Source organism: Odontesthes bonariensis, chromosome 23 (genome assembly GCF_027942865.1).
Source record: "Odontesthes bonariensis isolate fOdoBon6 chromosome 23, fOdoBon6.hap1, whole genome shotgun sequence".
Taxonomy (NCBI): Eukaryota; Metazoa; Chordata; class Actinopteri; order Atheriniformes; family Atherinopsidae; genus Odontesthes; species Odontesthes bonariensis.
The window spans coordinates 14,631,120-14,700,877 of record NC_134528.1 but is presented as its reverse complement, the minus strand read 5'-3'; the positions used below and the strand labels follow the sequence as shown (position 1 = coordinate 14,700,877).

The following is a 69,758-nucleotide window of genomic DNA, read 5'->3' as shown; positions in this document are numbered from 1 at the left end:
CTATGCATGCACAGACGGCACACATGCTCACACACATGCACATTTAATGCACACACCAACCCCCGGTTATGATGGCTGCCTGAAAACACACCAGCTTTAGCGGTATATATGGTGCTGCCTATTGAACAGATGTTGTGGAATTTAAGATGCAGAACCACCCCTATGCTGCCCCCCTATCTGACACACACATACATGTATACACACACTCAGACAACCCTCATGTCTCCCTCCCCCCCAGCTGGCCCTGCCATGAACATGCCATGTGGCGCACCATTCCCCCTGGCACTCTGACTCTGGCTGTGCCAGCTCTTCCGCGTCTGGCCGCCGCCAACTGGAAAGACCAAGAAAACAGCAGACTCAAAGTGCACTGCTTCTTTTTGTGTCTGGACGTGTGTGTGCATGTGTGTGTGTGTACCTGCAGATGGACATTAATGTTCAAACTTGAGCTGTCAGTTATTGGAACACTATTAAACTGAAGAATCTGACATTTTATTTTCCAAATGACTCAAATGTCCTGTACAGTTTAGTGCAAGATGGCAAGGAGTGCATTTCCATCTGTCTGTAAGTGTGTGTTTGAATTTAGCCTTTCTCTGTGCCCAGGTGTACAGTGAAAGCAATGTGCACAGCATGTCATGCTGTCAGTCCCTACATGCTGCTTTTGAATCCACTTGGGAACGGTAGTGGAATTCCTGTTACCATGGAGATGTCCAAGCTCGTCAGTGATAAAATTTCAACTTGAGAGAGATTAATTTAGGGGAAAGTGTTGATTTATTCATCCTGGTGAATACTGATGCACTTGCTCATTCGCTCTGAAGTTTAACTGTGATGGCTCCCTATTTTTTGGACTGGTTTGGATTTTTCAATCAAATGTAGCCGCTGACATGCTTTTCAGTCAAAGATAAAGGTTTGATCTAATTATGTATGTATCCAATGCTTGACTATAATAAATACAAAACTTCAGTCATGAACGAAAAAGAAAAACCCACTTCTAAATCTCCTCTTACTATTACATTCACTGGTGCGCTGCAAGTCAAATTTAATTTTCCTAAGGAGACAGAAACATGACCCGCCTTTTTCTGCCTCTCACTCAGTATGTTTACATGACACTGAAAAAATATATATTATTGAATCAGTCTGACCAAAACAGGAATTTTGACATGCATTTAAACATGTTAACCCAAGCAAAATCACAAAATTAAACTTCTGTTCCAACCAACACATCCAAATTCTGTGATTGGAAGTCAAATTACTCCGGATGTGTACATTCAACTAGACTCATGCAAATCTAAGTGCTCTTCGCATACTTCACAGTTTTCCATCCAGTACACAGAAGAAGAAGCCAGACACAACAAAGAATAGCTACTATGGATAGTGTGTATTTTTTTGTAAAAGCAGTAAAAGCTAAGCATATATCAAAGCTCTGTGTTTGGGTCAGTTGATTTTAGCAAAGCTCTCACTGCATGTCACTGTTCATAGCAAAGGACATTTGTACTTTGCTAGATGGGCTACTAATAAAAGAATGTCCAGAAATTAAGAGTATACCCACCTCTTATGGCACAAGAACACCACAGTGTGCCGAGTATTTGTTGGAAATTCCAAAGTCAAAATGGGATATACCTTCATTGGCGGTGGAGAAAGGCAGAGCTAAGATCCCGTTGGGCTTCTAGATCAGACTAATAAACTTATGATGGCTAATCAACTGAACTCTGTGGTGGTCGAAAAACTGCTGAAGAAGACAGTGATGATAAATGGAGCAATCTCAGGAAAGAAGGACGTATGCAAAAAATACCGGCTGAAAGATTTAGCTGAGAAGATTTGTAGATTATTAGATAGATAGATAGATAGATAGATAGATAGATAGATAGATAGATAGATAGATAGATAGATAGATAGATAGATAGATAGATAGATAGATAGATAGATAGATAGCTGAGTTTGTTGAACTATATTCAGTGGCTCCTTATACATATCTTGAGGGCTTTTATCTGTTTGCATTCACACTACTGTCAGAAAAGCTAAGGTTAGGTAATAGCTGGCATGTAGTTGGTAGATGAGTCAAAATGTGTTTGTATTTTCTCTGTTGCTTACAGGCTCAAAAAAGAAGTTGTTTACATAGCTGACATTTTACCAATTTTAGTCTGTACTTTCTCGTAATGTCAGTTGTGTTTGTGAAATCCAAGTACTGCAAAACTACATCAAGGATGCTGCAGGAGAATGTGCTTACTTTTCTGTAATAACAAAAGCGAGGGAGTACTTCCCCCAGCATTTATAGGATCAATGAAAACATAAACCTAAAATACCCATGGTCATAAACACCTGGCTGATATTCAAGAAAGATCAATGCAGCTATGCATTGTTTGGCAAATACTCAAGTATAATATAGCTAAATATACAAGTACAGTGAAGTTATGTTCTCCAAGAACACAGTTCCTGTCATTTGTGAGTTAAGTGTGTTATGTTAAGTGTTGGATCAATGTTTTTATTCTCATTTGTTATGACATGCTGTGTGGTTAGGTTTGGGACAAAAACAACTTGGTCAGGTTTAGGCAACAAAACTACTCTATATAGGGATTTTTATATAAAATATTGACAAAATCCTGCACATTCCTCTCAAAGAATTGGGTCATGATAAAATGGCTAAGAAACTATGAGAACATTTGTATATTTGGCTTAGAAACATCAGAACTATATGCGCCTATATGTGATATTGTGGTCAGCAGGACACAAGAAGATGTCCAGATATCTTGATGACCCATTACTCGTCCCTAACCTCCTCCTAAGCGTGTTGCACTTTAACAATGTTACATGGTTTAATTTATTTGAGAGCAAAAGTTAATTCACTATACTTTAAAAACAGAAATATTCATAATTTCCCAAAACACTGCAGCTCAATTAAGTTAATTAATTTCCAAAAACAGGCTATTAGATTTATTGCCTTCCTGGGATTCAAGGCTTCTCCCAGAAGTTAAAAATGCCAAACCCTGAGTTAATTTGATGCTCATTCATGATCTCTACACAACATAAATATTTAGCACATGTGTATTTTCATAGGATCAAGAGTAGATTCATCACCCTCAACTGAAGTGTGCTAGTCCTGTACTAGTGTTCATGTTTGTAAACACATCAATGCATCCGTGCGTGCATATGCATGAACATGTGTTTAACACTAACACGTCTCTGTGCGGCCTTCAAGTCTTCATTTAATTCCACGATCAATACCCCCTCTTCCCCCTCCCACATACTGTGATGTGAAGAGAGAGCTCCTCCTCGTCCCTCCTATGATAATCTCTTTTAATCTGAGAAAGCAAGAGTGGATGGCTATGTCAATAACTCGTGCCACTGGGATACACACTCCACTTTGTTTACTTCCTCTCAGCATCTAAGAAGAGGCTGGGTGAAATGGATTGGTGAAAAAGAAGATGGAGAGGGAGAGAAAGTGGGCACTGAGAGAGGCAGTGATGTTAATATCACACTTTGAAAGACTGAAGCCTAGAGTTTATTGTTGGTTTATTGTTTTCGGTTGGATCTTTTCTTTTCAGGGCAATAAATTTAAACAGGAAAAGGTTTTTTAAAAACTGCTTGACTGTCATGACTCATTGGTCTATGGACCACTGTCTGGTGGCACTGAGTTTGATTTTTAGACAACTTAAAGGAGAAGCAAATTAGACAAATGTTAGGTATTGCCACTTGTTTTTCAGAGTACAATTACCTGTAGACACAAATCTATCAAGTGAGCTTACAAACCTTTCAATTACTGGTGCATTGGTCTGACTTCCTCAGCAACAACTGAAGTTATTTGTTTTATAATAGAACCGAGCAATACAAAGACTGGTGTTAGTGGCAAAAAACCTTCTAGCCAATGAATTTGCAGGAGCACATTTCTACTGTACAAGCATTGCAGTAATATGTGAAAAGACAGTTACATACCTTTACATCAAATTAAGGCCCATATTCACATTAAATGAAAAACAGGAATATGTCCAAAATGTCCTAAAAGAATATGTAAACATTGTCAAATGAACATCGTTCATTTCCATCCTGTTTAGATCAAAGACCATCTGAACTGGACAGCGATTTTATATCAACATAAAACACAGCATACATGGACAGATGCACATTTAGAGGTCAGACCCACACAAAGTCGAAACCTGTGGGAGGCTCCTGAGTCAAGGCCAGCGACTAAAGACATTGAGAGTGTGTGTGTGTTTGAGTTTATGTGTGTCTTAAGCATCTGCATGTGTTGGGGACACTGTGGCAGTCTCTGTATGTGTGAAAGAGTGTTTTAATTCAGTGACAGCTGTTCATTAGTCCATTACAACCCCACACTGCTGATTCCTCAAAGCAGCACACAGCAGCAAAAATACACTCCACAGGAAGGACGTGTGTGTCAGTTAATTTTGTGTTTTGCCTTTGGATTCAGGATTTCAACTTTGCATAGGTTTATTTATTAAATCACCCAAAAGTCATATTATTCATTCATTAATTCATTCATTTTTGTATGCTTTTGTTACAAAGAGTGTTGTCTAGGATCTAATGGCTGGATAGTAACGTTACAGCCATTGTTTTTTTCAGTATTGCTTCATAGTTTGGATTTTATCATCTGAGGGCTCTGCAGCAGTCAACATTATCTTTCCGTGAGAGCTTTGTATCTTTCCCTAGTGGAATATAACTGAAAACATTCATTATAGTGCTATGCTTAAGTGCAAATGTGTTGTCTTTCCACCTGAGTCTGTGCTTTTAATGCCACTTTTTACATTTTTACACGCAAAATGTACCATGAACTTAAGAAATATAGTGTCAAGTGATAAGCCTCTAGTTTGTGTTAAAGAAAAATACAGCTTAAAAACAGATTAGCAATCTAATCAGTCAAATGACAGAAACTTGGCAACTCTCTGGGAAAACTGGCACAAGTCAGGGAAATTTTTATAAACAAAAAAAAGGAAAAAGATTAATGAAAAAAATTATCCGCAGAATAATTCATAATGAAAACGATCATTAGTGGAGTGAGCTTAGCCTCAACAGACTAAAAGTGTTAAATAGTGCCTTTGCAGAAGTGCAGAAGTGCAGAAGTAACGGTGATCTTATGAAGCAGTATACATTTATATGCACAAGCATAATCCATTTACTCTTAATACTTTAAATGTATTTTCAGAGACATACTTACTACTAATTTTACTAGAGTAACATTTTTCAGAGCAGTAATTTTAACTGTAAAGTACGTTTAATGCAGCAGAAGTACTTTTACTCAAGTAAAGGATGAGAATTTGTCCTCCACTACTTCCTCCCTGAATACATTTGATCTGTGTCATTAGAGGATACCCTTTGCTTTTTTGTCCACCTTAAACTGGGAAATGTAACCGACCCACTTTTACTCTTTTACTATAATAACTTGCATTTGCTGTTTCCTCTTAAATACGGCACACCATCTGTGGTCATCGACATTTCAGAGCAATGTGAACAGTTGTAAACTAATGTTTTAAACTGTCTGAAGGTGTGACTTTATTTACCTTCATGCTGGTTATTGAAACCTTACCTTATGAAAAAGCTTGTGACTTGTGGTGTATTTGCTGTTTGGTGCGTACACCTGGCTGCTGTCTAATGGGTATGAGTGGGACAAAGTGGAACCATATGGACAGTGACCAGCACGGGTCCGTTTCACTGAACTTTAAATGAGATCTGCACACCTGGAAAATACTGTACGTGTCCCACTGTATAAGACCTTGGTTGCACTTACTCTACAGGTTTGTTGAAATACCCCACAATGACAACAAATTAGATTCAATTTTGTAACTTCCTAAATCCTAAATTGTAACTTCCTTTATCTGAACCGATTGCACACAAACGCTGTTACAAGGCAATGATGTCCACTTAAGCAAACAATGAAGATATTATTGGGATTTGATGTGATATAGAAATTAACGAAAGGAAACACTCCTCCAAGATTAAAACACTCGTGTTTCCTGTCCTCATTCTTTGCACTTTACCCTTAAGTTTCATGTATCCGTGTAAGACAGAGGCATCATAATTTTATGTTTGGTTTTCTTTAAACTAAACACATTTAGCCTTTTTGGTTTTGAATATTTCTGCAGAGAAATGATTATGTCTTCAGGGTAATGAATTGCTGTAAATCTGTTGGGAATATATAACAGCATTACTGTCTCACAGGAATTATTAGTAACTGTAAATTAGACAAATATTCATTCCCTCCATGTAAATGAACAGTTAATGTGGTCAGTTAACAAATACCAACTGATAAATGTAATTTATGAGCATAAATGGTACTTTTGTCAAGCAGCCCCCAATGTTCCCACTCGTCTTACTGAGCAAACCAAAGTCAGGGGAGACTTACCATCTGCCACGTCGGCTTGGCACAAAGTTTGCACGAAAATTTCAGTAATTTAATGATGTTCCTGAGTTTGAAAATGCAATTGATTAGAATCCCTGTTTTTACACAATGTAAAGGTATCACAGAAACACATTACTGCCAAATGTTGTCTTGGGTTTCTGTTTTTTTCTTTTGAGATTTATGATTATCAAATGCAAAAGTAGAGCAGTTTTTATTACCCTTTGTAAATAAACGTTATAGCATGCTGTTATTTACACTAAAAAATTGCATAAACCTACAATTACCCCCAGTGTCATCTACTTTAATTCAATAAACGGTAATAAATTGTTGAAATAAATTTCAATCGTTTCACTATGATAAAAAGATTAAAAAAAAGCAGGAAACTGCTGGTGACATTGCTGCATGTGTTCTTTAAAGTTTACCCCTAAAGCATCTTTTGATTATTTTGGTTTTGCATTCATCTAAAGTCTTTTTAACATAGATCCAGATTAGTTTAGAAAAGATACACCTGTGTCCTTAATCGTACAGTTTTGCCTCTTGAACATTAGTTTTATTTATGAGGGAGAGGCAGAAGCAAAGACTTAATGTAAAAGTTAGGATAGGGCAGTTTGCATTTGATGGATTCCGAAAAAAATTCCTAAACTTGGAGGTATTTTCACCGCATAGTCTGTATTAGGCTTTAATCTTAAAGCTGTTGAACAGAGTCTGTCAATCATGCATGTGTTTGAGTCTGGAAATCACCCTGGACATATTAAACCTAACAAATACATACCATGGCACCTATGGTATTTCATAAAGTCTTCAGACTTCAGTGCTCCCTCTCAGTTTTTTTTTTATTTTTTATGCAACTCCACTTTTCCGTGATCTTGATCATTTAGGCCAATCATTTATCTACCCACTTACGGGCTGTGAATTTATTTCCACGGTCTAACTGAACTGGTATCACCATCTAAACGGATTTCCTACACCATGAGTTAGTGCAAATTTGTTCTCATCTCCCAGTTCTCCCATTGTTAGAAAAGTATGGTCAGGGCTGGTGTAAGTCTTGTGGGAAAAAAAAAACTTTGTATATGTGTGAGAATGTGTGTGTGTGTGTATGTTTGCATGTGTGTGACCAGTGACGAAGGAGCTCTGCGAGGGTGCGATGTACTTTAAGATACTGAATGTGTTAGACAGAAGTGACCATGTGCCATTAGTGAGAAAACTGAAGAGAAGAATATAAAGAGGAGAGACAAGTGAGGGGAAAAAAAGTGATATGCTGGGAGGGGAAAGTGCTATGTGGAGAAAGAAATAAGTGATGAGTGTGTGATTTAAGAAAAAAGAGACACTGTGTAAATGTGTGTGTGGGATGAAGCAGAGACAGTAAAGATGGGTAAAAAGGCCAAGAAAGGGGAGGGGGGGCAAAAAGAAGGGAACATGCCAGAGAAGGAGAGGAGACGGAGGGAAAGAGAGGAGAAAGGAGCAGAGGAGCGAGGGCAATGAGCTGGATTGAATACCATCTGACAGGTCCAGCTGGGAGTTTGCCCACCCTGCAGCACCGCAAAACCCCTCAATATGGAGGCCAATTACTGCTGCCCGTGTGACCGTGGCATGGCAGCTTCAGAGATGCAACCCTCCTCCTCGCTGTTCCTCTCCCCTTTCCTCTGCCCCCCCTCCTCATTTCCTCCCCCCGCAAATAAATAAATAAATAAATAACACTCCCACCATCTGTGCAGAGTGACAACAACCTCTATACCCTACCATGCACAACACAGACTGTACACTGCACACACACATTTGGGGCAAACACATCAAAACATGACAAATCCTCACTTTTGGGTTGTGTGGGCTTTTATACACGACTCAAGTTTGTAAATGGTTTCATTATTTTTAAACCACAAAATCTGACATTTTCACACTAGCTTCTTTTTTGTTGTTGTTGTTGTTGTGGTTGTTGTTGTTGTGTGTTTTTTCATCCCTGTAACACTCAAAGACAGTTTGCACAGTCACACTTGCCTTCGTGCACTGCACGCACCACTGTTGTTCCAGGGATGCAGTGGAATTTCACCCAACGCCAGCCTCGTCTCTTGTCACAGAGCTGGGCGTGGCGCTCAGGCTGGCAGGGTGGTAATGGTGGGAGGGTGTGGGGTGGCTGAGCATGATGTAGTGGCACCCGCTGCCCACTGCAGTGGAGGTGACTCCCAGATTTAGCTCCGCATGCAGCCAGACAAAATCGTCTATCCGATCTCTTCAACTGGTGGGGAGCAAGTGACAAATAAAACATGTTGCATATATATCAGAGCTCTCATGCGGACACGCACACACGTTTCACCACAGGAGATCTCAAATGAGTGATCTTGACCTGACAGGACTTTTTTGTCTCTCATCTTTTAATTTTGGACATAAAATGTTATTGTGAGCTTGGTTTTATTTCTGCTTTTCCATCCACGTCTCTTTCCTCTCATATGGGGAATTCATAACACCGATTAGTGCCGTGAAATACTTAACGTGAAATTAATCCCCAAATAAATAATCCGATAAATGTTTACCTAATCTAATAAATGGGAGTAAAACTGTCCAGATGGAGATTTAGACACGGCAGGCCTGGGCCAGTGGTGTTGGGTTTGCAGTCTTATGTCGCGATTTTGGCGAATCTGTTGATCGCTTTTAAAGCAGTTAAACTGAACTCTGCGCCGGATTATTTAATTACAGTAATTGTGTAGCATTATTATAGATATTAATTTAAACAATTACCCCTAAATGGGATCCCAGCTAATTGGTTGAATGCTCCTCAGTCGTGCCACTTAAACTCGATTCGTTACAGATACCGAGAAAAACCACGTTATCAGACCACTTTTATAGTCACAAATCTGTTATGAAGTTCAAGGAAATCTGACTTCAGATATATCACATTAAGGAATAAGTTAGGTAAATAATTAACCCAAGTTTCAGTGCCAACGGTAGTATAGTTTAATAATATTCAATCATAATACTGATGATTCTTTGACATGTATTCATCTTACGTAAATAAATGTTTTCGACTATAAATGCCGCTGTCTCACAGGTGAGGTGAAGGAGGTTAAGTCACACACACTTAAAAAGAGAAACCCTCGTTAACTTGGTCCGATATTCCTGCGTCGGTTTTCCTGCTCTGCTGCAAAGGCGCATGACCGAGGACCAGGAAAAAGGTCGCCTCTTGAGCGGGTGGACACAACCTCCTTTAACGGCGGAGAATAATGAACAGATGCTGAGTGAATTAGGAAAGAAATACTGGGACCCTCCCACAAGGGCCACTTTGGCAGGGGCCGCCTGGCTGCCACGTGGCGCAGCTGGCACCGCGTCGGTGATGGTGGGTTTCTGCTAGTCTCTGGCTTTACTGGTGCTCAGACATTTAGCGACTTGGCACTGCGCTTTTTCATCAAATCTTCTGCCAACCGCCACCCCTCTTCACTCACAAATCCACGAGATAAGTGAGAGGTTAAAGCAGAAAATAAAATCAGGAAGGTGGCTCTTGACGTCAGGCCTGCCTTTCACCTGTATGGGGAAGCTGAAGAGGAAAAATAACAGGAAAGACACAAACATCTGATGGATTTCTTGAAGACTTAATTCAATCTTCAACAAAATATTAAAAGACAGTTTAAATGGATACATTTGCGTAAAGATTTTCGTGGCTTCCTGCAAGTGTCCCGTCAAAAAAAAAAAAAACCTACTCGTCAAATGTCAAACTTATAAAAAGTAAATAAGTTAATAGCCTACTATATATTTTTTCAAAGTGTCTAAACATACACTGCAATATATTTGGCATTAGACTGACTTTAGTTTTCACAACCAATTGCTGTTTGCATGAGAAATCACGTCAGTTTCAAATGCAAAAAGAGTTTGAAATTTAAGACCTTCCCCCACCTAATTTTAGAACATTATTGCCATAATATTTCAGTCCAGTTGGATAAATATTAACACTTTTGCAGCCTGATTTAGGGCCATTGACCGTTTCAGTTTGAGGACTTGTTGAAAGTTTACCAAAGCCGCAGCGTTGCCAACTGCTTTCAAAATTGCTCATTTACTCCTCCGCACATCTATTATTGGTTGTGATTTGTTAAAAATTTAGACTGCGAGCTTGATCTGCGTCAAGCAGTGTGTGTATTTGTGCGTGCTTGCATGTGCACGCGTGTGTCCCCTCAGCCACCACCGGGTTTCTTTATTTTAAAAACCAACGGGCCATTGATTCACCGGATTTTGCACCTGCTCAACTCTTTCATCCATTTAACCAGTCAGGTGGACGTTTTACGCGAAAGTGGAATCAAGGAGAAATATCAGTAAAATTCTCTAAATATAAATAATTTTTCGCATTGTAAGATCCCTCTCAAGTAGAATTCACTGAGCTTCTGTATTCATTTGCTTGGGTTTGATGGGACGCTTTTCACCCTCCGGTGCCCGGTACTGATTTCCCCTGGATGCCCACAACAACATATGGGACCCAGGGCATCGGTCCAAAAGATGGTCCCTGCTCCCACAATTGAAATCACCAGTGACGTGATCTACCACACACAAGATCTAATTTTCAAATGTTCTGTTTAGTTATGAGAATGGTCAAATATTAGAAATTAATTAGTCTAGCGTTTACTTTATTTTGCCAAAATGTAGCGTCTTGTCTTGGTTAATCGGACTTTGAAATATGATTTTTAGTGGGACAGACATCAAGTTATTAAAGCATTCATTGAACTAATTTGTGCTCAGTGTTGATCATCTGTATTTTTTTTAAAAAACGCAACCGTAATGATTATTCCGATGAATGCATTATTAATGCAGCTGGACATTCAGAATACCGGGGAACCAACCCGTGCTGGTAAGGCCTAAATGCACCTGCACGTGCTTGAAAAGAAACTGAGCACATTCATGTTTATGCGTCAATTGTGGTGCTTATTCCTCGTCCTTTTCCGGGGCCCGATCTAGGGTTAAATGGTCGATCTGAAGCCACAGAGTAAAAACATTTTGCACAAAACAGAAAGGTGGAAGCCAAGAATCGGTCCATCGGTCTATTGTCTATTTGTAAGTATTGATTAGACCTCTAGTGTGATTCTCTCACGGCATCCCGCACGAATTGCAGACCACTTCTGGCACATTTTGCGAGATGCTTTTTTGCTTCCAATTTCTCTTGGTAAAAATGATATGTAAAATGCTTGGGCTAAAAGCACAGGGCGCGTGTCCCTTGACAGCAGCTACACTGCAACAGATGCGTGAGAGCAGTCTCGACTCTAGTTTTGAAATGATTTTGGACGGCTCGTCTCTGACACATTTCATCAGTCCATCTGCTGGGTGTATCAGTGCACCTCAATCGAATGCTCAACCAAAACAATCATGAAGCATCTTCGTTATTTAAAAAATAATGTTTGAACATCAACAGATCGGAAATTTGGACTCATTTGCAGTTTGCGGACGGATTTATTATTAATCCCTCGAGACAAAACGCCTCAGTCTCAGTTCATGTGTCACATTGACTTAATATTTTCACATGCACAACGGAAACCTTTCTGAGCGGAGAGACTGTTAAATCACAGTTTATAGCTGCATCAGTCTCCAAGTAATTATTAAGTAATATTAAATAAAAAAAGAGTGCAATTAAACGCAACCGGTTAATACCATTTTACACCACTGTTATTTTAGCCTAGTTTCTTCAACACGAGGGTTGAAAAATGTTTTTTAGTTCATGAACTTGCCAGATTTGATTTAAAAGGGTGTGACTGTTCATCAAATAAGTCCACAGTTATAGCCATTCCAGATTGTTTGGCTGACAAGTTTGAAATCAGCTGTTCAGATATTTCAAATGCAACAGGTCAAGTTTGTGTACCAACTCTGACCTCAAATCGATTTAAATTCCGATGATTTTCTTGTTTGTAGCGAGAATAACTTGTTTCTGCATTCATAAATAAAAAAGAGAAATAAACAGAGAGAAATAAAACGCGCACAAGCCTGTAATAAATCTAAAAAATATATATCGCCGAAAGTAAACTAATTTGTTGTCAAGAAAGGGTGTAGTCTTCAGAAACAACATAGCATAAACATCTAAAAAGCTTTTTTTTAATGTGTAATATAAAAAGGAGAGGCAAAGTGCGTTTTTATCATGTTGAAACTAAAGGGCTCCCCCCCCCATTCGTTTTTGAAGAAAGTGCCAATTTTCAGCCAAATGTTCCTGATGATAATATTTATTTATTATTGTTGATTGATCTCACATGTTGTTCACATGTTGAAATTTTGCTAACTTTCATGAAAACGGTCATTTCACAGTAAATCATTTCCCCCTGGTATTCAAAGCATTTGTTCAGTCATTTCAGACAATTATAAAACACTTTTATTTCTTTTGTTTGTGTCATAACATGTTTCTTGTTGGCTTATACATTGTTTATGTCATTTGCACTCATTCTGCATACAGGATAACAGTTTAGACGCACTTTTGATAGGATGTACAACAGTATAAGGGATGACATCAGTAGAATACACAAGATAAGAAGGGTACTCTTTCTGTCACCTCCTACTTTCAGGAGCTCCAGTTGTTTTCCGAACAATTTATAGACGTTATGAGATTGTCATTGTAAAGTCAACAAGTCTGGTTGGATCATTGTACCATTAAACTCAATTGTGGAAAAAAGCATTGAGGTCCTCGTATGGGGGCGCCCTGTCATGATGCAAGTGCGCGTCATGGAAAGGTGGGATGTTTTCTGAGTGCGCACCACTGCTGCGCGCTCCCGAGGGCCCAAAAGGTAGGCTGTGGCTGGGCCGAGATGTGGTCAGTCCGGAGTAATGCATAGAATAATGATAATTCCTGTCTGCCTCAGTGGACTCCTGCTGCCTCCCAGAGAGCCCGCCGTTCAGGCATACGGGTGGGCTGTGCTGGCCTTCGTAGTCCGGACTGCTGTAGTCAGGAGACGTCCCGCCTGGTGGATACGCGCCCTCGTACCCAGAACCGTAAGAGTGGCCTCGCAGGTTGAGCGCACCGGTCCCGGGCTGGTAGTGAGGACTGGAGAGGCGGGAACACCGGTAGGGGTAGGGATGGACCGAGAAAGGAGAGCTGGGCATGTTGAAGCGGGCTCCATCTGTGCACGGCTCAGTCAAGAAGTTCCTGGTGTTGAGCTGCAGGCAGCCTGCCACCAGATTGGTGGTGGGCTGGGACAGGCCTTTACACAGCATCTGCACATAGGCCACCACATCTGGACGTTTTCCGTTGCGTAAAATCTCACCAAGGGCTAATATATAATTCTTGGCCAGCCTCAGTGTCTCTATCTTGGAGAGTTTCTGGGTTTTCGAATAGCATGGCACCACTTTGCGCAGGTTGTCCAGCGCAGAATTCAAGTCGTGCATGCGCGTGCGCTCCCGCGCGTTCGCCTTCATTCTTCGCACCTTGGAGCGCTCCACTCGGGCCGCAGTCATCTTCCGTTTCTTTGGGCCACGCTTTTTGGGTTTGTCACCATTGTTCTCATCCCCACACTCCTCTTCCTCGGCCTCATCATCCTCATCGTCGTCGCCAGCCATCTCAGACTCAGCTCGACTGCTGCCTTCCAGTGGCTCGTCAAACTCGTCGTCTTCGAGGTGACAGCTGTCGTGATCCTCCTTGGCCTTGCATTCCTCACTCTCATTGTCCTCCACCCAGTCAGCCGCGAGCCTCTGGACGTCCGGCAGCACCTCGCTGAACAGACGGCTCAACATTGTGGCAGGCAACCTGCAAGACAGACAAAAACAGCACTGAAGCACACATTTGCAGCAAAGCATAATAATGAGTTATTGGACTGTAGTCTGTATGCGTGTCATTTACCTAATACAAAACAGGATCCAAATATCCCCTAATTGTTGTAAGCGAATGCCTGGAGGCTTATTCTATGTTGCAAGTTTATCCCCTGTTCGACAAAGACGAACAGACCAACCTTCCTCTCATATTTTAGCGCGAAGGGTTGGTCCAGCAAGCCCATCTTCCATGCAGAATGAGCTCAAAAGGCAGCTTTTCTATATGCATGGAAAGACATACGAAAGGCAAATATTATGTCAACTTAAGTAGTAAAAAAATTGAAAACTAGGATTTTTTTTTATATTAAGCCTATGAATTCAGTTGTACATGTTTAAAGCGCATCGCAGGGCCTTAAATAATGCACGGACCTAAAAAGTTAATGATTTAGATAGCATTCCAACTTTTCGGTCACATAACATTGTACTTTGTGTGACCATTTTATACGTGCGGTGCATTTTCTCGTCAAATCAAATTCCATTAGAGGCGTAAAGCAACAGTGTGAGACACTCTTCGGCCTCTCAGTGCCTGCCCCCTCTTGCTCAGGGAGCGACGTCAGTCTGACTCCCTCGGGACACACTACAGTTTGGGTGCGGGTCCTTCCTGCATCCAGTGGGACATCATCCTGGAGGAATTCCACCACATTCAGACCGCCCAGTTGACCACAAGATCCTAAATATGTTTTGAGCCTGCATTAGCATTTATTTTTATGAAATAAAAGCTGCTCGGAAAAATTCAAAGAAGACCCCTCGACATACAGATTTGTTGTTATTTGGGATATATTTGTGCATTTCAAAATGTGAAGTCATAAAAACGATGCTGAAATACTTCTTTATAAACCGTCTCCTCCTGTTGTACACTTATACACCACGTAGGCCACAGCAAAACCTTTATCTGACATTGTCTCCGAGAGAAGATTAAATTACATGTTTTCAATAATTACCTTCATGTTTAATTCTGTTGTATTTCGTCGACATTTCAGTTTTCTTTATTGAAAATCTCAGATTTAAAGGTAAATGAAAGCCCACTAAGAGGTTAAAAGGCCATGTTTACAGATGATATATTTGATTATGATGATTTGTTTGAAAGCTGGCTTGCTGGAAGTGTCCTTCCCTCTATATGGAAATAAATAGACCAATAATTCGGTCTCCACTGACAAGTTGTGTATTAAAATGAGATTTAAAGCCAATAGAAAATCTATGACACCGTCAAATCTCCAGCGCACTGAGCACAGCTGTGCTCTTGGAGTCTATTTTTTTTCTAATCTTGTAAGCACAATGTAATTAATGCCAACCAATACCTTGTCAATTAGCCCGTGTATCTCTATGGAGAATTCTACCCCCACAGCGCTCTGACGCGCATCGAGCAAGAACACGCACACACGCACACGCACACGCATACAGTCACAAATAAAACATATATAACACAAACGTATTAGATTTCTAAGGAAAAGAAAAAAAACGTGTCCTGAGTTCCCATGATAGATGTTGGTTCAAATATAGAAAATCTTTTCAGTTAAACCTATAGAATCGATATCTTTGAAAAGACTAACGAGCTTTAAGAAACGGTTACCAGCTTATGTGATCATATCGCAGTTGATGGAAAGAGCGAACAGAGCAAAGAGATGTGGTCCCTTATTCCTAAAGACGCTTAATGCATAACATTTCTCCAGCTATTGGGCACTGTCACCCTGGTTTCCCCTTCTCTTCTCCGCGGCTGCACAAAGACAAAAACAAATCTTGAGTTTTATCTGATAAATTGGAAGTGTGTAACCTACCTCCGTGGTGGAGCTCCAGTGTCTGGGCAGAGCTGGTTTGTTTACACCATCTCTCTCCGGGTGGGCATCACATCCACACGCCCTGCGCGGATGCTCGTGCAGGCGAGTCGCTGCGTGTCTGCTCTCACACCTCTCTCTTATCTCCTCTCGTCTCCTGCCACCCTGCTCTGACTGCTGCTGCTGCTGCTGCTCCTATCTCCAGCCCGAATGCGTGGAAGGAGCCGTGTGGCACCTCAGAGGAAGGACTGGGTGGGTTACATACCAGCTATGATGCCAGGCCCATATGGCTGGCACGTCATTGGCAAGAGCCATCACATGAGAGCCGGTGATTGACATGCGGCCGCATTCACAGAGACTGGCTTCCCCTGGGGGAGAAGGACTCGCCATCTGTCACTGAGCTGAAAGAGAAAATGGAATAAGGAGTGGATGGCACAGAAAAAAAACTGCCTCTGTTAGCCTCCATCTTTTAGAAAAACGGGGTTAATCTCATATGGAAGCTTTAGGAAAACAATCCCCTTAAGTGAAATGATCGTAGTAAGCCTATAATATTTATATTTTTCAGTTATATCATTAAGCTGAAGCAAAACGAGAAATCTAAGGCTTGAATTGGCAATATTAAGCTTACTATGGATTAATGATTGTGTCGGATAGGAAAATACTGATGACAAGATGAATCACATAAGCCCTGTGGGGAAACTAATGAATCATTTCAGTGATGTGATTTGAAACAATATCATAAACAGTCCAAAAGGAAAGAAACAAACAGTATTTATCCATAAATTTCCAACAACAGAAGCCTCAACGGTCATAAAAATTCTCACACGTCCACAAAGGCCTGAGATGAATAAAGTGATGGCCATAGAGATCAGAGTCAGGGTGCAATTGCCTAAACGAGTCAATTGAACTGAGCTAAGCAGAGCGTCTTGGTTTGTGTTGCCAGGCTTGGCACAGGTGCCCGTGGGCGGACTAGTGCCAAAGGTGGCAGAGGCACAGATTGCAGAGAGGGGGCAGTGGATGGGGCAAGACAAGAAATAAGAGGAAATAATACAAGTTAAAGCCAAGAGAGCAGACCTATCATCACCATCATGTTATTGATCCTTATGGGCCAGAGCGAATCTCTGTACGTTCACAGAAGCTACAAAAATGTTTCAGCACCTGCTCTTTCCCATCCTTTAATGAAGATGTAGCCAAGTCCAGCATGGAACACCTGTCACACAAATGTAAAGAATGTTTGAAGTTTATTAACAGCAAAGTTAATTATTATTACTATTGTACATTCTGTTTTGACATTATCCTTATTTCAAATGATGTCTTTTTTAGATTGAGCCACATGCTACAATGATGACGCTTGCCAGTAAATTATGTTCATAAAGCAGACACAAAATGTGACTTAAACAATAATACATACATGTACAGACAAAATGGCAAGGACATCTGAGAAGACAGCCAGAAAGTGATGAGAAAATACCAATATGGCAACAAAAAAATTCAAAACAAACAGAATGTAAGACATAATTACCTAAATTAGATGCAAATGACCACATAGATGAGCAAACATGACCAACATGAAACACAAAACAGCCATGAAAATTCCCTTAAGGAGACACAAATTGACCAAAATGGAACAACAACAACATGAACAAGGAAAGGAGTGGTTTCAAACAGGTTGAAATGACCAAAGTTGGACATAAAACAAAACAAAGCAGCTGTGAGATGGTGGACAATAATCCACACGAGACGCACAGTGAATGTGGTGAGACATGATAAACCTAAACAAGATCCTATTCAATCTTTATAAGATGAAAACTGACCTCGAAGAGAATGGCTACAGATGATTGTAAATAACAAAAATGAGACATGCAAACTGATAACAAAATGACCCAAAACTAAAAGATGCACATTCAGAGACACTGAACGACCACTTTTGTGTCTCTCCTCTCTGTTTCTCGTCCCTCAGTATGACAAGTGGGGGCCACTTACATGCACGTGCCGAGAGGGCCATGTGAAGGTAAAAAAGACAAGGGGGAAAAAAAAGCTTTTCATGAGCAATTTCATTCAGTCATATACAACACAAAAAAATGGTTGGAGAAGACATGCTTCCCAATGTAGGCTAGTAAGGATTGACTAATAATAGTTTTAATCTTTAATTTTTCTCATTTTCTTCATCATTATGTTTCATGCTCAAAGCCATTAGGCATATTTTTCCACAACTAATACCATATAATTGCTGACTTTTACAGCCGAGGCAAGTACAAAAAAAAAGAGTTTAACAGTTAGTGATTTAAATGAAAAGAAGGAGATGTTGAGGCTGGGGAGAATTTTGATGTTTAAAAAAGAAATTAAAAACATTTATGGCCTTAAAGCAATGTCTTTGCTCTTAGACTTGACTTTAAACACCATTTGTTAGATTAAGTTCACACAGGACCAGGCAGTACGAGTTTATGTGCCTCTTCCAGTTATGATTGAGTGTCATCTGCTGGTTCTATAAAGCTACTACATTACAATAAATGACCATTAAACATCAGTCTTCTCAGGATATTATGAGTGTACCGATTGTCTATGGACTGAGGTCTTTTCAGAATATGATCATGAAGGATTCTTATTTATTTAGATGTATTGGTCAAATTTTGGAGTTATTCCAGCATTTTTATTTCTAAGTTTAAAATGCAGCCGTTTAAATTAACATTAACAAAGACGCCAGTCATGAGGTACTCACTTTTGCAAGCGTTTGGCACCCTCTGGTGATGATCAGAAAAAATAACATGCTGCCAGAGAAAAAAAATCTCTCGCAAGTAATGTTCAATGTTATCCCGATTTTTAAACTTATTTATTTTTCATCCATATTTGGAGTGAGGTGATAATGTGGATTGTGATAAACCTGGTTGTTTATATTGCTGCAATAATGGTCTTCAAAGTATTAAGGTTTCTGATCACGTGGTGTTGTGTCTAATTTCTCACTATCTCAGCCAATGTGAACTTTAACATCAAATGTATGTTCAGAATCCTGATGTTTATATACTGCAGTATTCAGGTTTTCATCAGAGTACACCAGGTTTCTCTTAACCGTGATACCTTGTTTTCTCATCGTATCTAAGTTCTAAACAGAATAAGATCTTAATAACCAGGATACTCAAGTTATCCAATCTTAGCGGTCAACCTTATAGATTTTTCTTTATACTTATCTGTTATATGTATATCATAATAGGAAAAGAGAAGAGACTATTTTTTTCAGACCTGCCCAAATCAGGCAGATTGATTTATTGTAACATGGGATATTGCATGTAAACACACGACTGTCTTTTCTTATCATTGAAAATTCTCCCTGAGTTTGAAATGGAGATGTTAGATGTTTCCATTTCCATGGCTCACCTTTCTCTGGCATTACGTAGTGTTGCAAGTGCTGACAAAACTGTGTTTATTTTTCAAGGACAACAGTCGAGCCTCTCCACAGATGGGCTGTTTGAACTTTCCAAGGTGGAAGTTTTAGCTTTCATCTGAAAAACTTTCCAAGAAGGCCAGAACTGGCTGTCAGAAGTAACCTTTCCCAGAGGTAGCAGTAATCCACAGCCTTTTTCATGTACACTTCACAACTGGATGGATTTGTGGGGGGAAATGGAATCAAGCATGGGGCCCTCTGCATACAGGATGGGTTTCTATTCTTGCAATAAATCTGCATGATACCCTCATATCACTTCTTCTTCCAGTTATGTTATAAAACTCGTATAATATTTATCTACTTGTGTGCACAAATGGCCTCTGATATATTGCCTTACCTTTGGAAACGTAGATTTAACTGATTAATGATCAGCAAATTGTTGCCGCCATACACTTTACCCACCTACACAAAATCAACAGAATATTACTCTCTTTTCATGACGTATTTACCTATATTCAGTCTTATATTTAAGAACTTACTCACACCAACAAATGAATGCACACCACAGCTGCTGCATAGCCAACACTCAGTACTGTGAAGAAAAACTGTTGCCATGGTAATGCATTTCCCAACTGACTCCATATATACTTGCTAGTCCATTAGGAATTTGTGAAAGAAAAGGTTTATTGTTCACTCGGCTTTGGGAGAGATGAAAAACAACAATGATAAAAAAAAAATTTAAATCCGGACCTTCTTTTCAAGTATGAATTCAACCAGAGAAATAAGCAGTCCAGTTAACTTTGCTCATTCTTCACAAAATGAGAATGCGAATGCACACATGTCGCAAAGCGCCACGAAATTGCAAAGTACTGTCGTCCATCTTAGCCGCTATAAGAAGTGGATACAAAAAAGACCTGTCTAAAAACAACCCAATACATGGTAAGAGTAAATGTGTATTATCAACTAAATGTAGTTAAAAAATAAAAGTCAAATGACTGGTTTTGTTCCTGAAGCATCAGAAACAGACATGTTGTTGTTGTAGAAGCTGCAGGTGGAGTTAGTTTGTATGAATTGGCCAAAACCCAGTTTCTTTCCTTGTCCTTACCCTTATGTTTTTCATTCTTATGGGGAAGGTGAGTATCCATTCTCGTTTGGAAATAAGGAGAAGTGATAATTTACCAAAACAGTGTAGCTGAAGGGCTTTTCAGTAAAAATGGAGAGGCAATGCCGAGACTGGGCATTGGGATTCGGCCTTTATGTAGCTTCACATTCAATGATACATCATAAATCTGAAGGGTTGTGAAATGTTTAATGGGACTGCAGAGGATTAACAAAACAAATTGATGCGGCATTAACTTGTTTTCTGTTTGTTTGTTTTTTGGTTTTATTTCCTCTCCAATGTGTGAATTCTGCTGAGATAATAGATCATTTGAACATATATTCTCTCACCCAGTTGGAATAGACTCCAGGCTCTGTGATCCTGAACTGAATAAAGTGAGTGTGGAGAATGAATGAATGAATGAATGAACGAACAGAAAACACGTCAGAAGTCTTGAGGAAATATCAGTATCAGTGTCATGTGACTCAGACGTCAGGTATCAGAATTTCAAAAGATTGGGTAAAACTGGTTTAATCTTTTATAATTAAAGCTTTAAAAATACATATTGCAGAGCCAGTTTCACTCTGAAATCTGGTGAAAAGAAATATTTGGTTATATAAAATGGAGGAATAAAGTACAAAAATGAAAATGATTGAGGAGGATGCTGAACAGAAAAAGTTATGTTGCTTTTGACTTACAACCTCAGATCCAGCTCACTTCAGGCTACTAAGAAAATAAAGGAAAACAATCATAGCTCTTGATATTTCTTTTGTTTCATAACTAAGTCAATTAAAGTGTTGATATTGCCTTGACACTTTGGCAACCTACTGATCTCTGTCTGACTCGATTTTTGCAATGTTTTGTTCTTTGACAGTAAGAAAGATTAACTTTTACTTCAACATGGTTTACAACTTTCAGACCAACTTCCACCTCAAAGGAGATTTCTGTCTGGGCCACTTTTGAGCTGCAGTTTCCGACGGCAGCCGAAAGCATCATCATGCTTCGGCACGCACTCCCCACCTTCACTATTCTTTTTTTCTCCTTGTCACATAGTAATCACAGTGGGAGCGTGAGACACATACGGGATGTGAGGGAGGGAGGGAGGGAGAGAGGGGGGAGAAAAGCGTGAGAGGGGAGGAAGCAGGCAAAGCTGTCAAACGGAACTCCAGAGTCCAGATAGCTGCTGGGACAGAGGGATACCGCTGGTCACTCACTAACGCTTTATCAGGATCTTTAAAAAGAAGTAAACCTACATTTTTCAATTTCAGGTAGTTATTGAAATTACTCCGTCAGTTATATCGGAAGTGACTCCCCCTAGATTTTTAAGTTGGACATTTGTGCGCTTGGCTGGATGCCATGGACCCGGAGATGATGGAGCGGGAGGCGGACAAGGATGCCAAGAGGAAGATCCAGTTTTCCGTGCCTTCCTCTGTTCCCCTCCAGCTGGACCCACTACAGGTGGAGATGGTGAGCGCAAGGGCATGCGACGTGTAGTGTAGACGGGTAATAACTGTGTGTGTGTGTGTGTGTGTGTGTGTGTGTGTGAAACGGGGAGGTCAGATCTGGGTCATTAAGCCTGTTTGTGTAACCTAAATCCTCCAGTCTGCTCACTTCTTGTTCTATATTTAATGAATATTTTCAGCACGTTAGTGGCTTTTTTCGTTGGCAGAGCTACTAATAAATTTCACCATGACTGATACAGAAGTAAGGATCACATTTCTCTGTGGAAGATGGAGCTTAAGTCCTTGCCTCTAAGGTTACCCGACAGTTACATAACCATCAAGCAAGACTTCACAGAACTCTGTATTTTGACGTTGTATTACTCAGTGGGCAGCATAGTTGGGGCAGCAGTGAAATTAAGCTGAGCTGTCCTGCCTTAGTTTTTGAAGCCTTTAAAATGAATGAGGCATCTCTGATCTTCAAATGGATGGAGGAGGGAAGAAAGAGGGGGATAATGCACAATCCCTAATGCTGAAAATTAGATAAGCCTGAGCAAGAAAGCCCAAACTACGTATGTGAAACAAAAAATAGTCACATTATTACTCATGTAGTGGGAGATGGTGTTGAGTGTATTCTCTAAAATAAAACTTGTAAAACTACAGCTGAATCATCCCAAAACAAGCGATGAAACCATGGTGAAGCAGAAACTGTATTTAAAAAAAACTGTATATAAAATGTGCAATCTCCTCACTGTGTTAGGAGGAATGTGCATTAGCCTCGTTAATGTTAAGGTCCATAGAAAATCACTTAGGCACCAATAAGATCATGTTTGGAAAAGAACTGCTGCAGTAATACTTTAGGTTAATCCATTTCTTCCGCTGTTAATACTCCCATCTTAATCCTGTTTCCTAATGGGAAACCAGGTGCCATGTCAGAAAATCTTTTTTTCTCCCCAGTGGAGGATTTGGAAGATTTCATAGGGCATCTGTTTGGAAAGCTTGTTTTGTGCTGGAATGTAAAAATAAACCAATAAATCAATACCACGCAAATGTTTTTCACACATCTGCAGTTTACAGCCCACTTGTTGTCTCCAGGGGTTTTTAAGCAGCAATGTTTATACTTTTTCTGAAACACTGTTTGGAACAGAACATTTCTCACGAATCTCTTATCTTAATCACATTCCTATGGTAATTTGCTTCTTTTTTTTCTCTTATCCAGGGAAGGTTCACATTATAGAGCTGCAAATGACCTCCTCAGTGTTTATTCATTACTCTTCCCCACATAGATGAACAAAAATGTTCACCAAAAGCATCATGAGCAAAGTCAATTGTCTATATAAGTAAATTGCTCTGGCAGTTTGTCTGCTCAGTAAGATTACTGCAGCAGTCCTTGGTAAAGCACACAAAAAGTTACAAAGTCATAAAATGTCTAAGGATAGATCTTCTAAAAGCACCTAAATGTAATGTAATTCTCGTGTTCTGCTGTGCACAAAATAATGTTGCTCAGAGTAATCTTTTGCGGAAAATAAGAGGAATTGAATCAGCTGGCAGATTAAGGAATTTTTACAATGTCCAACGTCTAAAAATGAAGCTGTGGGGATAAACAGTCCTTCAGCTCCAACATAAGTTTAATAGTCCATAATTTACACATCTAGCATGCTTTACATTCTTCAGTTTCTTTCCATCATACTATAGTTATTCAGCAAAACAGTCTACGTTACAGTTGTTTGCCGAAAAGTGTTCCGAGTTCAACGGATAGCTTAGCGGTATATTTTTTTCCCAATTTTTCCTAACAGATTTCACTTTACCAGATGCACGTGTTTCTGTTCTCTTATCTATCCCCATTCTGCCAAGACTCTCATCATTTGGTTGATGGATTTTCTAGACCAGCATTCTGCCTAAGAATTTGCTAGATTTAGTGTTCGTTAAGGCCAGTTAAAGAGCTCAAAGAGTTATTGTCACACCAATAGCAAGTTCATATAGTCTGACCAAGTATAGGTGCACCCAGATAATCTTAATAATTATTCAAAACAAGTATAAGTGGTAAATGCAGTTGTAAACTGTAAAAATGCTTGTGAAGTGGGTAAGAGTGCATGCAAACTCCACAAGAAGAGGCCAAAACCGAGATTAAAAATGAGAATTTTCATGCTGTGAGTTGACACCACACCACCAGGCTGCCCTAGAACAGTTTGAAAAGAAAGTAATGACATTGGGGTGGAAAAGGAGACGGGTAAAGCATTAAGGTGTAGGAATAACGGAATAAACAAATTGTTGTGTTGAGCGAAGAACAAAGGGAAAGATAGCTGACAGAAGCCAAGCAAGAGAAGCAAAGGGGGGAAAAAATAAGCCAAGAAGGCGACTGATTAAAACGAAAAAGAGATTAGCTGTGGATGACTGAAGCCTGAATCAAGGGCATAGACAGCTAAAGCCAAAAACAAATTTTCACTGCACAACATCCAAGAGCTCTGGGAGGTTCTTATTTAACAAACCCTGCAGAATCTAATGTGTTCCTGCTAACTGACAATAGCTATTTACAAAAGAGAAAGATGACAGAACTCCGGTTTAGTTATCAGTCTTAAAAACTGTGTACTGTGACAAAATGGAAATGGAAGGCATCAACGGGAACAACACATTGGCTGGTGAGGAGGATGCAGTGACAGGTGGATAGTTCTAGTTTCAGGTGCATAGATTTATTGTGGTCTACTTTTCACCTGTTTTAACTTAAATTGTTGTGAATGTCCCCTAGACACACACAAGATGACAAAGACTTCAGTCTTCAAACTCATCACTGTTGAAATCACGAGAATGTTCGGTAAATTGATTAAAGTTGTTGGGAATGTAGTTTGTGTGCTTTAATTAGAAATGATAAGGCGACTTATTGGTTAGTGTCAATATATACATGTATCTAAGTTTTGTATAGACTCAGGACCAGCACCCTGTTTGCTAAATTGGTCAGTTGGTGGCGTAAAAACTTTTTTTTTAACACAACAAGGTCTTTATACTGTCACTGTATGGTCTTAACAGTAAAGTGGATAGTTTCCTTCTATGTTTCTTGGCTGATTAATTTTTGGTAGACATGAAGGTCATACTCACTATCAAGCATGATGTAGGGGGAATGTTTATTTAAATTCCTGCTTCTCTTATTTCTGAGTAGAAGTGAGGTTTTTATATGAATGTTTGGTCCAATTGTCCTCACTTACTATCCACAGAAAGGTGCTGTGTCAAATGATATACTTTTATACCTAACTTCTAGTCAAGTTGTATCCTCCAGATGCTTATAACGATACACTTTATAACAACACATTAAAGAATTTAGTGATCGGAAAAAACATTCTAAATGGTATTTAAAATTAAGACTGCATTTCACCAAAGTTACATTTAGCCTCAGTAACTTTATCAAGGAGTCCCAGGGACTATTCCTATGTTTCCATTGCAGTCTAAAGTCCATGGAAAACTAAACTGATTTGATCTGCTAACTTGGTGCTGAACATTTGTGGAGTAGGTCTGAGCTTAAGTACACACACAACATGCTTGAGGATACATTGAAAAAAAACTTCTTTGGCTGCAGCCACACAATAAATTGGCAATGTGGCACCTTACTGCAGGGTCGTGCTGTGATGTGGGTGTTTTTTGTGCTTTAGAGCGTAACTGCTGTGAATCAATAAGAAAATGTAATTTATTTCACCTGGAGTTATTTTTCGCTACTTTGTTGTTTCGATCACTACTCTCTTTCCTCAAGCTTGCTTGACCACTGCAATTGGCACCATGCACCATCTCTCCTAAGCTCAAACGAATAAATCGAACATGATGGCTAAGTTCGAAGATTGTCGTTACTGACAGTTAGAAATAACTGAGTCAGAGAAAAACTATTCAGCCAAGCAGATATATTCAGAGCTTTAAGCCCTTCTCTGAAAGTACAAAATACTTTTCTCTATCAGGGCCGTTTTGGGTGTTAAATATCCCCTCTGTGCTTTCTTTTGTCCAAAATACAGCTTTAGCCCAGTTAAAGCTAATTTTCTTAGGACACTCAACTTAATGTGTGTTTTTTTAAAGGGAGAACTTAAGTGACAATGAAATGAGGCTAAATTGGATATTTATAGATTCACTGCATATTGCATGAGGCAAAGGAGTAGAGTTACAGTACATCTAAAAATAGATTTTAACTATCTAATTTTAGTGACTAGAGATACATGTTCAGGGGTTTATTTAATACCTGAAGAAAATACCTTCATCATTATTATAATCATATCAATTATTTTGTTTATGATAATCATAAATCAATACTCCCAATAATTCATTATTTATACAATCTAGTGAGCATTATCCATTAAATCCCTGTGCCCTTGTCATCTTGTAAAGGGTCAAAGGGGGTAAGGGATGTAATTCCAAAAGAAACAAGGTGAGAAATGGCGCACACACTGGACCAGTCACCATTCCATTATATAGACAAGACCAACCACGAATGCTCACACTCAGATTTACAGCAAAGGCTACACTACACTAAATAAGCTTCTATGCATGTCCCTGAACTGTAGGATGAAGCCATACAAAACCAGCACAGGTACAGTGAGAACATGGAAGTTGACATAGAAAATCCCAGATGACCACCATGTTCAAACCCAGAACCTTCTTGCTCTGAGGTGACAACGCTAAATTTTATATTTCCATGAATGTATAGGAAAGCCACATTAACTTGGTCCTAATGACACCAAGGTCCTAATGAAAACAGTTCTTCCCGTGTTGGTGCTTGACCTTGTGGCAACTTTGTTAACAAAACACGATGACTGAAAAGACTTAGACAGGTGCTCAACCTGTGGAATGGCCCTTTGCTTCCACACGCTTTTTGCTAAGAGATGTGTGTGTCCATCTGTTTGAGGGACACTGTGAAACTGCGACATTAAAAGTTTCATGTGCACACTTTTTCCCCCAACTCTAATTATGCCTCCCGATTCGTATTTACATTTGCTCCCCCAACAGTGGCATTGTATTTTGTTCAAGTGATTGAGTGATGAATATGTATAAATTCAGCACACAAAGGGAGTAAAAAGGCAGTAAAAATTGCTGCAGAGTGAAAGCTGCCCACACATCTTATGCCTACACTCCAAGCTGTGATTGGTTTGGCTGCCACGCGTTTCTCATAACAATCTTTTGCGATAACACATAATAAAACAGAGTGAGTAGGTGAGGAATATATTGTAGATTTTGCTATATATAACACGTTATGGTAATACTCTACTCACAAATAAAAGTCATGCATTCAAACTGTTGCAAAAGCAAAAATGCAGATGTAATGAAAACACACTGTAATATAATGTTCAGGGGGGGGTGGGGGGGCTGGAGCCTATCCCAGCTGTCATTGGGATAGAGGCAGGGTACACCCTGGACAGGTCACTAGTCCATCAGTTATAACCTAATGCTCAATACAAATCCAACTGCTTCCTCAGCACCAAGGACAGTGCCCTAGATTTAAAAATAAAAATTGCAAACATAGATACATGAGGTAGCTGAGACTTTTGAGCCTCAATTCTTACAAGCGTGACTGAGGAAAGCCAGTGAAGCCACTGGGGATACATTGTTTGCTACACGTCTTCTAACAAATTGAGTAAAACTAGACACTTTTTGCCTCCGTAAGTCTAAAGGCTTTACAACAGCCAAAACTTTGGTAGTGCTTTCAGCAGTTACTACCATCATATAATGGGTGTAACAGCAGACATGCCTTTTCACATGTGAAACAGGTGATAGTTGATGCATGTGCAGCAAGACAAGGATCATTTTCACCACTCTAAGGGATGTATGTAAAACGATTTTTGTGTTAAATTAAAGGTGAAGTGTATAGAAATTGAGATGTTCTGTCTTTCACAACACCCACATCTATCACTATCACATTTTATGAATTGACTAAGACATAACTCCAGATCATACAAATCAAATATATTAATTCATACAATCAATGACAGGATTCACATTTTTCACATTTTGTGGCACACCTACATGTGAAACACAGTGAATACTCCTAAAATGTATCTTGAATTTCAAGATGATATTACAGTTCATTGTAAAGTATTGGAAATATCTAACAATGTGCAATTTTTGGGGGAAAAAAACATTCAGCTTGTGAAACAGATTGATACTGACATTTTTCTAATCAACCTTAAAATATCTTATTCCATAGATGATCCTGAACCAGTGGCTTTAGGCAATAATATTATTCAAGATAACAGGGCAGAGATTCAGATGAATTTGAAAATTTGAATCATCAATCATCAATCATCACATGAAACTTTCCAAGATTATTACAAAAACAGAAAACAGGTCAGCGCTTAGATGCAGTACATCGGGTTTTAGGGTGTTGTAGATTGTGGAGTGTTTGAGAGGTATTATTGAACATTTTAGGTGAGGAAAAGCAATCAGAAAAAAATAGAAAGGAAGAACAAAGAGAATAGACAGAAAAGAAAAAATCGGAACAAACAGCTTTGCTTATTGGATCACTAGTAATCCAGCCACCGTCTATGACAAAATGAAAACAAAATCCTTATTCAGGAACAACTGGACAACAATCATTTGCTGGCTATTACATAATGATATGAATACCTGTCAGAGGTAATCCTCTGCAGACATGTCATCAAAAACCACATGACTGAATAAGATACTGTTGATAGTTTAACAACTGTGACATATTTGGAAAAGAGTCTCATACACGCACTCTTTGTGGAAATACACACAATTTCACACAAAGTCTGGTTTTGACAGAACCAAATGCAAAAAACAACCTTTCTCTTTTTTTGTTTGCCAAGATTCGACGTCGGAGGCCGACACCAGCAACACTGTTCAGGCTGACAGACCCACCATCACCAGAGGAAGAGAGCGGCCCACATCAGGTGGGTCAACTGATATGTACTACTGAAGTACTGAAGTGCTAAAAGTCAAACCAGAAAAGGTTTTGCATTAAATTTCAATGGTTACTGAGTAGATTCAATTACACCACAATACAATTCTATATACATGTATATATATATAATATAGTACACATAATACACATTTTATATATATATATAAAATGTGTATTATGTGCAAGGTATGTGAATTAGAGCATGTTGTCTTGACAATTAAACATTCCTTTGTCATCGGGTGATATCTGGATGAAAGGAACTCAAATGCAAAACCTACAGGAAGCAGCAAGATAGAAAACAAAAGTCTTCAATTCCTTATCAGAGGGAACAAAACTTAAAGCACTGCAGGGCAGTTAATCTAAACAAATGTAATCTGAACAGGCAACAGTTAAAGGGGAACAAAACAAAAAGCAGGACTGGAGGTAAGATAAACACTTGCATGGGGGAAAAGAAAACAAGTAGTTCATGTACAGATGGAGGTAATGACTAATGCAAAACAGCTGAGTGATAATCATTCACTGAAACCTGGTGTGTGGCAGGGGCTGGAAGCAAAACTAACAGATAAGAACAAATGAGAATGGTTTACAAAACAAAGCAAGAAGTAAAGTAACAATACAAGACATGGAAATAGGGCAGGCTCCATCTTTAAACCAAACCGGAGCAAAATAGCAAAGAATATAAGAAAACAAACATGAACATAACTAAACCAGGAGATACAGACATACAGTACCATTAAATCACTTTTAGAAACCAAAAGCAGGTCTAAATCCACAGACCGTTGACATATTCTAACTCTTAAAGAACACATGATGTATCTAGAGCTTTGATGCTTCAGTAATAAAAGTATAATTAGGTGTGATGAGAAAAATGTAAAATCAGAACTAACTTTGCACCATAGATTGATATTACCACTGGAGTTTTTATTTTAAACTGCAAAAAGACAGAAAAATAGAATAGAAAAAATTAAATACTTTATTCATCCCCAAATGGGGGAAATGAATAAGTATATCCTAATAAGGGAAATTTAAATAAGTAATTATAATAAGTATAAAATTAAAAGTATAAATATAAGTAAGTAATTGTGTGCAATAGTTGCTACTATAAGAAACAAATGGTATAAAGTTTAAGGTATAAAGACTGCAGTGTTTTTATATCTTTACATCTGTTTGCATTGACTCTTGTGGACCAAACTGAAACATTTTCATCTCTCCTTTCAATATCGATGATTGTTTTTAGGTTCTCTTTGTATCTCTGTTCTAAAATACATTTTGTGTCATCATTGCTGCTTCTCTGCTTTATAGTCATTTGTTCAAATATATAATGTAAAGACATTTTAATTAGAATGTTATGTAATTTGTTTGAGGCTACATGAACCAGTAGGCGATGTGGAGTTTTCTGACAATCTCTACTGACGTAACACCAAAGCATATGGTACATGTCCATTAGCTGTAACAATGATTCACATGTTTACTTCCGCAGTGGGTTCTGGGGGAAAACGGAGCCTTGAAAGCCAAACTGGTTCACATGTCAGCTTACCAGCCGCCCTCACTTAAAGGTAAAAGCATTCATCCAACATCATTTTTGCACGTATTTTCATTTATATAATGACACCAAATTAAAGAATTTGGGAAGTCTAATTCTGCTGCGGCAGCTGCAGTGTGATTTATATCTGTCTGGACTACATGCATGTCCAAAACACCGTGAGATTTGTGTGTGCGTGTGTGCGTGAATATGTGTGTGTGTGTGTTGTGTATGAGTGAGTGAATGTGTACTATGTGAGATTAGGAGCAGAGACAGCTGTGAGTCTGCTGTGGATCATCCTGGATTATAGAATGCAGCTGCAACATGGTTTCACACACACACACACACACACACACACACACACACACAGAAATATTGCCACATGTCTCTTTCATCTCATCTTTTATCTATCTATCTATCTATCTATCTATCTATCTATCTATCTATCTATCTATCTATTTATCTATCTATCTATCTATCTATCTATCTATCTATCTATCTATCTATCTATCTATCTATCTCAAAAGTCCACACTAAAGGTTTTTATCTTTATCTTTTATTATTATCTTATCTTACTGACAACTTACTGACCCCATTGTCCAATTATTACAGTATCACCTACTAGAGGTAATCCAAGATAGAACAACCAATGAACCAGGGAGGACTGAAGCCTGATGTACTCTGCAGCACCATTTCTAGTTTCTGTGTGGTATCCCAGGGCAATGGAAGAAGTTGGTCTGGTGTGATTAATCACATTTAATATTTCATCATGTTTTTTTGTGTGTCGTTTACCTGGGTAAGAAAAGGCATTGGAATGCATAATGGGAAGAAGGCAAGTGGAGACGGTGTGAGGCTCACGGCCAAATTCTTCTCTGACACCTTGGGCCCTGGCATTAATGCAGATGATAGTCTGACACATAACACCTTACTTAATCTTGCATACCATGTGCTGTACTCCCAATTCATGATGTACGTTAACCCTGAGGGAATTCGTTTCTTTCAGTAGGATAATGCTCCCAGCCACATTGCAGCAACAACATGCTTGGCCCCCAAATTTCTAACAAAGAATGCAAAAAAAAAGAAGAGAGAATTGGTATCTTTGTTAGGAATTATAGTGCAAAGATCAGTTTCATGTTGCTCTAACCAAACGGAAATGTGACTTTTATTGACAAGTACACTTATACACATATTCACAAGAGCATTTCTGTTTTCAATAACTTAACTCTGTCTTCTCCTCCAGATTTGAATTATTTTGAAATCTATCCAATCAGCTTGAAATGTAACATGTTTGTTCACACCTTATTACCATCCCTCTCAAGTGTAAAAAAAACTCAGTCATTGCCTGTTTAAAAAGAAAAGTCAGGACAGAGATACTGTGAATAAATTCTTTTGACCTCCTATTCTTGGTTACATCTGTCTATTGTCCATCATAAGAGTAAATCTATCTTTATGTATAACATTTTCACAGAGTTTCCTTTTTATGTAGTGTGGTGATTTGTTTTTCCAGCTGTCCAGAGGATGGCCCAAGCCCACTTGTCCTCCCTAGAGATGAAGTCTGTGGACAGAGAGGAGTCCTCTTCTGGGGAGGAAGAGGAGCAACATGACGAGCAGAGGCAGCAGGCAGCCTTGGCTACAAGTGGGTGGGATATTCAGAGAACCAATTTTTCCGCATTTGGCGGAAATTCTCTTATATTGTCACTTTCACCAAACAGACTTGATAACACTTTTGAAATTTTTTTCATAACAGATCCAAGAGACGAATGCAGATCACCAAGAGATCCATGTGGTCTACTGAACAGTTCAACTGAAAGGGCGGAGCCCAATTATCACCATGACGACAAGGAGAAGGCCACAGAAAGCGAGGAAGGAAGGGGAGAATGACAAAAGAAAAGGGTTATGGAGAGAGAGTCCGTGAGGATTTGACCTGCACAGCACATGCATGGTCTGTGTGTGTGTGTGTGTGCTTGAGTGTATGTAAGAGTGTGTTTTATAGATTTGACTTTGAGTGTTTGTAGGCAAAAAAAAAAAGAAGGATTGTGGAAAAAGAGAGGGAAGAACGTATGCAGATCAAAGAAGAATATAGATGAGCAGATGTGGGGAAAGATTTAACCTGAGACTTGATAAAGGATAAAGGAAATCACATCTCAGAGAGATGCATGGAACAGATCAGCCAAAAACACTCCACATGAAATATAAGAGCGGATGAGAACTGTAGTTTCAATTTACTTTAGGAAAAAACCTTAATTTGGTGCAAAGATAAATGAGCATGTCATATTATACATACTGTACTAATACATAAGATTTGGTTTTGTAGTATTTTATCCTTTGTATCGTGTTGATATTGTTACTGCAACAAGATCCAACATACAGGAGGAGATTTGTTATTTTATGTCCAGTTATTGGTCAGAAATTGCGAATCAGGTCCTGAGGTGGGATTTATCACAGGAAGTGCAGTCATTTTGGATGTTTGCTTGCAAGGTCAATGAAACAAAAGGAAGAGGGATTACAGATGATTTGAGCACAGCAGACTAAGATTACACCTTATCGGCCTAATCCAACCAATCATGATGATGAAGCCTTATTTGTGCGGTGGGAAACTGAAAGATACTCTCTGTTTTTAAAACCAATTGCACAGTACAAAATAACTAACTTAAAAGAACTGCTTCAATTGTTAACAAGAAAATAATAAAGTTTATCCAAAAGGACAAAGTTTTAATTAATTTAATTTAATAATTTTAATAATTCCACTCTCACCAAACCAGAAAACGAAGTGACTTTCACATGAAAAAGTAGCTGCTTTATATCACCTATAGCCCAAAACTCTTTTTACAAAGTAGATAATGAAAGTGGACGTTTATTCATGACCCTGTATAAAATGTATGTTTTTTCCCCAGTAAAACAGCTGCAAATGGGCTGGGAGTGCTATGAATGAGCACATGGTTTCAGCATATAAGATGATCATGTACTGTATAATGTATGCGTTTGCATACAGCCAACATCAGCAGAAAGTTGAATTAATACATTTTATCAAACCAGTTCAATAAGATCAGAGATGACTTTAGCTAATTCAGGGAACATCCAAAGTTGTTTTTTAGTTCCTTTTTATGTGCTATGATCTTGTCTTCAGCATGTATAATAACTGGGTTTTAGTTAAAAGCTCAATTCAATCACAATTAAAAGCACAAAGGTTTATGTTGGATTATGTATTATGTTTAGTGAGCCACTAAAGATGGCCAGGTAGTGACACCCAGTGTTCAGTGCTTTTATTACACAACATCATGAGATTCACAATAAAATGTCAACCACTCCCAAAACTAATTCATGGAACTGTAACAATAAGTGCTGATACATGTTTTTATTCTATTCCTTATTTTTATTTTTATTTTTTCCAATTGTTTTCCACATGCTTGGTTCATAGATTTCATGCAGCTTGTCATCTGGACATCTCTCTTTCTCAGTAGAGCACAAAATATCTCAGCAAAATATTGACATAGTAAAACACTGACATGGACGCATAATTTTTATTAATAGAGGCACACATTACAGAAAAGCTAGATCAATTCAATCTTTGGATTAGTAACAGATGGTCAAAATAAGCATAGAATTTCATCAAAATATACTGTTTATGCAGAGCTTGCTATGTTATGACTTTGCATTATGTGCATTTTGTAACTAACATTTACAATCTTAATTCTGTAGTAGCTGATTTTGCGCTGCAGGAAGCAATGTTTAATTACATTTTATAATACTAATAAGTACCTTGGCAATAACAGGGAGTCGCTTACTTGCTTTCAGAAAGACCTGTGCCAACAAATTAAAATGGAATAAAGTGAAATATTTCATCATTATGTTTGCGTGTTTCTTCTTTAAGAATCAGTTGTAATATTTCTCGAATGATTGAAGATCACAGTCAAAGGAACCTCTCTACCAAACAAAAAAATATGTATGGGCATAATTGGAAGCATAACCTGTTATGCACTTGATTTTTTATATATTACGAAAAGCACTTACCCCGGCTCTAACTTTAACATTTTATATATCTTTCTGTATTCTGTATCTTTCTATTTCTGCCACTTAACTCGTTATTTCTTTCTTGCCTTTACAAAAAACACTCCAGTCACATCATCAACCCCCACCCTCATATCCTGAGATAGAGTGTAAACTTCCAGCCGGATCAGAGTGTAGCCACACTCCTTCAAACTATCACAAACCTGGGCTTCGTTCAGTGAGACCACAGGGATTCTTACCCCAGGACCCCCTAAATAATAGCTCTCTCCCAGGGCTCCAATGAGCAGGAGGTGGCCACCAGGACGAAGGAGCTTCCGAATATGGCCCAGGGCTCGAGTGAAGGCTGATAGGTCAGGGCTGACGCTTTCCAGGCAAAAGCAGGACACCAGACAGTCAGCTCCTGCTGGAGGAAGGGCGTCAGAGGACAGAGGCTGGGAGCTGTGCACATCAATGGGCAGGATGTCTGCAATGACGTGACGCAGCTTGGCGGCTTTCTCTGTCCATGCGGAGGGCCTAGTAGAAACAACCTTTATGAATCAACCACTTTAATGAAAAACACAATTGCGAGTGCACAAGGCAGCATCTTATTTGCACTACAATGTCATTCTTCAGCATTTTTATGCTATAAAAGCTTTTTATTTTCTCTAGGATAAACTGTACATTACAAATTACATTGAACAACCACAATGTGTCAGAATCAGACACTCTTGTAATAATATCTAAAGATGTACTTCAGACATATTAAAGGGATCGTTTTTCTACCGTCGTCCCTCCAGCTTGCAGACGTGTTCTAAGTACGGTGTCCAATCCAGACTGCATCCCCCTTCGCCCTGCAGCCAGCGCCTCAGCTCCTGCCGGTTGACCTCCAGAAAGTCTGTGAGGAACACTTTGTTGAAAACCTCACAGCCACTCAGCACCTGGTACAGAGTGGGGCCTGAGCCTATGTCTACCAGGAGCTCCCCGCCCACATCACCTGGGAGAGATGGACGACAAAAAGCAAAGGGGAACTCTGAGGAAGGAGGAATTCAAGATATGCTGATCATTTTGTAAACTTTTCAGATGTGTCTTAGATGATTATTCTAATCATAACAGTTTGATTGTAATTTAGAAATTGATCTGAAGTTTCTGCATCTAAACTGCAGCATAACTCCTGACACTGAAAAAAAAAAGGATCGTTAGGTATTGCGAACAGATCTAGGAGTTCAATAAAATGAAAATTAACTACGAAAAAGGAGAAACTAAAATTTCACACATAACTTTTCATTGATTTTTTGTTGTGAACTCTAGAAGTTTATAATACAAAATCTTAAATTATGATCATTTACATTTAAGATACTTATTTTTTTTAAAGTTTGATATTTCTAGATATCTTCAGTTCTGGATTTACAAAAAAAAAAAGATCTTATCCTTCAAGGGGTAAATCAGAAACAAGTTGAGACAGAGTTGAATCTGTATATCTATACTGCACAATTTAGAAGAAGAGAAATAGGAAGTTTAAGAGAGGAAGAAGAAAGAAAGATTTTGTGGAGTTGGTCATAGAAAAAGTCATTTTTATTTAGGATTTTATGCTTTTAAATTATGCAAGAAAGCAGTTTGCATTGACCATCTTACCTTCAGTGAAAGCTCTATGCAGACATGCCAGTTTCCAAGGCACAATGCTGTCTTTTCTTGTGAAATCAGCCCGTGGTGGAGTGTAGTTGTACTGTAGATATGCTGCAGGATCAAATTTCTGGTAGCAGGCTGCCATAGCTGCCACTCCAATCTCTTTTCCTTTTTCTTCCATCATCCTTTTCTTTGTGGCTTTACCTTTGCACTTCTGCTTTGGTTGATCACTCTTCAGGTGAACCACTGACCGCTGGGTTGACTTATATACGTGTGTGTTCGTGTATCCATGCTATTATGTGTGCGTTTGTGCTTTGGGCTACTTGGGCAGAGATAGTGATCCTGTTTTTCAGCCCATGCTTTCCAATAGCATTTGTTAGGTTCACTTTCCCTGCCCTGTGGCAATGATACCATCAGATCACAGGGCCTCCTCAAACACTAAACCCATTAATGGACTCCTCTTATGGCTTTCAGGTCCTTCATCCACCTCACAAAGGCCCTTGATATCTACACAATCATTATAGAGGGCTCATTGTACTCAGCCAGATTAATCTCAGGCAACCCATTTGAAAGAAACAAACAAGTTTATCTTTCAGACAAACAGATTAGTCTGTCTTAGTGAGCCGATGTTTGTATGGAGATGTGGACATAAGGTTTCATCTGCATTAGCAAGGGTCTGAAATGTCTTCTAAACTAAAGAAAGTTTGATCTTCCTTTGGCCTAAAAATGTCAAGAAGTACAATAAACAGAACAGGTACTTTTTGTTCTTTTCCACTAATTGTATAACTGATCAACTTAGCTTTATGAAGGTTGAGCATGGGGGCGTTTTGTGGTTGTGTAGCTGCAACTATATGGCGGCTCTGCTATCACCTGGGCACTGTTAAACAAGACATTCTGCCAATGAACTTAGGGGCAATCACATTCTGGAACACAACACAAAGATTATATATTACCGTCTCAAGTCCTTCTGGTATCGAAAACATAAGACAGATGAATATCTATCAGATTTCATTGCGATCCATCCAATAGTTGTGAAGACATTTCATACAATAACACAAATGTCTTGAAGACAATGAAGAAAAGTAACAAGAGCACCAAAATGATGACTCAAAGAAACCAAAAACTTTGTACTTTTAGGTTGTGCAGAAACACACCAACACCCATGCACGGTCACACACAAACCCTGATGAACACATAGTTAGTGGATTAGTGGAGTAAGGTAAGGGTCAGTTTCTTCCCCTGAGTCAGATAGATAAAGAGCAAAGAGGAGGAGGAACAGAGAAGAATAGATAAAGGGCAAAAGCAGGCGACAGGGAAAAAAAGGCACATGACTGATATAATGGGATAAAACACATTTAGCCAGAGCTACAGGAACCAATTTAGCTATCTATTGTCCCAGGGGCAGTGGGGGTCAGCCCTGCTCTGGGTTACCTTTAATTTTGTCACAGCATGATGGTGCAGGTGTACAGAAAACTTTCATCATTCTGGTGTTTTTTTCCCCATAAGAGTAAATAAAAGAAGATCACCTGAAAAAGATAAAAAAATCTAAAAAAATAATAATAATAAAAAAAAAATAAACAGACAGTTAATAGATAATTCTTGGTCTCTAATTCCTTTCACCTGGAAAAAAATGTGCATAATTTCCAATGAGAAGCTCAGTCAAATTAAATGAGAATCAAGTATATGAAAAGCAACATAGAATAAGTTTCTGATCAATAATCACCAACACCTGATTCATGACTTTGACACAATTAGCTGTGCACTGCTGTCACCATGAGATTATCTACTATGATGCAAACATTGTGCATATCAAATGTACCTTACCAAAAAAAAAAAACATTCAAATTCCCTTTAGTGCTACAAAAAACTAATAAAGAAGGGCAGATAATTGACAATTTGATGTGTTTCACTTGATCTTTTACTTTCTTTAACTTTAGGTACACTTCAGTATGCTTCATTTTTGCAATTGTCTAGTAAAGCATTGTTTGTGCCTGAAGGACATTTTATTCCTCACTCTCTTTCCCAGTTAAATAAATATGTTAGAATTTATGGGAATTGTATACAAAATTAATAATGTAGCTTGGATGCAGTTCTTACTTGAATGTTTTTAAATGTTTGTGTTCAAGGATTTGTTTTGTATACTTTTCAATTTAAAAGTCTTGTGTATAACAACTACATACATTTAGCAATAACGGTGGCTGCATTGTATGCGACCATTTTTTTCCAATAATAACTTTCCTTTTCTGAAAATCGCAGTTCACACATTTTCATTGAAGACTGAACAGAAAATCTTGACATTTTTGCCTATTTCGCAAACAATAGGATAGCATTAACGAGTCTTACACTATTACTGCGTTAATGATGTAACTATTGTGATTGCAGCCCAGATGCAGATTGTAATTTCTTTCTATGGCGTGGTTTTATGATGAAACGCGCTTATTTTGGTCTTAATAGTGCCTTATATCTTTTTACACCACTTTGGGTCTTAACCCACCGTCATTCTTCTGTATGTCGCCGGCCTGCTTTACGTCAGATGCTGCCACTTCGCCGCTAATTCACAAGACTTTTTCAGAAGATTTCAATTTAATAACAGTGCCGATAAAGGTGAGGAGCTGATAGGATATCCCGGACGTCTAAATTACAGACGCTGTAGCAACTCTAGCCGGACGGATCGTTTGAAAGTTTCAGTAACAGTTTCATCAGCAGCTCTTTCAGCGCTGGGAGGAGTTATCCACGTGTACAGCCCACATTTCCTTACTGTTTATATGATAAAGAAGATAAAGAACACTTTATAGAAGACTGTACACAGAGCTGGTGCACTCTCGGGAATACATATTGGGGCTTGAGGAGCTTAAGTAAGAATGTACTTTTATTAATCACTTTTCTATCCGGGGAAGCAGTGGGATCATTGAATTTTGGCAAAGCATTTGGATACAGGGGATCACATTTCATGTTGCTGTCTATATTTACGTCCTCAATATCTGGTAAATAGCTCAAGGTAATGAGTTTGTAGAACGTCTTTGTTACACCTTTTGCTTTTCACTTACTGTTTGTCTCTTTTTGAAATAAAGGGCTTAAAGTGACCATGCTGCTGCAAAGGCTCACCCTGTGCTCAACGATCCCCCTGGGTTCACAGAGACACAGATTTCAATTGCTCACCAGACCACTGACACAAGGCAAGCTATACTGCAGTGCTACACTATCTTATCTCTGTACCTATCTCTGTTAACTTTGTATGTATCATGTAGTCAGATCACAGGCATCCAGCATCCTGTGTTACAGAAAATGAAAACAAACATCAGAACCAGCTTTTAGATAAAAAAAAAGAAGAAAATATTTGCTGAGATGCTGTAAACAATTACGATGTTATTTAAAGTGGATACTTTTTTGATTAGTGAGTCTTTCTTGCAAATTCCACAAATCTCTTCATAGTCGCTTTCAAACTTTTGAGGAACTCCTCCATCATTAGAGTGCCAGTCAACATATGATATCACCATAAGCTTTATAAGGTTGTCCTTGCTATATGTATTTTCTGATTATTATTTCCAAGAATACATCTGTTCGCTGAAAAAAAATAATTTAAAGAATAACCCTCAGTGATCACAATTTCCTGTCAATGGATACAATTATTTGTTGCTGCCCTTACTACCAAATTAGGAAACCTGTTGATCTTTTTGTAAAAATAGAAATATATCACAACATGTCAGTTGACAATATCGATTTAGTACAGATATGTAAATACCAGTTAAGCACATTGAGTGTACAGGTAATGAAATATGGTATACAAATAAAACTGCAGGGAGCTTTCTGAGCCGTGTGTAAAAGATGCAATGTGCTTGATTGCTCCAGAGATATGTGTAATGTCAGCAAAGTCTTTCGCTGCTTTCACTGCTGATGTGGCTGTTGGTAAGCTGTGATTATCTGTTTCCCAGGTTACAGAGAAATAAAGGCCATGGCTTTGCTCTCTGTGCCTCATTCATGTACATCAGTGAATCAAACCAAACGAAACACATACAGTTCTGTAAAGTGTTAGTTAAAGGAAAATTATTGATATAGTGGCACATTTGCTGGAAGTTTTTTAAAGTTTCCAACTCCATTTGTGTGACACTTGTAAAATAAATGAAAGGCAGTGTGCTGAGGTGGTGGGGATGGTAGGGTTTTACACATATAGAAGAAGTTTTAAACAAGTTCTTAAGACTCTATTTAATTAAAATGAATTTTTTTCATATGCTCGAAGACAGAACAAGACAGATAAGCCGAGCAAAATAAGCAGTCAACTCTATGTCTGAATTGCTCTGCCGTACAATTGCAGTATAGCAACAATAGTCTCTGAAAAACAGATTCAGACTACAAGGGTTTCACAGATAACAAACCAACTGTGCAAATCCCTTTCATTTGTGGATTGAACTTGTCAGAGCCGGTGATTGGGAACAAGGCTTATCTACAACATAATATTAGCCTACTGTCGGACATAGTCGAGCCAGAGAATTTAGACTGAGTGGAGTCAAAGGTGCAACTGCAACCTAGTGTGCAATAAAGTGAGTTTTGGGGGGTATATTTAATAATCCCAGGAGTTCGATCGTCGAGCATTTAATTAATAGCAAAAGGGTTTCCGAGTTTACAGGCAAGGTAACCATTACTTCTTACCCTCCTATACAGCTCTTCAGAGTAAGGTTTACGGCAGCTCTTTTGCACATCGGGGTGAACTGCGTCAAGCCAAGAGGATCGTAGTTAAGCTTGGCAGTGCTGTGGTCACCCGCGGCGATGAGTGTGGTTTGGCTTTGGGGAGGCTGGCTTCTATAGTGGAGCAGGTGAGACTCGAGTTTATTGAAGAAACTTTTGAATCCTGTGGAAAATGACTACTATGAATAATTGAATACATCTGTTGCTTTGTAATTTGGTTAAACTGATCCGTATAACTTAATTCTTTTTGAGTGTGAACATAAAAAGGGGGAACTGTTTGTGAGTCATTACTCTTTTGATTACAATTAGTTGTGTTGTGTCCAGGTGGCCATGCTGCAAAATCAAGGCAGAGAGATGATGATCGTAACCAGCGGAGCCGTGGCCTTTGGCAAGCAAAGATTAAGACATGAGATCCTGCTGTCCCAGAGTGTCCGACAGGCACTGCATTCTGGACACAATCAGCTCAAAGACATGGTAAGGGTTGGTCGAAGAACATGGTAAGGTCTTATGTAATGTTGAAATAAAAGTGAATTACTAAATAAGTCAATTTGAAAAATCACATGTGCAAAGTTTGGCACTTTGTTGAGACAAAACAAACACCAGATTGTCTTTTTGTTTGTTTGTTTGTTTGTTTGTTTGTTTTTTCTGATATATGCAGTTCGGCACATAAATATAGATAGTTAAGTAAGAAAAGAAATTACTCCCTTTTTCAGTTCTAAGGTTTTACACATCAGAATGTAATTAAAAGAAATCATCTGGTCCTTATCAGATCTTCAATTAGGTAAATGCAACCTCAGAAGAACAACAGCAAAGGATATAATAAATGATTTCATTATTATTCTAAAAAAAAATAAAACTAAGCCAAATAGCAAAAGCAGTGTGTTTGAAAAAAGTTAATAGATTAAGTAAATCAATGGATTCAAAGACTTGTAGAGCCACCCCTAGCAACAATAACCATAAATAATTATTTCATTAGTTTTCCATATCTGCTTTTAATCCAGGCAAGATTTTTCCAGTCCATCACAGAGACAAACAACCATGCTCAAATTAGAATCCCCAAACAACCTAATGCATGTATGTGTTTAGACTGTGGGAGCTAGCCAAATTGTCCACAGACAACACTTGCTGGCATGGAGAGAACATGCAAACTCCACACGGAAAGAACTCAAAACCTTCTTGCTGTGAGGCGAGAGTGCTAACTGCCACAGTGCTGTCCGATCTGACTTCTGTACTCAGTCTCTCATTGTTTGTAGCATTTCATTTGCTGGCATGCTTGGGACCATTGTCCTGTTGTACATGCCAGTTGAAGCCAAGCTTTAGGTGAAATTAAAATTGACACTCAATTTGACTCTAGAATTCTTTACTATACAGAGGAGTTCATGGTCAACTCAATGACTGCAAGGTACCCAGGCCTGTGGCTGCAAAACAAGCCCACATCATCAGCCCTCCACCACCGTGCTTGATAGTTGTTTTGAGGTGTTTGTGCTGATACACTGGGTTTGGTTTTCTCTGAATGTTATGCTGTGCATTATAGCCAACCATCCCCATTTTGGTCTAGTCTTTGCAAAGGACATTGTTCCAGAAGTCTTAAGGTTTGTTCATTTTTAAATTTTCTCTTAACATTTCATAGTCTGATCTTGTTTTTTTTTTTTTTTCAACTTTGTTGAATGCTTTCAACTTGTGAGTAAACTTTCATGTCCATTCGAAGGTATGAGACAAAAAAAATAAGCAGGTAAATATTTTATAGGGAGAACATTGAAACTTTACATTTGCTTGTTTTTTTTCATTTTTTCCCTGATAAAATTAGCTTTTGACTATGTTATCTAAATCTTTTTCTGTCTTCATTCCCTAATTCAAGTGATAGTACTATTATTTGGCATAAATGTTGTTTCTGTCAAACAACAAGAAACACCATTTTTGAATCTTGTGCACTTCAATGCATTTCAAGCTTATAATCTCTTTTTACATGATCATGGTCATGTCTCCATTGCAACTTGATAAAATATTTCAACTATCTGTGTGATTGTTGACTTTAGTTAAGGTGGTAAAGTGCTCATCTCTTAACCAAAACATTAACCGTTCATATCCTGGTGTTGCCCTCTTCGGATATCTAATTGGTGTATTTTCTTGTGCATTCAGATTTATTTTAGTTTCTATAATTAATCCAGCACTCTTGCTAATGTACTGTTTGTAAGGCTATTTTTGTTAGACAGCTCACCACAAATTGTGTGCTTAATATTAATACCATGATAAGCCTTTTCTCTACCTAACTGTAGGGGCATTTCCACCATGTTTCATTTGGTCTTCTTTGTGGTTTAAGTCAGCGTGTGTAGATACTTGGTGGACTCACTTACTTCTGCTGATAACCTTTGACTGTATAGTTTGATTAAAGTGTTACTTTGATGACCTAAATAGTTGGAGAGATAATGTTTATACCATTTGTGTTGCAGTCTCTGCCAGTGCTTGAGGCCCGAGCCTGTGCTGCGGCTGGACAGAGCGGCCTGATGGCCCTGTATGAGGCCATGTTCACCCAGTACAGCACATGCACTGCACAGGTGTGTGTACACTCGGAAAGGCTTTCTATGTGTATGAATTTTGTATTTTTTTTTTATTTCTCTCGCTCACAGTACTCATTAAATCTTCAGCTTACTTTTGTGCTGTCAGGTCCTGGTGACAAGTCTGGATTTCCATGATGATGAAAAGAGGCAGAATCTCCACAGCACTCTGCAGGAGTTGCTTCGCATGAACATCGTGCCCATCATCAACACCAATGACGCTGTGGTGCCGCCCCCAGAGCCCAACAGCGACCTGCAGGGGGTAAATGTGGGTACAGACAGCATGGGGGCAACGCTAGTGGTGGTGATGGTGGCAGCAGAGGGGCTGAAGGGGTTAGCAGAGACTTTGTTTATAGTACAAACAGTACATGTGCTATTTATTAACTACAGTATTTTCTATAATCCACACACACATACACACTGAATCACATCTGCCACCCTGCCTCACCTCTTCAGCTCTGTGCTCCATCATTAAGGAATGAGCATACAGGGAGGGGATGGATGGAAATACATGCTTTCACTGGACAGAAGGTGTAGTCTGAAGGGACCAGGGGCCTGTGCTACAAAACAGGTTCAACATATTCAGTGTATCTTTACATGATCTGGCTTAACCAACCATAACAACCGAGATCTTTCTAAGTGGTAAAACGGTGCTGGTTATCAACTTGGTAAGTCAGCCCAGGTTTTCTGAGTCTGAGTATGTGCATTTATGTAAAACAGATGAAGTTAGCGTCAAATTATCAATCACAATTATTTATCTTTTAGCAGGCTGAAAAGCAACACAACTGCTGCAGGCAAAGCAGAAAAGAGAGCTTATTGAGCATGTGAGAAAGTTTCACATTCACAAGTTTCTTATTCTGTCAGAGGCAAAGCTGATTCATATAGCTGCTCTTTGTACCAAATAATGATCAAGCAGAAAAATGATTAAAAGTAGTCAGTTGGAATTTTTTCAAAAGCCTATGTTATTCTTTTTTGATTTTTCTAAAATATTATGATAAAAAAGGGTTTCAATTACCCTATGATTTCAATTAGTCTAGTTTTAAAGCACTTTATAAGGTGGATGTGGATCAATTATATTTCAGGGATGATTTAAATGATTAAAATTATGTTAGTTCCAAATATTTTAAGGTTAAAAGGGACAAATGATCAATCTGTTTTAGGCTCACTAAATGTCAAACAGTTTGGTTTGTCTTTGACTTTCCGACACAACACAAGACACAAGAGAGTTGATTGGTCACCAAGTGGTGCTTTTACATGTGATGATCTCCTATTTCAGGGTTAGGTTTCTGGCATAAGTTGCCATGGTGAACCAGGATGGTAAGAAGTAAACCTGCATTGTGATACTGAATCCAGAGCTGAACCTGGTTACCTTACAAAGCCACTTACCCTGCTTCGTAGCACATGCCCCGGACTAACTTCTGTTGGTTGATGTATCCTCCCGGAGAGATGACTAAAATCTTGTTTCTCAGATATTTTGAAACGGTGTTTGTAATTATGTTTTTTTTTCAGTTAACTACTAACAGGCATCACAAATATGAACATCGCCATTACATAACAGCAATAAACCTATTTGGCATACCATTTTCTTTTGCGAATAAGCTAGAAATAACAGTATTATAAATTTTGAAAGGGTTAGGATAAAACATTTTATAGCCTAAATGGATTTTATTTGGCTTACCTTTGTTAATACTTACTTTTCTCTTCTTAAAAGATTGGCAAAAGTGTGTAAAGATAAACCCTGTGGTTAGTTTTCTACTTGCACTGTTTAACAGTATGTAGGTGTTTTGCTATTTGGTGGGTTACTTTCTGCTGCTGAACTTACACCAGCAATTTTTCTGGTTCTGTAGGTGATCAGCATTAAGGACAATGACAGCCTGGCAGCACGGCTGGCCGTAGAATTGAAGGCTGACCTGCTCATCGCTCTGTCTGACGTGGAAGGTATAAGTGTTACCACAACAGCAGTCTGGGTTAGCTGTTAGGTAACAGCACCATCTGTCTGTGCTCCTCTCTGGGGAAAAACGTCACACTCTCAGGGTCAACAGAGATTTAGATGGGAAAGACAAAGATAGACCAGCATTTGTGTTTCAAATAGATGCTGATGAGGCTGACAAAAGGTTTACAAATGCACATAAATTTCATGGTTGCTCAGGCAAGAGTAGCTTTGAAGTTCGGTGTGTAACACTTAGAGGAATCTAGTGGAAGGTATACAAATAATACTCACATCCATACGGAGTTCTGACAATACATATATCAGTACATCTTACTGACTGGCCTAAATATAAACATAAGGTCTAAATGGGAGGTTTTTGGCAAGAGAAGTGTTTTTGTTCTTTGAGCAATCAACGTGCATAATGCTTATTCATTTTTTTTAGGACTATATAACAGACCCCCTGGAACAGATGATGCCAAGCTGATTGACACCTTCTACCCTGGTGACCAGCAGTCCATCACCTATGGCACAAAGTCTAGGGTTGGAATTGGAGGCATGGAAGCTAAAGTATGTCAGAGGTCCTCACACTTACGTTTGTAGGAATTTATCAGCTGAGGGAATTGCAAAGCCACCTTATGGCGTTTCTGCTTTAGTTCTTTTCTCTGTGTTTAGAACAGAGACTTATGTTTTATTTAAAAACAGAAGTGCAGATGTCATAATTCTGGTGCTAAAATGACTATGGATGTGAATGAATAGGGAAAATAATTTGAAAAGCATTTTAGTACACACTTTATTTGATCAAAGATTATGTAAGAGATCAAACATGAAATGAAATACACATTGGAGGCACTGACAGGATTAAACGGTGAGATCTGGACAATGAAAGCAGAGTCTGGACAATTTGGTCTTATTAATCCAAATTTCTTTTGCACATCAGATAAGAGGGACGTCAAGACTTCTTCTCTTTAGATAAGTTATCATCATGTCTCTGTTATGCCTCTCTGAATCCTCACTGACCTTGCAGTGGCAATGCATGAGTCTTTGAGTGGTGGATGGACTTAATTGTTCTAATTGGCTTAATTTGCTGCACCTGTGATAGTGTGCATAAAGCTTGCCAGGTGTGGTATACAGACAGGTCAGCCCTTCTTCTGCTTGTACTGGAGCTTGTGAAAGTGGCTGTGTCCTGCTGAGCCACCCTTGAATAAACATCAAAGCATAATATTTTTCTTAACCCTTGAATTCAGTCTTCATTTTAAAATGTGGCCCAACAAGCTTGGCTGAAACATCTCTTGTATAAACATCTCACCTTTCTGACCTATTACTGGTGCTAGTTTGAAAGTGTCATGTCTGCAGGTCAAGGCTGCACTTTGGGCGTTGCAAGGTGGCACCTCAGTGATAATAGCAAATGGCACCAACCCCAAAGTAACGGGTCATGTCATCACTGACATTGTTGAGGGCAAGAAAGTGGGAACTTTTTTCTCTGAAACCAAACCTGCTGGTGAGTTTACCCAAGATCTAGGATCTTCTCTCCCCCCTTTCTTACTAATTTCTAGCTGTACTGAAGCTGTTTTTGTTCGTTCCAGGTCCATCTGTGGAGGAGCAGACAGAAATGGCTCGAATCTCTGGAAGATGCCTGGCGTCTTTGCAGCCGACGCAGGTGAAACGGGATTTCAAATAAGATGCTTTCTTATTAGTTATAAGGATTGCAGTTTTAAAAATGTCAGCTGTAGTGAAAGACAGAACTAGAACCCCTACATGCTGAGACAGCCTGTCTTTGGTTGATTGTGTTGTCAGAGAAGTGAGATCATCTGCCATCTAGCAGACCTGTTGACTGAAAGGAAGGAAGAAATTCTGGCTGCCAATAAGATTGACATGGGTGTTGCTGTCAGTGCAGGTAAGGGGGAAATACACATTTTCCAGATTTAGAGACAACTGATGGAGAACTCCTGTCTCCTATTAAGTTTTTAGAGCCTTTCATGTTTGGATATTTTTCTGATGAACTAAACTAATAAATCAAATAAACAATCTTGTAATAATGAATCCACTTCTAGAGGGGGACTATCACTTTCTCCATTTTGTGCATGCTTTCTTAAGAGTTTGTCATATCACTTAACTTATCATAGGCCATTTGCCTCCTGCTATGCTGAAGCGCCTGAGCCTATCACCAGCCAAACTTAATAGTTTGGCCGTAGGTCTGCGCCAGATAGCCGTGGCAGCCCAGGACAGCGTCGGTCGTGTGCTGCGCAGAACAAGGGTGGCTCACAATCTGGAGCTGGAGCAGATTACAATTCCCATTGGGGTTCTTCTGGTCATCTTTGAGGCCCGACCTGACTGCCTGCCACAGGTATTGCCATGGAAAAATTACTCTTGAGGCTTACAGAAACATAAAAGCTTTTAAACAGAGTTTGATTACTCTCTAAATTTTTAGAAAACTGCTTAAACATAAATATCAATTTGAACTCCCATTTAATTATTTATGTTTTTGCTCTATTTGATACTAGTAGGAATGTCACCCAAGCCATCATTATTTCTTCATCTAGGTGTCAGCACTAGCCATAGCCAGTGGCAATGCTCTTCTGTTGAAGGGTGGCAAAGAGGCTGCCAACACCAACCGTGTCTTGCACCTGCTCACTCAGGAAGCCCTCTCTATGCATGGAGTCAGAGAGGCTGTACAAATGGTAAAAGTGGTTTCCTACATGTTTGTTGAAAGGCAGTGCGAACTTTATGTAATTCTTGCACACGTTGACCTCACAAGTCTGAGGTCAAATTCTCACCTCAGTCAAAAAGTCAGCCCAACTGGACCAATATTCACATCTATATTCTAAATGCAACACAAATTTCCATTTGTCGTGTTCAAAGAACCTGTATTCTTTCCAAGGTTAGTACTCGCGAGGAGGTGGAGGATCTGTGCCGATTGGACAAGATGATTGACTTGATTATCCCCCGAGGTTCATCCCAGCTGGTGCGGGACATTCAGCGGGCAGCCAAGGGCATCCCGGTGCTTGGTCACAGTGAAGGAATCTGTCACGTCTACATCAATGCAGATGCCAGTGTTGACAAAGCCATAAAAATTGGTCAGTGAATACATTTCCCTTAAAGTCACTCTCTTGATGTTTGCTAAATAAAGATGAGGTACTCAGAATCCAGTTCTACATTTAAGTTTCCTGTACTTGACTGATCTATTTTTTTTCTTCTCTAGTAAGAGACTCAAAGTGTGATTACCCAGCCGCATGCAATGCCATGGAAACTCTGTTGATTCACCGGGACATCCTTAGAACCCCGCTGTTTGACCAGATAATTGATATGCTGCGCACTGAACGGGTAAAAAAAAAAAAGGCACAAGAAGTCAATGTTCACATGAATGCAGAAATCGTAGATCATAAAATCATAAACTGTATTTTAAAATGCATATGTAGCCACAGTGGTGTTAATTTGTTTGTGCACTGCTGTTTTGAGGCCTTGAGTTTTGATGGATACATGTCAGGAATTGGCAAATTTTTTTTTTTTTTTTTTTTTTTTTTAAACTGCATTGAATTGGGGCATTTTAACATTTGGTTTCTTTAGCTGATGCCTGTCCCTGCCCCTTTGACTTGAACAGTTTCCTAATCCAACTTTTCCACCCCATCACTTATCTTGTATAGTTATAGGCAGAGACTATAGTAACATTACAGTAGCAAATCAATGCTCCTTTTTGCAGTGCTATTGACCATGCAAATCAGTGCACTTGGAAAATAAACATGAGATGTTTCCACCAACTGAAATTATTTTGAAACGGTAGTCATACACCCATGGAACTGGTCAATTAAATTTCTGTTTGAGTGTGAAAGGTAATTCAAAGAAGTAAGTTTGGAATCATATCCTCAATTTTACAGCTCAGTGTTGCTAGAAGGACAACGTAATGTGTTTGGTTTCGTTATTGGTGGGCCGCTGTAAAGTTAAGTCTGTAGTAGAGACCTATTTGAAATGACAGTGAAACTGACGAAATATCTTTTATGTAAACTGGCTGGCTAGACAATCACTAAATGTATGACAATTTCCATGGACTGTGGGACCACAAATCACAAGCTACCTGAGGGCTTTTCAGTAAGTTTCAACAGGAGAATGTTCTCAGAATGACCAAGATAAGCTAGCTAACCTGCCGCTCATGATGGCAGCTGTCAGTATCAGTGAGGACATTGGTACCAATTATGTATTTTCTAATGATAAGGTGAAGGTTATCGCCAAAGATGACCACCATTCGGATGAATTTGGGGTATAAAAAAATCTAATCTTTTCAGAAGCATTTCAGGTAACAAAAACATGCTACTCCCAAATGAAAGGTTCAGTTAAAGTGGTTTCCCGCTGGGATTGTTTGTTGTCAGACAAAGGGATTCTGGGCAAGACAAAGGTTTTATAAAGTTTGTCAAAATCAGCCCATCACAATCAATTTTACTATCACTAGTAATGCCCCCATCCCATGGTAAGAAATAAGTTTTGGGCCACCATGCCAACTGCTTTAATTCTGCTCCCCTGTCTACAGGCGTGATCATTTAACCAGTGAATTTACCAAGTTCATGGTCATAATGTATACAGTATTTACATAAAATCCTCATCCATTTCCCCACCGTTACAAACATCGGGCAGTGACTTCCATTGGGTAATGATATGGAGCACTGTAGATATTCCCTTGCTTTTTGAGCCAGCTTCATGTAGCCATTAGAGAACTTTTTTTGCTTTACTTTTCAGCATAGGAAGTTGCAGCTTGAGTAAAATCAAGAAATCTGTTTATTGCAGTCTTCATCTAAAAACATGGCATTCAATTTTTGGTACTTTGGATTTCAGTATATTTAGTTAAAATAAGTTTGCCTGCTTTAGGAATCATTTCTTTTGATGTGGTGTTGCTAGGTGAAGATTCATGCAGGCCCACGGTTTGCCTCGTACCTGACATTCAGCCCATCAGAGGCCAAGTCCCTCCGGACAGAGTATGGTGACCTGGAGTGTTGTTTGGAGGTGGTGGACAGCATGCAGGAGGCTGTGGATCACATACACAAATATGGCAGCTCCCACACAGATGTTATAGTTACAGAAAATGGTAGGTGGTGCAGTTTATTTTATTTATTTATTTTTTTTGTAAGCATGAGTACACACCCCCTTGTGACTCAAATATTGAGGTCCATTTAAATGCTCAGAAGATGGTAATCAGTTTAACCGACTTGTCACTTTCAAAAATGATGCTCAGTCTCTTGAAGTGAGTCATCACTCAACATTTTCCAAACTCATTTGGATAGAAATGAACCTATTCTGCTTCCATTTGTTACCCGACTCGGAGGCTATTTCACATCTGAATGGTATTTCACCTATTGCTATTTCTGACCCGTTTTTCTCAAAAACATTTTGAATATCATGAGAACTGAAGTGGTTTTCCCATAAACATACAACAAACTGGGTGTTTTCTTTCAAGCAAAAGAAAATGCATGCCATTTTGCGCTTTTGGCAATGTTGAGCAGCATTTGAAAAAACAAAGTTTGCTGTTTGCATCTCTACATTCTGATCTCGCCATCACTGGAGGATGCATCGCTGCCATCTAGTGACCGCAGAAGGTACCTCAATGAATTAAACCAATTCATTTGTTATTGCTGTCAGTGGAGGGTGAATGGATAAATTCACTGGAGGTACATGGATTTTAAGAAAATAATTGATAGATGATTAGATAGGGTGTGTGTGTGTATATATATATATATCTACTGTAGATGTAGAACCTGCCTTGCCTTGCCTTTTTTTTTTTTTTTTTTTTTTTGCAAATACCTATATGTCAGTCTGAATTAATTCGTTTAAATTATGTATGCTCTCTGAGCTGTTTTTAAATTTAGGGCCATTTAGCAAGTCAAGGATTTCAGCTGGATTTGAAAGCTTTGGATCCACATTACACTGACTGGTGTGATCACATGATTTAAGAGATTATAGCTCTGTGTGTATATTTAAATAAATGAATTCCTTTAGTGGATATATTTGTGTTTACAGAGGCAGCCTTGAATTCCTGTTTATTTTTTTTTTATTCAATGCACTCATTTTAGGTCAGTTTGTGGCCATTTGGCTTATTTGATGCTAGAAAGATTATTCAGTGGTAACGATCAAAAGAACACGGTTGTCACGAAGTCGCACTTTTAAGTAACCTTTTTTCTTACAGAGGAGACCGCTGAGCAGTTCCTTCAGCAGCTGGACAGTGCCTGTGTTTTCTGGAATGCCAGTACACGGTTTGCTGATGGGTACCGGTTTGGGCTGGGTTGGTATTATTATTTATCCTGATTCCATATGAATAATTGGACAAATTCTCCTCTCCATGATATTTTGTTCCCTGGTAACCCTTGCGGTCTTGCTCTCTGTCTTAAGGAGCGGAGGTGGGCATTAGCACAGCTCGTATCCATGCCCGGGGCCCTGTAGGCTTGGAGGGTCTGCTCACCACCAAATGGGTCCTGAAAGGCGATGGGCACACAGCAGCTGACTTTTTGGAACATGGCACCATGAAGTACCTCCATGAAAACCTACCTGTGGGACAGACTTTAGCTGGACAAAGGGACAGCAACTAGGACAGACGCAAACAACATTCATTTGGCTTTATCTTTGTTCATAATTGTTTGCATCCACATCTAAAAGCACCCAACTTGATGAAGACGAAGGCCATTGTTACTAGTGCAAACCTCTAAAGCACACTACACTCCAAGGATCTACTACAGCAGCACAGTTAGACATGTTCCTATTCAGAGTAAGAGTTTACAGATGTTTTATTCTACCTCATTACACATGAGTTAGGTAAGTCAACCTAGTACACTGTATGTGGAAATCACAGCATGATGTCAAAATAATGCATTGAGGGAAAACCCTGATCAAGAGTTAAAATTTAAGATAAAGTAAAATGTGTCAAAGAAGGTATTTAAAATTTATTTTTAAATGAGGTATTCTCAGTATATAATTTTGAAACAATATTTTGATATTCCATATACATTAAGTGTGCACTTATCCAGTTTTATTGTGAAAATCTTCCAAAACTGTAATGCATCTCTAAACTGAGGTTAAATGGGATTCTCTGCACTTTTTAAGAAACACAAAATTATGTAAAGGTATGTTTTTCTGTTTTAATTTATTGTATTTTTTTCTTTTTTGTTCTACTCTTTCAAAAACAAGACCCCAGTAATATGACTGAAGGTCCAAGAGCTGAGATTCCAGGTTTACGTCTCTGCATGTTTCAGTATTTTGGTATTATAAGGTGCTGCCCTGTTTCAGATGTGGTTACAGACTGAAATTTGTGTAAAATAATATGGTAAGAATAAGTATTTAACAAAAAAGTGCATTGTTGTATAATCTAAGTTGGGTACACATTAATCAATTCCTTTTTCTTTTTTTTTTCTTTGTTTCATTTTTGTAAGTTGTGCTTTGTTGCTTCCCTGCTTGCTCCTTATGGCACCCAAAGCCTGTCAGAGCATTAATAGTAATTGACAAGCCGCCTTCTTTAAGCTGGAGGGGAGAATGAGTCTGCTTTTAAATTAAGCTCTGTAACATTCCAGCCTCTGAGCTGTTTTCTGATGTCTTGCAATGCACACTTAAGGACTGGTTTGGGTTTTCTTACAATGGTGGTAATGTAGAATAAAAGTTGAAAAAGAATATTTGTATATTTTTCTTACTTTCTTTGATTTGTTTGCTTTTGAAATTTTGAGAATTTTTGCATACATGTTCATCTTTGTCCTGGCACAAGTCTTTCTCTTTAAACAAAGAACACAAATTAATGTGAAGGAGGGGGAAAGATAAGTCATACTGATCTGAAAAACAGATGTCTAAAAGGGGGGGTTTTAAAGTTGCCCATAGGGAAATTCACAATACTGGAAGTGGGGCAAGGAAGATGGAAGACAATACTATAGAGGTTTAATTATCCAGCCATCAGAAACGAAAAGTGGGAAGAGGAGAACTGAGACTAATAATGGAATCACAGATGTATGCTCTGCGTTTCTATAATTCTTTTTTTTTTGTCATCTAAAGAATTCATTCTCCAAAACGCACTACTTACCCTTCAATCAGCTTTCTATCTTAAGTCGAAAGGATTCAGAGATAAAGGGGGAGACGTAACTCAGATTTCACTCTTTTGTCCTTTTTATGTGTGAATCGATTGAAAATGCCATCTAAATGACTTGAGGTAAAGAAGGAACAAATCAGGGACATTGAGTATTGTTTATTTGGTGCATAGTGTTTCATAAAATTGTTTTTCAACTAATCTCATGGATCAGAATTGTTTGCTACAGTTACAACTGTTATTGAGGTGTAACTGTACACGTAAATTTTCTTAACGGGACACTAAACAGTTGGAAGGCTTCCATCGTTAGGCTTATTGACTGAAATTATTAGAAACCCATTTTAAATGGGAATGACAATTAACAAAATGTGGCCTTCATATTGTGCAAAATCCTTTTTATTTTATGTAGGTTTCCCATGGCTTTGTAAGCAAATCTACAGAAAAATAGAATTGATAAGACTTTTAGGTTGGGTTGAGCAACCGGGGAAAGAAAATATTTTCCTTAATTTCGTCTTGTCACCTTGGTCTCAAATCAGCTTGATGTCTCTTAAAGAATTTCTGACCAAAGGGAATATTTCAGTAAAATAAGTACACTTAGTATGAATGAGGAGATTTTTGGTTAAAACCATTATTTGGAGAAGCATGTTTGCAGAGAATGTAAATCTTGGAACATTCTAACCATAAACTTTAACCACACTTGGTCTTTGTAGTTCTCTGTAAGTCTGAAATACTTTCTTCATGAATTTAGTTGATCTATGAAGCCACTGCCCCTTACAACCTTAAATTAACTTCCAGTTCTGTCTCAGCCTTCCTTTTCATCTCTTGTGAGTCACTGCCCCCAGAACCCAGCTGATCTGATCCCATGCTGCACTCTGTTGATGTTGTGTTGTCTACTGGGCATTGTTGTCAACAGATATAAAACAAGATGATGAGGGCAAATCACTGGATGTGTACAGCAAAGCCGACAATCCTTTAATTGGACATTACTCAAGGCCAAAACTCATATTTCTTGCTCTGCTTGATCTTAAGACTCTCAAACGCTCTCCCTGCTGGGCTTCAATTTTTTTCAAATCAATAATTAATGGTCAAAGTTATTTATTCATGTGCATCTTCGCCAATTACTCAGCGTCTAATTAACAATTTCAATAATTGATATTAATTTCTGAAAGGGTTCAGTATCGTGGGTCATTGAAAAATGCATGAGCAGGGATGTGGACTGGGTTTTGTTTTTTGTTCTGAGAGAGCTTGACGCTTGGGGCTAATACCAGGCCACTTTGACTCTGGCTCTTTGAGTTGGCATTGGCCTTGTGATGTGGGTCTAATGTGGGTATCTTTCATGGACCCAAAGCACTTACTCTGTATCATGTGATCTCATAAAGACTCCAACATGTGCATCCTCAGATACTTTTTCTTTTTTTTTTCTTTAATAGCGAACTTCAAAGAATAAGCTTCTGTTTCCTTGATAATTTTTCTTTGTATATGTGAAATGACCATCTCACAAAAAAAATGTGGAAACTCCTGGTGTAGCTGGGACCTCAATAGTTGCACTATATGCCTAGCCCTGTGTTCTGATGAAACTTAAGTTCAATCAGCAGTTTAAAGAAAAGGGATTTATGTCGAGCCATATCCTCCTGATATTTTGATAGTGACAGCTGTAGTATTCAGGAAATTAACAAAGGCTCCCTTTGGTTGACTTTCATCAAGTTTTTCATTTATTGTGATTCCAATAGGACAGAAGGTTGGGGACCAACGAGGCAAACCATTTTGCAATGGTGGACCAAAGCGAAAAAAATTATCACTATTCACTGTGGGCATTGCTTGAGCACTGAGTTGGATAATAGCTTTATCCATCGATGCAAGGCAACCCATCAAATCCTGAATGCAACATCAGGTGTGTATGATTGCAGGATTGGACACCACAGTGGTCAGACCCCACTGAAAACAATGCTGGTATTAGGGGTACAAGAGGGTGAAGATCTAAACAGTGGGGCTCAGTAAGGGTGAAAGAGGAAAAGAAAAAAAAAAGGCTGTGAATCAGTTGATGTCAGTGACACGTCTCAGAGAGCCAAAGGTGGGGCTGGTGCTTCCCCACTCGCTGTGCCTCCTGTACTCTCCAGGGCGCAAGAAGTACTGGCGTCCCCTGTAATTGGGGTGTTCGTGCAGCATCCAGTAGCCCTCCATGACATTGAGAGAGGAGATGTCACGGGTGTGGAAACGCTCATGCAGATCTGGGCAGTCATCCATGAGCTCCAGATTCTGGCCAGCAAAGTCAGACCGCTCAAAGATCTTCATCCTGTAGTTCCCATTGTACTATGGGGGAGGGGAGAATGCTGTTATTAAAAGTGAATGTTGGATTATGTCGAACAAACTGTCCTGAACTAGCCTGAAGCTCATTGAAAAATGTTACATGGAGATTTTAAGAGCTTCATAATCCCAAACTTAATGGAAAACCTTGCTGCAAACAGGATACGATACAATTTGAAACTCACAGGTGGCACCGCATGGCAGGAGCGGATACAGTCATTGAAGCCAGCCCAGCGCTGGTAGTCAGGATACTCTCCCTTGTGCAGCATGTACTGATAGCCGGCATAATTGGGCTTCTCGTAGGCCACCCATAAACCACTTTCAACTTTTATCGAGTTACAGCGGCTGAAGAAGCTTTGCATCTCGGCGCAATCATTACTGCACTCATGGTGACGACCCTGGAAGTTCCTGTCTTCATAGAAGATAATCTGCATGGCAGATTGTTGGATGTTACAGTTTCACCTTAGAGCTACGTCAAAGACAAACTAAAACATACATGTATGCTGTTCAGATTCTTAAACAATAATAACGTCAATTTGAGCTTGCATAGTTTCCAGCATTATATTACTTAGTATGCTTAGCCAGGTTTGCAAGTTACTTTTACCTAAGACAGTTTTACAATAAAAATATTGTGATGAAGTTTGGAAAACATCAGCAGAAGAGTAAATAAAATCTGTTCCAAATTATGTACCAGGAGCAAAGTTGAATACAAAAGAATGTTTCAAGTGGCATAGTTCAAGTTCACCAGGCTTTCTCGACAGTTCTTGATATGTTTTAAAAGAAAATGACAATTTGCTCTGCCAAATGATTATAATATCTGCTATCCTTTATAGAAGATGAGGACAAAAGTGTGTATTGTTTTAGGTCTTTAAAACTCTCCTCAGCAGTTTCTGCCATTTATTATATCCACTTACATGCAGTGACTACTGATTATTCAAATTTCGTTTTTTGATTATCACCACAAATAAGATTATTTGTTTTAACTAAAAACTGTCATTAGTTATTTGAAACGACACTGCTCGTTAAAGCTCGTTTGTAATTCAGTAGCTACATAGATTTTAAATCTCACGCTTACCTTGCCCATTGTAACTGTGTTAAGTTCAGACCAGACCAGATGCTGGGCTGTACCAGACCTCTTTATAGACCCTGCTGGGATCAGGGCTTTGTAAACATGAAACAAAGCTTTGTCTTGTCAGCACAGTGTGCTCTATAGACTGCAGAACACTATTGGACTGGTGAGCTGCAGTGGCCGCTTTGTTTCTGTCAAAGCTCTGTCTATCTATGGAAATACCGTACAACTGCATTTTCTCTGAGGCTTTCAATAAGAGTTGCAACATCTGCCTTTATTGGCATGAACACGAGAAACCTGCATGCAGACTGAGCAAAGAGGAAAGAGTTTTTTTTCTATAGGTGTGTGACAGTGACGCAGGTCATTAAGAGAGGCAGCAGGCTTTCATTGGTTTAACATGCAGGAAGCAAATGTACTGCCTGCCAAAAATATCAATGTATCTCACATGTTTGTATGATGCATGGATTTGTTCAAATAAGCTCACAAAGGACAAGAGTATTTTAAAATAAGGGTGGTTTAATGTTCATTTCAGTTTTGCTTGGGTGGAGTTTACATGGAAAACCTCATCCTCCTGAAAGAGCCCACCATGGGGTTGTGGCAGCCCCAGTCGCCACAGGCCCTGTACTCTCCAGGGCGCAGGAAGTACTGGCGTCCCCTGTAGTTGGGGTGCTCGTAGAAGATCCAGAATCCCTCCATGATGTTGCAGGAGAAAATGTCACGGTAGCGGAAGCGGTCGTACACGTTGGGGCAGTCATCCATGAACTCCATCGTGTGTCCCATCATTTCAGGCCTGTTATAAACCCTCATTTTGTAGGATCCTCTATACTGCATGTGAAAGAAATCAGAACATGATTATTATGCTGATTTGGTCGGTGTGAACCCTAGAGAGAAGCTTTTCTTCACTGAGTTGATTTTTGAATTCAAGCAAGCACTTGCACACCTTGGTTTCTGTAAGTAACTACAAATGAGAATGAGCAAGAACTCTTGGAGAGTGACAGAACAATTTTTTTTATCTTCCCCGAACTGACAGAAACACTCAGCAACTAACAGTTAGAGTGAAGGCACAAAGTCTTATGTGCGGTGTATCAGTTTCTTTTTTAAAGGTTGACTTGGTCTCCTTGTGGGCCTTGCAGGAGAGACTTTTATGCTTTGACCTGTGTGTGTATCTGTAATAACATCAAAGACCTAGTGATTGACATCCATTTCTAAAGCAGCTTTTGATGTACAAGGTGACTAGGGGCTGGGTGTAAGGGGAACTACCAGTCCTATCTGTCTGTTTGATTGACTTACGGGAGGGAACATTTGGCAGGAACGGATACAGTTGTTGAAGCCCATCCAGTGGTGGTAGTCGGGGTACTCGCCAGGGCCAAGGATGTACTGGTAGCCCATGTAGTTGGGCTTCTCATAGGCCACCCAGTAACCGCCGCTGACACGGATGGAGTTGCAGCTGTTGAAGTGCCTGAAGGTCTCCATGCAGTCATTGCTGCACTCCCAGTGGCGGCCCTGGTAGTTGCGGCCCTCGTAGAAGACAATCTTGAAAGGGAGAGAAGCATGCATCATTAAAGACTGTGTTAAATGTATGGATCTTCTTTTTGCCATACTCATGAACAGACTGTAGGGGACACTGCTCTCCCTTGAACAAACCCTCCCTTGAGTCAATTATCATTTGGTCCTTCAAGTTTAGAGACCTCTCCGGTGCTGAATATTATTTTCAGTAAAATAAGTAAAGTTACTGTTGTAGTTGATTTTTATGACATATTTTATATTTGTCCAGTCTGGGTTATCTCCTAAAATTTAAAGAGCACAAAAATAAGAATTTGCATTCCAGTCTATATTGTCACTCTTGTTGCTCCTCTTCTCCTTCGCCATGCTCTAATATATAACACATCTTCTCAAATCATGTAATTTTCCTCCTCTGCGTCCTTGTCAAAGCTGTTTCCTGACTGCATGTGAGCTCATACCTTTCCCATGGTTGTAGGGCTGTGGATGTTTGCGCACCATGGCCCTAGACACACTTGCAGGTCCTTTTATACTCTCCTGTTGATAATGAGGCCTCTGACACGTCAGGGTCTACTACTCTTTACCTTTTCAGATGCCAACTACTGTTCCCTTTGTCTACCAGCTATGGGGTAACTTGTCTCTTGTCTGCTAGAGTTTACCTATAGAATTGGCACCCCCTCCCAAAAATGAATGGGACATAAGTGCTATTTTGTGTTTGCATGACCCTTGTTCTGCCATGACCTTGTGTAGCCTTTTGAAATGTCACACAAAGGCCCTTTGGGTTCGTGGCGCCCCCAACTACAAAGCGTGTAAAGTTTACGTTTGCTTAGGTCATTTTTGGGGGCCACTCACTACACTAGTACTTAATGGGTTCATGGTTTTCCCTTCATGTCTTGCAATGGTGGGAAATATTAAAGTAGTTGTTTAGCAGTTTGAATGACTTTCAAGTAGTGCATTAACCTAACATTATGTCGCAGTTCAACAGTTGGTTAGTTCCTGTTAAAAGGAAAGTGGTGTCAATACTGTGGACCAAGTGAGGCTTTTTGTGTTGATATAATCTACAGTGATCTGTTGTCTCTTTGTGCTTCCATAGCCTGCAGTTGTACTGTGATGCCAGACGGGACTGGTCTGTTTGCAGATGTACAGACAGAACTGCACCGTGTGTGTGCGTGTATGTTGTGTGATTTAAAAGGAGGGGTTTGGGGCAGCAGTGTGTTTGAGTTTTTGTATAAAATGATAGATGTTTAGACTTGAATCTTTGGCTTGGAAGCATAGCCCAGAGCTGAAGGGGAAAAGGCCAGAAAGAGTTGCCACCATGTATTGTGCTCTCAAAGCCCAGCTGATGCCAGAAAGGTCAGTCCCATCCTTTACCCTTTCATCAGAACAAAGAGCCTGTACCCCCTCTCCACTTTGTGTGCTTTTTGCAGCTTCAACTATGTAAAAAGGCTAATGTTTTCAAAAAACACAATGGCCATTATGTTCCTGGGCAAAAAACACTGCTACCCTGGCAGTATATCAAAACCCATATGACACTGTTTCATTGTCAAGAAACAGTGTTGATGAGCTTTTACTCCTTTGATCATTGATTGACTTAAAACTCTCCTAGGCTTCAGTAGGTTTTATGTTTGAAGCTCTACTCTTTTTCTGACATAAGTAGACTATTGATATCCTTTCATCACACTGTGCTGTATAATTGTGGGAGATGGGATGCTGTTTTGTTTTGTGGGTTTCTGGAGCAAATATTTACTTTAGGAGGAAACGCTTAATCGGAATATATAAAAGACAAATGTTTGCATTTTCCTCATGCGCATAGTTTAATGATTTCTTTCATCATCCTTATTGAAAGTGAAACCTTCGTACTTCCAAGAAGGCAAAAGAATGATGAAGAAATGTTTGCACTCGTTTTAACTTTGAGAGTTCGATACAGTAACAAGTAGTTTTGAGAAGAGCTCCATGGCGTCTGACACTGCTATTCAGCCTGACTTTTAGTATGATTTGCACTAAGAGAAGGATGTAACGAGTTGCAATGCAATGTCTAATCCAAGAGGGGAAAAGAAAAACCGATTGCCACTATCATCATTGTCATTGTTCTCATTTTCATCATGGAGGAACATCAGCTAACCCTAACTCATTAGCCAAGGCCCTGGCTCTCTCCGCGTCTCTCTATCTTCCAAAGGGGAACCTCATTTCACAGGATCTCAAATGATCATCTTTAGCTGTGCTACAAGACATCTCCTCCCCACCCTGAAGCTGAAACTGACATCACAGAGGCCCTCGCCTGCTTTTTCAGTTCCCCCCGGAGGAGAAGAAAGCTACCCGCTGTGGAGCATTCCACTCTTCATCTCAGAATGATGGAAGAAAAGGAAAGGAGTGGGGAACAGAGCAGGGGGCTGGATCTGCAGCTCCGCTGTGTCCGAGAATCTCATTGTGCATTGTGTGTAATCGTGTGGGAGATGACGACACTATTAGCCTGCAGAATGACTGTCAGTTAGGGACCTCTGTGATTGATGTGCACCCAACAGAGAGAGGAAAAACTTTGACTGAAAGCAACCAGAGCAATAGTTAATTTGCAATGTTTTTCATCTATCCAGCTTGTAAAAGAAAAACCCATTCGGGTAGCTGATACTTAATTAGAATGTGAATGTAAAATTCACTCAGTAAAACACATTTCAGGTCAGAGGAGACTTCTTTCAATATAAAACAAATCACATTCCCTTAATCAAAACTCTGCTCTCTCTGACTCTGCTATATACAATAAGTCTCACCTCTAAAATGTTGTACTAAGAGATAGGAGAGCAGCCGTGCTTGCGGTGCCTCCAATGTGCTCTTTTGCTGAACAGTCATTACAAAAACACTGTGGTATTGAGGCGTAAACAAGGAGTCTATGTGCGTTTTGCTCCTGAGAGCTGGTTAATCTGGTGCTGAAAATATGGTATGATGGGAAAGTGCTTGCCAAAAAGCCTCCCACGCCGGGAGTAGAATGAGGACCTCTCTTTTGCTGAGAGATCATCCTCTCCATTCTTTCTGTCAGAAAATCTCCAGGCATCCTCCCTCTCTTGTCACTGCCAGCGCGCAGGCTCTATCGGGATTGCCAGACGCAGGAGCCACTGTGAGTCGGTGCCAGGGCCCGGATTTACCGTGATGCTTCTGATGTCCTCCATCTTTTTGCTGGGGGATAATTAAAAGAGGAAATGGTGTTGGAAGAACAGAGTGGAAAGTAGGAGAGAGAGGGGGGGGGGTTTGGAACGAGCAAATGGATGCAGCTGTCTGCTATGTTGAATTGTTGATATATTTGTTTTCCTGTCTGAGATTTTGTGTTGAACTGTTCCCCCTCCGGATTTAGTTTTAAAGTTTGTGAAAATCTGCATTTCCTGTGATTAAAAAAACAACAACAATTAGGCCAATTAAGAACTCTTCTTAACAATGGATAGTTACCGTAAAGATTTTTCTGACTTGATTCGGATGACCCACAGGTGATAAGTAAGATGCAACTGCCTAATAAGAAAAGTGTGCTTGAAGCAGAACTATTGTATCTCTAAGATTATTCCTTTTAATAAGATTTTTGTGTTTACAGTGAAGGCAGTTTTTTTTTCATGATATACAACTGGAGTGTGCTTCTTAGTAATGCCACTCCAGTATCACACCTTGCTGCAGAAGTATTCCAACTTCTTCTGAGTATCACACAAACATTTTTTTCTCTTTTTGTCTTGTGATGGATTATCATAATTATCTTGGCTTCGGTGTATTTGTCTGTTTGAACTTGCACTGTTTGGATCATCCAAGCAACTTTCTTTATTTGACTAAATCCATTTCAAATGCTCCACCATGCAGCCTGACCCACAGTCTGAGAAAAGCAGGACAGCTTCTTCGTCAGACACACACCAGGGGGGAGTGATGGCTTTTAGCTGCTCTCACTCCTCATCTTGACGTTCTGTTTTGACGTGGCATGTCTCCCGTACCCCAAAGCTTTCAAGGTTCAAAGAGCAACTTTTCACCCTGTAATCCAGGTGCCTTTCAAACGAAGCGCACTGTTTACTGACACATGACAAAAAAGTTCAACCCCCTCTCATCTCTCCGCTTACAACACTGTAACTCACCTCTGTGCCTGGTAGTCATTCCTCCAGAGCACCCTGAACAAACAGAGCCAAGGCGAGAAGGGGCCCCTGCCTTTCACCACTCACTAAATTCGTAATAAGATGTGATGCTGTTGTTCACTTCTTCAAATTTGCCATCAAAGCAAATGTGTTCTGACAACAGCTAGTGACAAGTGCACCAGAGGAGAGGCGGCAAATCAGCTTATCACACCGCATATCAATTATTGATCATGTTGCTCCCTTCCCTCCCAACCCCCACCACCCCACAAAGAAGACACCTTGTGATAATGAAATACATCAATTTAAAAAAAAAATAATAAACTGAGGTCGGCTCCATTGTTGCAAAGCCGTACAAGCTTGATTGACTGCCTGCACATTTTCCTCGTTGGCAGTCAGGCAGATCAAAGGAAGGTTCCTCTTATTGCCCAGGGCCACTTGCAATTTATTTAGAGGAGCAGTGCTGCTGTCCCAGCAGGTAACATTATTGGGCAGAGACACTCAGGATAATCATAGCTTTGAGGTGCCTCTCAAATCTAGCCTCTGCTTACTCTGTGATGCATGAACAAAAAGTACATGCATATGATTTACAAAAAACCCTTTTTTATTATAGTAAATTAAGACTATGTTAAGATCCTCACATGGAGGATGCAGTCGCTCAAAGGCACTAACCTCCACTGACCTACATATGTTGGATGGAATCCGCTTCGGCTACATATGTCAACATGGAATGGCTTTTTAGCCATCATATTATTCACATAATGTTTGTCTAATAACCTAGAAATCCTCATATATCAAACCATTATGCTCATTTTAACAACCTAGCAATTTATAATCTTGCTGGGGAAAAATGCATCATGATGATAGATAAGACAAAAACTGTTAAGTGGAACAAGCTAAAGAAATGTAAAAATTTCAACAGGCAGCTGAAAATGTGAAATGTGAAAAGAATTAAGTTAATACGTTTCAAAGTTGGTTTGTTCTTCAATGCACCTTGATTTTTCAATGTCTTTTCATGTGGGTACCATGTAAATAATACAAAGCAGAGAATGTATCATCAGTGTAATTTCCTCCTGACTCAGTCATTTACTTAACAGCACACATTTTTACATAGCGTTTGTTCCCTTTCCCAAAAGAATCAGTTAAAAAAAACTATTGTAGTTATCAGCCAGTGTTGTGTCTGTGTTTTTTATTACAGCCTTTCCAGCTCAGCTGGGAGAAGTATTCAAGTTTGTAAACCCTGAAGGAGGTTAATTTTCATCTGATTATGAGAATATATCAGAAGGTGAAACAAAAGAAAGTGAAATTTTGATTGTTTGGTGTTGTGAAAATGTTGCAGTAATTCAGAGAGTCCCTTTCAACCCTTTATGAGGATAGATAGAACTTAAAACCAATGTATGTATGTAAATAAGTAAGATCATAGTTTAAAAGAAATAGATGGAACAGGCTGTTAAATGTCAAAAAGAATAAATAAATATAAAAAAAGCTTCTTATTGTAGAACCAGTCTCTCTTTAAATAACACTTTTTGTTTCAATGATTCGAAATCTATTAAATACAGAGAACAGTCTGTTTAAAGTAGATCTTAGATCTTAAACAGAGATCCAATTTTTATCTTTGACTCTAAATTTGATACAGAGGTTCATACAGTGGAATCTGCACATATAGGTCAATCTTTTATTATTATTGAAAGTCCTCAAATGTGTCTATAAAGTTAGCATTTGCATAAAGTTGTTGTGCAACACAATGCAATGACATACATTTGTTATCTGAATGTCCTGTCTGCTTTTTTAAACTCTGTAATTGAGCAAATCTTCAAATCATTTTTGAAATGCATCAGTGTAGAACAGGATTGTAAGCTATATAACTAAAAATGTTCATATATACATTTAAACTTTGAAAAGCACTATTAAAACTAGTATTTTTTTAAGTGTTCCACTCAGTTTTCCAGTCAGTTCCAAGCACTAGAGGGCACTAGAACCCAAAGCATTGTCTATCTGTAGGATGGCTGTTTTAAGTTGTTTATTCAACAGCCATATCTCTGAGCAGCTTGTCTGTGTGTTTGTTTGCTTGCATACATTTGGAAGTAAGCTTGGACACTCATGTATGTAGACACGAGTTAGACAATGGCGTGATTTCATGTGGCACAGCTCTTTGCATGTCAGTGCCATATCTCTTGTCTGTACTGATGCCTATCAGTGTGTCGACAAAGCTTTACCAAGGGAGAAGTTAAAAACAAATCACTAACAGGCTAACATGACCTGTGTACCACATACTGCTTGTCCGCTTATTTGTAGAAGCAACCCACATTTTTTTGCTGCACACACACACTGTAGCGTTTGAGTTGTTTTTAGAATGCTAGTTTCAAGCAAACTTTGACAAGGCGCAAACACATGCACACAGCATGGCCAAACAAAGTCTCAAACAGACAATGAACAGTTAGCTTTGTAGCAGTTTCAAGCCAGTGTGTGTTTTTGAACTGCAGATGCGGGTGCTGACTGAAGGATCAGTGCACACACTGCAGGACTGCAGAGATGGCAGTTCTCCCATAGGGTCTGGCACAGCCCAGGTCTTTGTTTTGTACTGCTCATTTAGCCATGTTGAAGAGGTGGTGGTGGTCTGTGCCCGTGTGTTGTTACGGGGATCATTTGAAAGTACGTCCTTAAGCTGATGTGTGCACATTGTGCTCCATATGGCGTCTGTTTGCTTGTCACCAAAGGCTTTCGGGTATATTGTTTTAGTAGGATTTTTGTCCTAGTGCATTCAGGAGAGCAGAGTGAAAATCTTTACCGCATTGTCCATTTTCTTGTTGATATTAGAAGCAACGTATCTTACATTTCTGAATTTACAGACTCCACTGTAGCAAGAGCAGATATCTGTTCCTACTGGGAATCAGTTACACAATCATACAAAGGTAGGCAAGATGCAATCAAGTATGTTATTAAGATTCGTGCACTGTTGTTTTGTGTTGAAAGATGGGGAGGTGAAATGCATAAGGGGCCTTACTTGATGTGAGTGAGGCCTCAGAGGAGCAGAAAAGGGACGCTGCTGTCCCTAGACCGCTGAGAGAACGGGCCCTCTGCAGACTCCCTGAAAGACCGAAAGCTCCACTCAGGAGAGTTTCAACCAAATTAAAAAACAATGATACACTAAGGGAGAAACTAATGCCAGTTTCCATCATCAAGACCCACATTCTTCACTGCTTTGCTTTTAACTTTATTCCTTCCCTCTCTGTTTCTGACTCTTTCTCTTTTCCCTCTGCACTGTTGTTTTCTAGTTTGTTTTTCCATCCGTACTCCTCTGGCTGTCGCCGAGCGCTACAGCCACATTCAAAGGCTCGGCTGTCACGCACCGCCTTTGAATCCCGTTTGAAATTTTAACGTACATGTTGTCAGGGTGCCGTCAGGAGTGATTGACAGGTCCGTCCCAGAGCAACACCGGGCTTGGCAGGCTGGCTGTCTTTTGTCAGAGGCAGCCGAGGAGAAGCAACAAAGAAAAGGAGCAGAGAAGGAAAAAACATACATAAATAAAACAAAACTGCTCTTACCCATTTCTCAATAAAGACCAAATTAGATTAATCTTAAGGCAGAGAAAGGCAGGCATGCAGTTGTGGAAAAAGACTTGATATTTTTTCTGGCTTTGTTCCCTGCCATTGATGGTGCACTGCTTAGACACCCTCTCAACAGGACACCAAAGGCAGCACAGCAAGAGTTGTATAAAGAGCCAGCTGTACATATTAATGTTTATTATCGCCTTCCTTCAACGCAGAGAAAAGTACTGAGCTTGTCCTAAACTCACCTTTGTTTGAAAATAGAGATATGATGTTTGTGGCCTTATCGTCAGCAGATGCTGTGCTTTAAAATGCAAAAACTTGTGGCCGCTTATGGGAAGATATAAAAATCCATCGTCCTTGGAATGCTGGCTCAATTTTTCAGCATTTTTCAAAGGTGGATTACAAAATTAATTTTATGCTGGAAAATTCGAGACTCGACTTGATAAAAATCTGGCCGGTAGGACTTTCTCTCCAACCCCACGATGCGATTCAGCAGCTCATAGATAGAAGAGAATGTGACAACACAGACCTCCATCCTACTCCTCTCCTCTGTTTCCATCGCCAGCACAGTTTTCTGAGCACACTTAGCACATTGGTCTTTGTGACCAGTCGGTTTACATTTGTTCACTTAAGTATAATTAGATTTTTAAAGTATTTTGAAGACTATTGTATTTTTCAATTACAGGTTAGCTTGTGCATTTTCAGCTATATTTGATTTCCTATTTGAAGTTAAAAGTGAATGATTATTTTCCTCATCTTTAGACAAAACTGGAAAATAAAGAGAAGAACTTCATGTCAGCTTTCGGGGGTTTCAGCATAGTACAGTTCAGCTAAAGGCCCACGGCAGCAAAAGCCCAGTCTGCTTGTGTCTGAGCAAGATACTGAATCCTTGCCAGTTCCAGCCTGATCTAACACAAACGAACTTTCTCTGACAAAAGTAATGAGAATAGAACCATAGGTTCATGTTAAAGTTGTAAAAAAGTTTGTTTGGACAGTGCAATGGAGCTGTAGTTATTAATGCAGTGGTGCACATAAAAACAAGTCTATTAACAAGTCTCACCACTTCGAAAATCAGGGACATCAACAACTCATCTCTCTTTTCGTACAAGTGTGAAGGGAGTTGAACATCAGCCAAAGGGGCTCAAACATGAAAATACAACTGTACATCCTGCATTGAGCAAACTGAATCTGTCAGTCATGAAATCTTTACAGGCCGTTTTGAAATGTAAACATACGACTGAGGAGCGAAGGGTGCTTCAAGAAGACCTTGAAGCATTTTTAGATCTAAAAGTAATTGTGCACTGAGGAAAAGGCTTGTTTTAGCATTGAGGGTCATTTAATAACTTGATTTTAAGTTCCTGTATCTTAAGAGAGGAACAGTGTTGTTTGCCATCTTGCAATTTACTAAGGAATTAATCCCTCAGAATTAAGTGTTTTTATAGTTCCATTTATTTTGGCCATCAACAACTTGTGTAAGCAACCATAGATGTGAATCATAGGGAAGAAGTGTAAGCTATTTGAAGAGCAAGGCTTTTGCTTGTGTGGAGTACCGTGCATGATGGGATGACTGACTTCCACTCACTCGCTGAAAGGTTAGGCTTTTCCCTCTGCCGGTATCTTTTTTAAAAGAAAACATGTCTGCTGTTTGATAACTGCTTGACATTTGACAGTCTTTTCAGACCAATCAGACAAGTTTTTTCATTTTTCATGTTTGCCGTCTGGAAGAGCAGCAACAAGGAAAACACATATAGCATTGTCACTTTCCTCAAGGCTTTCAAAGGCAGTCTTTCGCCACAGCTATCAACATCAGATACAGCTGGTGCTCAACTCTTTTTTTTTTCCCTTTCATTTGTGTTTATTTTTCTTATTTTCTTATTTTTATTTTTTTCTGGCCAAACCCAGTCTGCCGAGACCTTATCACCGCCATCAGAGCTGAACTTGAGCAAAATCACATTCCAGTGTCAAAAGTGTCAACCACCTAACCTTACTGCAGCTTTGCCACAATGTGAACCTTTCTTGTCCTCTTCTCTGCAGTTCTCAAAATCATCTCCGCTGGTTGCACTGAAGAACTCTGTTTTGTTCTCTGTGGGCCATTGTCGCTATAGCTTCCTTTAAACTTTCAGAATGTGTTCTACTGTAAATTATCAACTGTATGTTATCTTGGAGGAAAAGCGAAGAGCTAGAGGGAGGCAACAAAGCCAGGAGTCTCTATGGTTACATAATTCATGTCAGCCATATTCAAATAAAATTTATCACATTGTCAATCATCGAGAAGCAAACGGGTGTGTGTGTGTGTGTGTGTGCGTGTGTGTGAGAGTAAGAGCACAGTGATAAATTAATAACGTCCTACCATGGGAGCATGTGAATGAGCATGTTTAGTCATTCTGTTTGACAACAGAAGGAAACGGTCTATTCAGTGGGATAGGAATCAAATTTTTCACTTTTAATGGATATTGTTCCCTCCTCCAAATGTTTAAAATATGGAGCTCTGGTAGGGAGGTGGCTCAAAGAGTACTTGACACTGAAGTAACTTTTCTTTTGGCCATAAACCAGGAGAACATTTTCACAGCAGTATGTGGTCTGCAAGTCCTCGGTTCCAGATTAAAAAATAATTGAGGAAAATACTGGTAATTCCACCTGCTTGTTTATTGCTATAATTTCCATTTTTCTTTGTAATTCCAGGGATAGATATATAAAATTTCAATCTGACACTGCAGTGGTACAGATTTCTTAACGAGACAATTATTAAATGCAATTCATTCAAATGAATGTGTAATCTGTTTAACACAAACAATGCACGTGCCCTCAGTACCATGCTGTATTAGCTTGCCCACACCTGCTCTGGTAAGCTCTATGATCTGTCTATAAACATCTCCCTGAATTCATAGATTTGCACACATGTAAAAAGTGACTGAATGGATGATTAAAAAAGCCTGAGACACACATACTTCTGTGCTGATTCCAGCTCTGAAGTCAGCCAGCCAGGTGTCGAGTGCTTGGGAGGAATCGTTTGAAAAAAACTTGTGAGAGACGGAGAGAGTGACTGATTGTGACTCTTGAGTGGTTATGAGCAAGAACAATGTGCCACAGATAAACAAGCCCTCACATCTCAAAAACTTCAAACTCGTAAACGTTGAACGTTTGAAAGTCTTATAAGCGAGACGAGCCTCCCTCTCATCGGCATGGAAAGCAAGTGTTTTCGGCATGTGTATCAGCACAGACTATCACCATATGCACCCTCTACTCCATTCTGTCCTGCTTTGCACAAATGTACCAATAGAAGTGGTGCTGGTCTCTAAACGGAGGTATGCCAAACAACTCATTCCCTTTTTTCTCTTTCGTTTCCTTTTGTGTAGGGCCAATCTGACCCCTGTTTTGCACCAGGTGTGCATTTCCTTGATCCCGCTCTCCTTCAACCCTCCCCTTCATATTTACACCCCTGCCGCCCGCAATGAATGATTCACTTGGAGAGGCTCCCCTTCCTCCATCAGAAAGCTTTGCAACTATACACTATAGCCCAGCCTCTATTTCTCTGATCTCACTATGTTGTGTAACGCTTGAAACACCCTTGCGTTCTCTTACTTGTTTCTTTTTTTTTTCCACGCTCCCTCTCTTGCTCATTCTCTGAGTTACATTCAGTATTGACTGTTTATGCTTTTTAATGTTGTGGAGAGGGCCCGGGGCTTGCGGATGGGGGAAAAGCGCTCTTCTTGACACACTTACGCCCCCGTAGTGAACTCTAGCTCCCAGCACTCTAGCAAGTACACAGACCTTCTTTTTCCTTTCCCTCCCTTCTCTGTCTCTTTCGCTCCCCGTTTCTTTCTACAACTGGGAGCTCCTCTGAACATCAGCACCCCATGTTGCTCCACTGCAAAGATCACCTTATGGAAGATTAAGATGCTCAAATGCTCAAGCAAAATATTTACACAATAACCCCCCCGTTGCATCAAAGCAGAGGCAGTGGAGTGGAAGGGAGTGATCTCAGGAGTGTGTTAGAGGGCACCAGAGAGAGCAACAGTCACCTCTGAGCAGAGAAGGCCTCGGTCAAACCTGACAGAGAACAAAAGTGATCTTTCCATCTTTAGGTCCTGCATGTGTCTTGCATCTGTCAGCCCACCTTCAGATCCCCTTTTGACTCATACTCTCTTTTACAGACTTACTTTTATCAATCAATAGGCTGAAATCTCTCTCGCCCAGTTGTGATGTGGTCTGACTTCCACAGA

At 39.4% G+C, this 69,758-nt stretch overlaps 6 protein-coding genes across 7 annotated transcripts; 2 read left to right on the top strand and 4 right to left on the bottom strand.

Annotated features, from left to right (window-relative positions):
* Positions 1-12,590: 12,590 nt before the first annotated feature.
* Positions 12,591-16,096, bottom strand: LOC142373938 (neurogenic differentiation factor 2-like). Of its 2 annotated transcripts, XM_075457414.1 has the most exons (3): positions 15,877-16,096; positions 14,133-14,320; positions 12,591-14,039 (listed from the first exon to the last, which is right to left on the bottom strand). In XM_075457414.1, the coding sequence occupies exon 3, from the start codon at positions 14,024-14,026 to the stop codon at positions 12,956-12,958; it is 1,071 nt and encodes a 356-aa protein (XP_075313529.1). In that variant the 5' UTR covers positions 14,027-14,039; positions 14,133-14,320; positions 15,877-16,096; the 3' UTR covers positions 12,591-12,955. The 2 variants fall into 2 exon arrangements, with proteins under 2 accessions (XP_075313529.1, XP_075313528.1); XM_075457413.1 differs by lacking the exon at positions 14,133-14,320.
* Positions 16,097-21,495: 5,399 nt separating this feature from the next.
* LOC142373788 (protein phosphatase 1 regulatory subunit 1B-like) lies at positions 21,496-34,025 on the top strand. Its single transcript, XM_075457194.1, has 5 exons — positions 21,496-21,818; positions 28,585-28,668; positions 30,160-30,235; positions 31,709-31,837; positions 31,949-34,025. Exons 1-5 carry the CDS (start codon positions 21,708-21,710, stop codon positions 32,080-32,082), a joined length of 534 nt encoding a protein of 177 aa, XP_075313309.1. The 5' UTR covers positions 21,496-21,707; the 3' UTR covers positions 32,083-34,025.
* Positions 33,539-36,027, bottom strand: pnmt (phenylethanolamine N-methyltransferase). The gene is made up of 3 exons (XM_075457193.1): positions 35,821-36,027; positions 34,972-35,182; positions 33,539-34,722 (listed from the first exon to the last, which is right to left on the bottom strand). Exons 1-3 carry the CDS (start codon positions 35,993-35,995, stop codon positions 34,284-34,286), a joined length of 825 nt encoding a protein of 274 aa, XP_075313308.1. The 5' UTR covers positions 35,996-36,027; the 3' UTR covers positions 33,539-34,283.
* Positions 36,028-38,896: 2,869 nt separating this feature from the next.
* On the top strand, positions 38,897-51,707 carry aldh18a1 (aldehyde dehydrogenase 18 family, member A1). Its single transcript, XM_075457521.1, has 17 exons — positions 38,897-38,987; positions 40,471-40,622; positions 40,819-40,968; positions 42,945-43,049; positions 43,159-43,317; positions 44,897-44,987; positions 45,422-45,546; positions 46,333-46,477; positions 46,563-46,636; positions 46,774-46,873; positions 47,103-47,323; positions 47,520-47,657; positions 47,858-48,053; positions 48,179-48,300; positions 49,864-50,050; positions 51,146-51,241; positions 51,349-51,707. Exons 1-17 carry the CDS (start codon positions 38,897-38,899, stop codon positions 51,543-51,545), a joined length of 2,349 nt encoding a protein of 782 aa, XP_075313636.1. The 3' UTR covers positions 51,546-51,707.
* Positions 51,708-55,054: 3,347 nt separating this feature from the next.
* On the bottom strand, positions 55,055-55,758 carry crygmx (crystallin, gamma MX). Its single transcript, XM_075456940.1, has 2 exons — positions 55,510-55,758; positions 55,055-55,330 (listed from the first exon to the last, which is right to left on the bottom strand). Exons 1-2 carry the CDS (start codon positions 55,756-55,758, stop codon positions 55,055-55,057), a joined length of 525 nt encoding a protein of 174 aa, XP_075313055.1.
* Positions 55,759-56,942: 1,184 nt separating this feature from the next.
* Positions 56,943-58,363, bottom strand: crygmxl2 (crystallin, gamma MX, like 2). Its single transcript, XM_075456939.1, has 3 exons — positions 58,355-58,363; positions 57,684-57,926; positions 56,943-57,218 (listed from the first exon to the last, which is right to left on the bottom strand). Exons 1-3 carry the CDS (start codon positions 58,361-58,363, stop codon positions 56,943-56,945), a joined length of 528 nt encoding a protein of 175 aa, XP_075313054.1.
* Positions 58,364-69,758: the final 11,395 nt, after the last annotated feature.

Excerpts from the sequence above, each read along its gene's own strand:
- pnmt (XM_075457193.1), bottom strand. The coding sequence starts at position 35,995 with ATGATGGAAGAAAAAGGAAAAGAGATTGGAGTGGCAGCTATGGCAGCC. Across the intron at positions 35,183-35,820 it reads GCATAGAGCTTTCACTGAAG|GTGATGTGGGCGGGGAGCTC; the intron begins GTAAGATGGTCA and ends CATCTCTCCCAG. Across the intron at positions 34,723-34,971 it reads TGCAAGCTGGAGGGACGACG|GCCCTCCGCATGGACAGAGA; the intron begins GTAGAAAAACGA and ends TGTTTCTACTAG.
- crygmxl2 (XM_075456939.1), bottom strand. Across the intron at positions 57,219-57,683 it reads CCTGCCAAATGTTCCCTCCC|TATAGAGGATCCTACAAAAT; the intron begins GTAAGTCAATCA and ends TTTCACATGCAG.
- aldh18a1 (XM_075457521.1), top strand. The coding sequence starts at position 38,897 with ATGCTGCTGCAAAGGCTCACCCTGTGCTCAACGATCCCCCTGGGTTCA. Across the intron at positions 40,969-42,944 it reads ACAATCAGCTCAAAGACATG|TCTCTGCCAGTGCTTGAGGC; the intron begins GTAAGGGTTGGT and ends TTTGTGTTGCAG. Across the intron at positions 43,050-43,158 it reads ACAGCACATGCACTGCACAG|GTCCTGGTGACAAGTCTGGA; the intron begins GTGTGTGTACAC and ends TTGTGCTGTCAG.
- crygmx (XM_075456940.1), bottom strand. The coding sequence starts at position 55,758 with ATGCAGATTATCTTCTATGAAGACAGGAACTTCCAGGGTCGTCACCAT. Across the intron at positions 55,331-55,509 it reads CCTGCCATGCGGTGCCACCT|TACAATGGGAACTACAGGAT; the intron begins GTGAGTTTCAAA and ends CCTCCCCCATAG.
- LOC142373788 (XM_075457194.1), top strand. The coding sequence starts at position 21,708 with ATGGACCCGGAGATGATGGAGCGGGAGGCGGACAAGGATGCCAAGAGG. Across the intron at positions 28,669-30,159 it reads AAGAGAGCGGCCCACATCAG|TGGGTTCTGGGGGAAAACGG; the intron begins GTGGGTCAACTG and ends TTACTTCCGCAG. Across the intron at positions 30,236-31,708 it reads CCAGCCGCCCTCACTTAAAG|CTGTCCAGAGGATGGCCCAA; the intron begins GTAAAAGCATTC and ends TTGTTTTTCCAG.
- LOC142373938 (XM_075457414.1), bottom strand. The coding sequence starts at position 14,026 with ATGTTGAGCCGTCTGTTCAGCGAGGTGCTGCCGGACGTCCAGAGGCTC.